The following is a 65925-nucleotide window of genomic DNA, read 5'->3' as shown; positions in this document are numbered from 1 at the left end:
ACCACTAAATTACCCTCCTTCAGCTGTGGTGGGCAGGTCTCATTCTCAGAAAAGCATCTAGCATCAAGTGAAAAAGGCCTCAATTACCTCCCAAAGCATGAATTGTGACAGACGAGCAGCATTGAACCTTGGGAGAAAAAAAAAAAGCTGACAGTATCGAAGGCATTTTTTATTTCACAAAAGGTAATGGAGGAGACGACCCGAGGCTTAGCAGTCCTGCGTCAGCTTGTCCAGGGATAAAAACCCACATTGTGACGACAGGCTATTTTGCAGGTTCTTGGACTATTCTTAAGGAAGGAACATGCAACTTGGAGATTAGGCTTTAATACAACACATCAAGAAAATCGGTTTCACAAGCATGTGGAACAATAACTCAAAGGTACACACAGCTGCATTCCTATTCACCTCAACACAATTTATCACATCCAACCGTTAGGAAAAAGGTAAACAAATCCTGTGGAGCTATACTTGCAACAACAATGGGTCAAACACAACATTAATACCTGGTAATTATCACACTGTTGTTACGCTACACTTAGCTTTTCGCCCCAGTTCAGATCAGGTGACGAGATACGAGTCCGTCGCTCGCAGTCATTGCTTGAGATGTGACAAAGATTAGACGTCTGCGGGATACGCTATGTTAGTTTTTCAGCTTGTAGACATGTGTGCACAGTGCATGTGAGGCAGCTGGACAAACGAGTCACAATGGCGAGATTTAGATGTGTTGATAAGATAAATCGCTTTCAACTTTTTGCTCATTTATTTTTGCAATCTTCGTTTAGCCTTTGACTCAATCTGCAAATCTATTACCGAAAGCGGTACGTGAAGTCAGAATTAATCTCGCTGTGAGACTAAATCTGATCCCCACAAAGAGGAGTATTCAGCAGTTTCAACATCAGTATATCATCACTCAATTGTCCTAAGAGCTTTGCAATATTCCGTTTGAAAGAAGAGGATTTACTCTTCAAACTTATCTTTCAGGAGAACTACGGAACTTACAGAATCCTTGTTTTTCCCATTTTTCCAAACCGACATGAAAAATGCATTAAACGCTTACAGCTCGGACATAAAGAGGCCACAACAACTGACATGCTCCAGCGAATCACTTGTGGTCGAGTGGAAAAGATACAGAAAAAGGAAGAAAACAGCATGATGTACAATACAAGGAAGTGAGAGAAAAGAGGTACAAACAATAGATGAGAAGTGAAGGCAGTGCCAGAACGGAGGAATAGGAAGAGAAGAGCACATACTTCCTCAAAAAGTATGAAACTCGAACTATAAAGCAGCCAGGCAGAAACCCATAAATAGATACGAGGTGAACAAAGTGGTGAACAGCCTTTTAGCATTAAGCGCCATGTGAAATAAAGATAATTAAGTAGAGCTGAAACAATAAGTCATTTCACTTTCATAAAAAAAAATGTGTACCTCTGACGGTCACACAGATGACATCTGAAGATTTTACACTGCATGTCCAAAGCGGCTTGAAGCTGGGATTTTCACTGCTTTCTACCATTTATACAAAATATAACTCCAAAGCCAAGGTTTGCAGATTAGCACAAGTTCCAAAATGTATGCATTCATCTTCCCATATTTGCTGCCACATAAAGAGATGGATTAGTTTTGCTTCCTTCGAATCAAAAACGTGGATACTGGAGACAAACACTTTTAAAGTGACACGTAGTTGTGATGCTCCGTGTTGTGTTGACATCACAGTGAATATCTGTTTTCGTTGTAAGTATCTGCATTTACTCTTTATTGGCAAACACATTGAATCCTTTCTGATACGGAGATGAGAGTGTCCCATTTACATGAACAAGGAATAAAGTGCTGAGCTTGATGTGCTGGTCTAAATTCATCAATCCCAAGGAGGACGTGATCAGAAAGACAACATATATTGCCTCTGTTCGTGATAAACAAGCCCTCCAAATGAACCCTCATCGGCCTGTGTTTTTATTAATAACTTGCATTTTGAGCATATGTTCATTTCATGTAAATACAGCCACTGGGACGGACACTCTGAAATCAGCACTTTACATCCTCAGCAACCTATGTGTCAAACCAAAATCTGTCAAAATGTTAATTTAAGAAACCAAAACAAAACAAAAAATCACAATGTCTTGCGAGCTTTATCAGTCTACTTTCTATTCAGTTAATTTCCACATTTAAAACAAAGAAAAAAATCAACAAAAGGTCAGGTTTCGTTTTACGTGTTTAATTAAGTATACAAATGAAATCTATACTTTCACTTTTAACAGTCTTTTTTTCCTTTTCTTTTTTTTTCTGTACATCTATTTAATTATTAAAGCATGCGAGTACTTTAAGTAACTTTGGCTACACGACATGCAATTATCGTTGTATCAATTATTCATAACTTTTTAAATATTAATTTATTTAATCAACTTCAAAAAGAAAAGTGACATTTTGCTTCTTTTTTTTTTTAAACTAATACCAGAAAGTTACGATTGTATTCGAGCATGATTGCTTACGTCATGCGCGGTGTTATCTGGGTTTTAAATATAATTCGGGGTTGTATTGACAGAAACCTGTGAAGGTGCGTTTACAGAGAGAAAAGTTTCTGATCTCGTGCAAAAAGTGCAAAAGGTCCAAAACTCACATGTTGGTGGAGGAGCTTCGAGCGCGTCCGCGCTCCCTGAGCCATGGAGCCCGCATTGCACCCACGTGTCGATCCAGTGACGTCACCCACCACGTTGCTAAGTGATACTGAAGCACAATTCGAAGAGACAGGAGTGGAAGCAGTGATTTGACTTCTTCACTCACATTGAGATTCCATCAACCTCCAACCCTGAGCACAACCAAGGATGGATGGATGTTTTCTGTAAGCGTGTCCTCCAAACCTAGGCAGTAAAAGCTATTTGAAAATAAACATACAATGACTGTACCATTAAAAACTGGATCAATTATATGGATGAAAATGTAATGTGATTTTGACAACATAACGCCAGACAATAGTATTATAGTTTGTTTTTCAGTATATTCATACAATGCAAATAAAATAGCATAAAACACATACATAGTATTACTGAATATCTGAATATGTACAGATTTTAAAAACAAATTAATAGTATGAACTAGAGAGTAATTTAATCCTTCTCAGTATGTAACTGGGGGGGAAAGCAACTATTGAAGCCTGGAGTAGACTAAAAATCAAATATGACAATGTCGATTTGTTATTCCAAGTCTTTAGGAAAGAAAAACCCCACTAAGGAATTACATGTTCCAGTTTAAACAATTCCTTTATTTTATGTTAGTAACACTAAATAAAATGCCAGGTGGCCTCGTTATAGTACATTTTAATGCTGTTGTGCCACGTGGCTACACCCAAACAGAAAGGTACTGTTGATCTGCATGAATCTGTTCAACTTTTTATTTATTGTTGTGATAAAATCAAGCAAATGCGTAATCCTGTTCTGGGTTGTACAAGGGCACAGCTACTTGAGGACATACAATAGACTGTTCATAAATATTTCCACTGCAAACACCAACAAAGTAAAGTAGCTGAGGTGTTGATCATCATGATGAATGGAAAAATAACTGGTTAGCAAGGGTCAGTAAAGTTCTCACAAACACACACACACACACACACACACACATTGTATCGTAACAGATTTAATCTCTTTATAAAGTTTGATGATTTACAAAAAAGCTTTATACTATAGAAAAATATGATGAGACGCCATCTGACAGATCACACAAGGCCACATTGTTTGATTATTTGATGGGCGTAATTACAATTTTAAATGAGCTGCATTCCAGAGGGATTACAAGTTAAAATCCACTATTCATCTGACTAAATCTGATATTATCTGAGAATGAGGCAGTCGACATTTGCTTAATATTTCACATTCATCTTCCCCTGGGCCAGTCGTTTTCCACAAACATCTCAGTCATGTTTACGGAGTGGCGTCTTCTAACTTTGCCGACACACAAAACTTCAAGTGTTGGTATTTCCCCCAGAACATCATAACAACTGCTCCTAAACAACATAATAGAAACCTGTAAACAAAACCAGAACTCACAATTCTGCTTTATTCAGTTGCAATAGATTACTGGATGAATCATAAGGGTTGAAAGTGAAAACTTCAATCACCATTTTAACAGCATTTCTTCTTCTTCTTCTTCTTCTCATTTCTATCAGGCAACCTGGTGGTGCTATCAGATAAATGACTTTGAAGGAATTGGGCAGAATGTTCAAACTCCAGTATATTGACTTACATACACTTCCATATGATTTAAACTGCTTCTTCTCGATCGTGACTGTTTTATATTTTATAACTAATCAGCTTGAGTTAACATCTGATCAATTATTTGACTCTGGCCTACCATGACAGGATACAAAATGCAATGTACTTTCACTTCAAGACAAAAACTTTCCTCGACTACAAAAAAACAACAACACAAATAGTATGAATTACAGTCATCTTTAAACATAAAAGTGCAGTTTTTCTTGCCAACATCGTTGACCGTTATGAACTGTACATCTGTCTCCAGCAATGAAGCTGTCAAAGCGAAACGAGCGGAGATTCCCGAACACCTTACAGTTCCTGGAATGTTCCTTCCGGCACAATCCGACAGTAAGAGCGTCTCCCGGGCCTGCCTCGACTCATGCTGCAGGTATTTCCAGTTGCAACGCCTGATAGGAAGGGTGACCACTTTAAAACGAGATGATAGGGTGGCGAGAGCACAAGACAAGCCAAGTTATTTTCAAAAAACAATAATCCCTGTAATTTATTCACACCCTCCTCGTTTGCTGCCGTTGCAACATGAAGGCGCAGCTTCGCAGCTCCAACCTGCCTGACGTGAATGAAGAGTGAACTTTGAACCACATTTGGTTTTTAACTCCTCAATATTCACAGTCTGAAGTCTCGACATTTGCTCCCGTTTCCGTCCACATTTGCATGCGTCTGTGTGTTGTTTTGTGACACATTTGTTGTTGTTTGTTCTACGTATTCAAAATGTACCGCGTCTTTGTTCAGCTGCCTTTCTCCACTAACGTTTTGTTGATCAGAGGACCGCAAGTAGATTATTTTTAGAAGAAAGCCTTATTTTTGTCAGTGGTGGTGACTCAAAATGAGCATTCCTGACAATTTACAACTCTACTGAAACTGTTACGAGTCACTCCTCTGCGAGCCCCAAACTGAAAATAGAAACGGCTCTTTTCTGGTTTGTCACATAATGCTGTAAAAAAAACACCAGGGTGATAAAAAAAAAAGTCTCTCACGGGTGGCGAGCCGTTGCTATCGGTGAAACTGAACGGAGGAAATAAACTTCCAAAAGCACAGCAAGGGAGAATATGCAAACTACACAGAAGAAAAGCCACCAAACCAAACCCGGAATGGAACTGGGTGACCGTACCGCGACTGTGTAGCCGTTCGTTCACATCTTTGGATAAAACTCAGAGGCTTCGGTGGTGCATGTTTGGCTACAAAGACCTGACGGGGATCAAAGCAGCAAAACAATTCTACAAAAAAAAAAAAAAAAAATGAAGCAATGGTGTGGGTGGTGCAGCTGCGTGATGGAAAGTGTTCTGAGAAGATACAAAATCCAAACACGTTACATAACATCTGGCTGACAGTTGAGTAGCTGTGGGTGCATGTAAACACTCAGACATTCCTTTGTGTGCACCTCCGGATCCAACACTCAGGTGTGCAGTTTTAAACTCTGCTGTCAGTCTCCGCCCTGTCACATCCCATCATTTATTTGAATCCTGGTTTTTGTGGACGGAGGCATGAGGCATGGATGACAGAGAGTCAGGGACTCACACACAATCCTGGGCAAGTTTGGAAACATCAGTGTTTGGGTTGTAGCAGTTTCCATGAAAAAGAGATTGCGCATAGAGATTACTGGAACGACTCCGGAACAAACTTGTCTCAGGTGTAAAAAATATAAGCGCATTCCTCTGGTCCACAAGAGCTTTTCCTTTAACACTGCAAAGATTTTGTCACTTCTCATAGCTCATATATATATATATATATATATATATATATATATATATATATACATATACAAATCTAATGTGTCACAGTGCAATGCAACTTCAAAACGGACTGGATTTGTTCCACTCTGTCGCCGCATGTGACTGAAATCATGAAACATGTCCGCTGGTGTTCATAAAGCTGACTTCTTTCATGCTTTGAACTTGTAGATGTATGCATGTGTCAAGCTCACTTTGGGTTATATGATGCCGTTTATGTTGTTCATTGATGTTTGTTACATTTATGTATGAAATCAGAGTTGTTTACAAAAAAAAGAAAGAAAGAAAATCACACACTACAAAATTTCTAGTCAAATCTCTTGAAAAGTGTTTAAAATTGCACAGATATATACTATGAAACTTGAATGCTGTATTTTTGTTTGTTTGTTTTGTTTTCATGTGTACAATCCCTAACGCTGCAGCTTGGTTGACACGAGAGAGAAATAAAAAGAGAACGACTGCAAAATTGTCCAAATATGTACCAGATTTTGAAGAGATGGAACTGAGAATATTTACAAACAATGACTGTATGACAATCCTGCAGAAACAAATTCTGAACTGAAAAGAAAGACTTGGCATATCAATAAATGTAGTGAATATTAATGAACCTGTCTCATAGCCGGTTTCAAAAAGTATGAATTTCAAAAGATAATCTACAATCATCAAATGAAACGCCTTTCCAGAGCAATTCATTTTTAGTTCAATATAAAGACCTAAAAACAATTAATTTATTAGTCAAAAAAAAAAAAATCATAAGGTTACTGAATTTCAGCATCAAGGTGAATTTCCTGACGATTACCTGTAACTTCAACTCTCTGAACATTTGCTGGAATACAATTTGCTCTGGGGAGCAAATAGTGTTGTTGTTGTTTTGTTTTTTAATAGTCTACCTTGAAATGAAAAGCATTTAACATTGTCATAATAATACCAGGTTTTTAAAACTCTTTCTACAATCATGTGAATGCAAAATCGTATTGATGTTCCCGGAGCATCAATTCCTGCATATTTAGGTACATTTTGGGAGTTTTTGGGTGTGATGAAACATTTTTTTATTTCATAATAAATAACTACCGGTAAATAAATAAATGCATTGAGTTCAACACCATCTTGGATGTCCTGATCTCTGCTGACCTCTCCTGGACAAACAACATCACTGGCCGCCCTGTCCCGACTCTGTCCCCTGGAAACATCATCAAAAGCAAAACATCTGCACGTGCAACCAATACATTTAATGTCCAATATAAAAATGTATTAACTTGACTTCAAGCAATATTTAAAAAACACCAACATTATATTGACAGTACATAGAAGAACTGGATAAAAAAAAATTAAAATTAAAATTCATATCACAAACCCACCGACATGGGAAATCCTTACAGAAGACAAAAAAGGACATTCCTGTGAGGTAGACGGTCGGTGGCGTGAACCACTTCTCACTTAAAACAATCTCCTCTGCAGCAAATCTGACACTTTGTGACGACAAGCTCAACAACAAGCTCCGAATAGGCGAGTGACAGTTTTGCTTCAGTTCTAAATTTAAATAAACAGCAGACAGATGACGAGACGATCTTTTCAGAAATGATCAAGTTCACGCACACAACCGGCTGATCGTTAAGTGAACCGGTTTAACTTTGACACGACAGGATGTAACCAATCATCTGCAGCTGCAGATTTTTCTCAACGACTCGAACAATGTGTTGTTTTAAGGTGGCAGTTTGGGATATTTTTTTTTGTTATAAATGTGTTTTTAGCTCAACTTTGTTGAAAAAAGTTCAGTGAAAAGATCAATTGTTTGTATATATTCAGCTAAAATGGGAGATACAACCAGCTACGGAGTCAGCTTTTCTGAGCACGGAGACTAAAACGTGGGAGAAATAAAGACTGGGAAATGGCTCAGCTCGTTGGAGTGCATCTCTTATACCCAGTACTCGTTAGTTCAGTTGACTCCGAACCATGTACTGACCATGCAGTTTATCCTATTGCGTTATGATTTAGTTAGCTATAGGCAAATAGTATTTAACCGCGACTGACCGCTTTCCCTTCACTTTCACTTTTTAAACTCCAGAAACCGAACCGGCAGTTGAATAAAACCCCAACAGACGCATGACGGTGGTAGAAATTTTGAATAAATAACTGCATTTCCAAACATATCAAACAAACCCTTTATAGATATAAACACTGCAAATAACTATTAAGGCAACAGTTCCATATCATCACGCGGGGATTGATCCGAGGCACCATTGGATGAGACATGATAAGACAGTGGAGAGCAGCTCCACCTCACACCCGCCCCACGTTCAGTTCTGTTGGTAGAAAGGACTGTCAAAGCCGCTGTCCTGCTGATGCTGTCTCAACTCAGAAAACAGGGGCCTGTAACAGACCTGCTGCGTCTCGCATTCGGAGCCCGGCGTGGGCTCCCTCCGCGTGCCTCTGCTGGCGAGAGGCGGGATCTCGCCGTGCGGCGTCGTCTTTGCGATCTCATTATAAACCGTGACGTCAGAGACGTCCGGGGTCAGTGTACCGGACGCCCCGCTGACGCCCGGTGCGGCGGACGCAAGAGGCTTCACCGGTTCTACGTTCCTCCCGAGGAACGACAGTGTAGAGACGCGGAAGCTTGCCTCCGAGTCGCTGCTCGTCGGGCTCTGGTCGGAGTGTCTGTCTCCTCGGACCGGAGCCTCTGACAGCAGGCCGTTGTCCACTTTGGGAGAGTCGCCTCCCCGCAAGTGCAGCTCCCCGTTTTTACCCCGCAGGGACACGTTTTTCAAATCTGCAGGGGATGGAAAAGCCGCCCGATGACGGGACTTGTGACCGGGGAGGCTTGTGGTCTTCGTGTCAGCGTCCACCGACGTCTCGTCTTTCTCGCTTGATCGTTTGCCCAAATGCTTTGACGGTCTCGTCCTCGCCGCAGCTGCTGGATTCTGGTCTGAATCGGCACCGGTGTTTTCTCTGTGGGATTTCTCCTCTGGCCTCATGTCAGGAGGCACATTTGGTGACGCCCGGTCCTTACTGAATCCTCCGTCTCCACCTGGAGGGCAGGTGGTGGTGGTGGTGGACACAGCTGTTGAGCTGCCTGCTTATGCGAAACAGAGACGAACATCACACAATCACAGTAAAAACACAGAGGGTTATAAAACACAGAGAAGCAATAGGTCTCACCTGGTAAATGATGGTTCTTTCCCGATTTACTTTTGATCGGCGTTTCAAACACTTTGGCCATGGCCACCAGCTTGCTTGCGGCGTTCATTATCTTCTTCTCAGCACTGCAAAGACACAGACGAGTCAATACAAACGAGCCAGACGGTCCACAGTGAAGCGAACGCTCCTTTTGGACACTGAAGGCCACTTGCCCTGTACTCTTTCCTCCGTCTTCCAGCAACTCCTGCAGACAGGTCAGGTAATAGTGCCGCATCTTTCTGGCCGTGTCCTGCCTCTCTCTCTGCACCTCTTTGCGGATCATCTCCGCCGCTCGTTCCCGACTTTCCTGGAGGTAACGCAGCATGTCGCCTGGAAGGAAGCAAAAACGGGATGAGGCTTCTGTTCACATGCGAATGATTACTTTCAAAAGCTTAATGTCCGAGCCTGCACGTAACAAAACAAAACAAAACAAAACAAAACAAAACAAAACAACTCTTCACTAAATTCCAGTATAAAGACCAACCTCTGATTTTCTCTACAGTCACCAGGTACTGCTGCTTCATCTCTTCCAGGCCCTGCTGCAGTTTTTGTTGATCAGAACTTCTGGAAAACAAGTGCAATACAAGTTTTCCTTTCCTCTTCGAGATTGGTTGGGTGCAAGCAAATTACAATGCACACAAAAAACTCTAGAGGCACAAACCCTGTAGATTCGTTGCTTCTCTTGACTTCTTCTAATCGCTGCAGATGTTCCTCCTTCGCTTTCTGTAAGCTGCTCTGATGTTCATCTACAACAAACAGTGGCGTATCCACGGTGCATCAATACACATGCTTCTTCAAATCACAGCTGAGCATAATGAGTATGCCACTTGCAATAATAATAATAGTGGGGGAAAAAGTACCCTTGAGATTCTGCATCGCGGCTTTGTGCTCTCGAACGTTGTGCTGGAGTTGACGGCAAGCCTTCTCTAAATGTCTCTGCAGCTCATTGTTCTTCTTCTGCAGTTTACTTGTGTTCTGAGCGCACTCCTTCCTGCAGCTGGACGCCGGCTTTGTCTCGGAAAGAGAACCTGGGAAATGACCAAAGAAAGTCCCATCATGCCGACGAGTGCTGGCAGCTTCTTGGGGTCACATCGAACTAAACAATAGTGAAAATGTCGTGTACGTTGGATTGTGTTGATGTCTCTCTCATGCTGTGCTTGTGTTTCTGTTAAGACTCTTCTCAGTCTCTCTTCACTCGTCTGTGGGAGCAGAAAAGACAGAGCACACAGCTCCAATAAGATACCACCATGATAGTGGGGCTTAAATTGTATACGATCAGGTTTTTAGCAGTTTGAATTTCAACATCAGTTTCAGTCCCAATATGAAACTAGCTTTATACATTCCACTCTTTAGATGACAAACGATTTAACTACTCACTTTTTCCCACTCCTTTTTTGCCCGAGAAACGGCTCTCGTGACCAAGTCTGCGCACGAAGTGTGAATGACCTGTGTTATCGATGTCTCTGATGTGGCTCTACTCATCCCGCTGTCGTCTTCACCGTCCTGATTAAGAAGCTTCGCCTGAACCTCCGCCAGTCCAGTTTCCAGCTCTGCTTTGAATTCCTCTCTCAGTTGCCGTTTCTGGGTCAGCTCTTTGACGGCATACTGGTACTGCCACTCCTCCTCCCGGGCCCTCACACTCTGCTGGAGCTTGGCTTCCACCTGAAGGAGAAGCTCCTCCTTCTGGCGTTCGGCGTCCTCTCTGGTTCGCTCGAGCCTTTTCAGCTGTTCTTGCAACTTGGCTTGGTGAACTTGCTCACTGCGAGCTTGGATCGCGGCGATCTCCTGTCGCTTGTCTCTCGTCCAGGCTTCCCTGGCTCCAGCCAGCTCCGCTTTCATTACCGCAGCTTGCTCTCGGGTCACCTGCTGCAGCTGGCTTTGGAGAGCCGCCAGCTCCTTTTGAAGTTCCTCCATCCTCTGTCCTCCAGAGCCTTGCTCCTCCAGCTGCTGCTTCTGCATCCGGTGCCACTTTTCCTCTGCATCCTCTAGTGCCCGAGACACCTGAAACATTTCATCAAGGTGGATCGTCCAAAATAAATAAAAAATAAAAGTGGATATATGGCAATGACGCTTTTAAAATTGTAACAAAACAAAACAGCCTGTCATACTTGTTGTTCAGTATGTTTCTGCTGTTCTCCTTCCCACTTCTTCTGCTCTGTGAGGAGAGATGCCTGGTATTCTGGTAATGAAGTCAAATCATCAATCCAGCGATTGTAGGCCCGTGTCACAGCACCTTCCACCTGAAACAACAAGCACATCGACCACTGCTAGATTTGACCCTTGAAAAATGGCACAGAATATCACTATGATGCAACAAAACAAAGATGGAGTCTTAAAGGTCTATTACACAGAAATATCTTGGCGAGTCCATTTCTTATAAAGTTATCATTCTCAGTCATCATGACGCATCATGATGCATCTCAATATTTAGAATCTGAGGGAAAAATGAATCAATGCACAACTGAAATGTTTTTATCCTCTATTATTTTATCCGAATTGGTAGAATATCTGATGAGCACCCTGTTTTACACCTGAAGTTGACAATTAGCGCCACGAGAATAGGAAAAATTTATGAATCGAGCAACTCTTAAATTATTTTTTTTTCAACTTTTTCAGAGCTCACAAACCTGTTTGGCCACATCCTCCAGGTATTTTTCCTGTGCGTCTCTCTGCGCTTGTCTCCGGGCTTCCTCCACAGCCGTACGCCGCGCCTCGTCAGCCTCCCGTTGCAGCTGCTGTCTCTGTGCACTGAGCCGGGACTCCAGCACCTCGGCGGTGACTGTGAGACGGCTCGTTTCGACGGCGTCCGTCTGACAGGTCGCCTCGCCTTTCGCTGCTGATCTTTTCGCATCCTCAAGCTTCTGAGTCCAAGTCCTTTCCATCTAAAAAGGGAGTAGAAAATAAAATCAGGTGTGAAATAACTCCTAAGAGAGATGCAGGGGCGGGACTCTCCGTCAAGGGGTCTTAACCTTTTGCAGTTCCTCCTTCATTGCGGCTCTGGTTGCAGAGACACGAGAATTTACTTGCTGCTGGATCTCAGTCTCCTTCTCTTTGGACCAGAGAGCTTTGAGTTGTAATATAGAGTCCTGATGCTGAGCCTCAAGTTCAGTTCTCAGCTTCTCCACAGCCGCGCTGCCCTGGTCTTTAATCGCAGCTTCCTCCTGCTCTCGCTTGCGAATACTTTCTTCGAGCATGTTCTTTTCATTGCAGATAGCCAAGTAGCATTCTTGCACGCCCAGCATCTTGTCGTTGACTTCAGACAGCTGTGTTCTGTAAAAAAAAGTAAGGAGCGTGAACGATAGCCAACCGTCTCTAGCAGATTGAAATGTTCAGTATTAGTTGCAGAAACACCGACTGTAGCAGGTGAGCCTGCTGCTGGTGCTGCGCACGCAGCTCTTCAATCTGAGCGTCGTGTTCCAGCGCCAGTTCTGTTCTGATCTGGTTCACCACGTCGTCCCGATACTGCTGATGAATCCGCTCAGATCTTGACAGAGGGTCAGCATCATTTATAAACACACACACACGTACAACTCAAAATTAAACTGTGCTCAGTGTAGTTTCTCCGTATCTCACCTCACTGATGCCTCCTGCTTCTCTTGGTCAAGCTCCTGGATCATCTCCCTCATTTTGGTGCACAGCGCAGAATTAGAAGACTTCAACTTTTCCTCACTCTGCTTGAGCTCCTTGTGCTTCTTATCAAGCGACTGCAGTTTGGATAGGAAAAAACAATGACTCGCGACGTCACAAAAGTGATAATTATGGTTATTATTGAATAAAGGACATAATTAAACAACCACAACAAACCTCAAGTTGTTCCTGCAAATGCCGTTTGTCTTCTTGTAGCCTCAGCAACTCTTTCGGAGCGTCTCCAGCCACGTCTGTTGGTTTCGTATGACTGCTCTCTCTGGCCTGAGGACATAATAATTGTCTTTATTAGAGCAATCCAACGTATTTCCTTTCATTTACTCACTTTATTCGTTTTTCAGATTATTTTTTTCTCCCAACAAAGTTATTTTAAGCCGATCATTCTCCACAAAAATATATCAAGGACCTTGCCATCTAAGCTCCACTATTTTATAATTTTCATTGGTTTTGTTTGAAGTAAATCCCAATCACAGTGATAAGAAAAGAAGATTTCTCACGGAAGCCTTGACTTTGACGTCCTCCAACTCTTTCTGCAGCTCGATGACTTGAGCCTGGCAGTGCTGGAGATCTTCCTGCTGCTGACTGATCTTCTGCCGCTTCCCCTTCAAACTGCCCAGGCAGCGCTGCATCTCCACTCGAAGCAGCCTCAAAGCTTCATCTTTTGGCAGTTTGGAGTCTGACAGATGAGCGAGAGCAGTGCTACTAAAACGAGAAGAAAAAAAAAAAAAGATCATTCTGACGGGAGTGCTGTCAGTTAACTTCACCCATTCACCCTATATCACCTGCAGGGTGCTCAGTTCAGAAAAAAAGGTCTCCAGTCACAGTGAAGACACAATCATGCACACAGATATTCACACCTTCAAGCAATTTAGAGTCACCGGAAATAACCTCAAAGACACATTTTGGACTGTGGAAGGAAACCAGACTGCAAATTAAAAACAACTGCTCTTGGTATTTCAATGGACTTTTCAAATAGAGCCAGATGACATGGTTTCCCAGTTAATACCAGCAAGTCACAGCACAAAGGAGAAAAACAATGCACTGAAGAATCCTCGTGTACCTCTGCAGCAGGCCATTTTTCCTGTTTGTTTTCTTCAATCCGAGATCCAAACATGACTCAGACATGTGATTCTCCCAGTCACTGCTCGGGTCCAATGCGATGACCCCATGTTTCACGGCCGACTCATACAGAGTAATCTGCTCCTTCAGATCAGCCAAATCCTCCTGTCGGTAAAATGATGTGGAAGAAATGACAACACAACCAGCTTTTTGCACGTCGCAATACTCCGAGAGGCAGAAACGTCAAAGAGCTAACCTGTAAAACTTTATTCATGTCTTCACTCAGCGCCTTTGCCGACTGCGCTTGTTGTAGTTTGATTTGCCTTTGACTCATCTCTTGTACTGAACCTGGAGAAAATAAGCGATAAACGTCACTTCGGTGGAAACAATGTAAGACTGTGCGCACACACGCACACACACACACACACACACACACACACACACACACACACACACACACACACACACACACACACACACACACACACACACACACACACACACACACACACACACACACACACACACACACACACACACACACACACACACACACACACACACACAAGTGTAGCTGTGCTTGGCGATGATCATGGCTTTGCCATTAGGACAAACACATATTTCAGTATAGATATAGTATACAGACGATGCCTTCACTCACTTGTCTCCAGCAGTTTGGCACATTGTTGCTGACTCTCCTCCAGACGTTGAGTGAGGGCATTGACCACTTTGGCTCGCTCCAGTTGTTGTTGTTCTCTCTGGCACTCCAGCTGATTCACGTGCTCTCGTAAACTCTGACAAACATCAACCTGGGAAAAAACAGCAAAGAACATAACACAGAGGCTGACCAAGTGTAGAAGAAGCTTGAAATAAAGATCTTTTCAGATTTGTCTGCTTTTAAATGGATGAACTGTGAACAACTTAAGACACTTCAGGTGCATTTCAATGCTGTAAGAGACCTGTTCTTTCAAAGAATGAGAGGTGGAGTCCAGCTTCTGCTGCAGGGCCAACATTGCAGAGTCGTGTTGCTCCTTCATGATGGTAAGGTCTCTGTCGTGTTGCTCTCGCACTCTGGACAGAGTATCAGAGCGGCAAAGCTCCAACATCTGTTGCTTCATGCTGTCCACTGCAGCGTCGGCCACCATTTGCTTCTTGATGTTCTGGGAACGCAAAAAAGTATGTGGACAACTTAAAAGGCATTCCTAATGTATTACAGCTACTAAGTATTTATTTACAATTTTGTTTGTTGTCATGTAATTATGACCGTTATTAATATGTGAAGAAACCTGAGGTGCGTCTTACCTCCTGATTTCTATCATTGAGGATCTGCACTTGCTGCTCCAGTGCCTTCAGCTTGTTTTGCATCTGAACTTCTCGCAGTTTTGCTTCTTCCACTAGTCGACTTGATTCCTTTAGACTTACAGCCAGGCCATCTTTTTCATCTACAGATCATTAAAAAAAAAAAGGGTCATTACATTGTGTCAATAATAGATGAGTCAAAGTGGAAAATTTGTTTCAAAACAACCGAGGTTTTAAGTGGAAAAAAACAACAACTCTGAAATCAAATTAATACAACATGCAAAAATATAAAGGGATATTTCCTTCCACGCCAATGAGAGTGTCCGTATCCTGAAAATAAAAGTTAGTGTGAAACGTACCTCTGACGATTGCAAACTGATGTTCAACGTATCTCATGTTTCGCCGTGCGTCTTCCAGTTTTTGCTCCAAATCTTCGACTTGCCTCTGCTGCGCTTTATTTAAAATCTGCAGTTGAGCAAGCTGCTGCCTCTCAGGGTTTTCTGAAACATCGGAAAACCAAAATCACGAACGAATTTCATTTCACCTCCTCAATAGTATTCATCTGGAACGTTTTGTCTCACGTTGTGTCGTGTCCAGGAATTCTCTTTGCAGATGGTCGAAGTGGGCTTCTTGCTGAGCCCCCGGAGGGTGAAACATATTTGGCTGATGGGCAGGGTGCTGAGGACTGTAAGTGTCCTTAATAATGAAAGTAAAACATGTTATTTATTGGCACCTTTCAAGACATCCAAGGTCACTGGACACAATGATGACATGTTAGAATACAGTTATAAATGAGAAAACTCGTAAAAAAACATAGTAACAACATCCAAAACATTCAGGGAGAAGAACATCAATTGGCACGAGTACGCTTGTTTAAAAAGATACGCAGTTGATGTAGCCATGGTGGGAGTATGCCGATGGGGTGATATTATTGATGTGGGTTTGAAATGATAAAATGCTGTCGAGGACGGCACCCAGACACTTCACCTGAGTGGAGGGAGGAAACAGAGGAGCTGGAGATGGTAAAAAAAAAAAAAACTATGAGGGTGGACTTGGAGCCAATTAGGAAAACCTCAGTTTTGCCACTGTTAAGTTTGAGAAAATTGAGGAAGCAGAATGTGATGTTTTGTAGACAGTGACGGAGGGAGGTAGGAGGGATGGTGGAGGTGGTTTTGCTGGAAAGGTAGAGGTGCGTGTCGTCCACATAGTAGTTAAATTGCATGTCATCAGTCCAGTGGGGCATATGAATCCAGCTGTGTGAAAACTATTCTCATAATGAGACTTATAATGAGCTTATAATATGGAGATTGTCACAACCCGAGTGTCGAGCTGTGATGTTGAAGTTTTCGATATTGCGGTATGAAATGATCCGGAGTGTTTCATTTTTCTAGCGTGAGGTTGCAATTGAATGGAATCAACACGTGGCCGGAAATGAGGAGATCAGCTGACAGCGACACCAGTGCAGCAGACCAAGTCCAGAACATGATCTTTTGAATGTACGGAGAAGTTAATGTACTGTGTTAATCCAAAACGGTCCAGGCATGACGTGAAATCCTCAACAAGAGGGAGATTGACGTCCATATGAATCAACAATCTCCAAGCAGAATACTGTTTACCTTTGTCGCCTGTTCCAAACTTACTTATAAGGAAAAAATAAGAATATAACCATGGCAGACAAATTCAAGCATCAGCTTTCTTCTTCAACTCGATGAAATGAAACCATCAAGTGAGCAGAATTCCCTGTCCATAAAAAAAACATTGTGCCATGTTGTTTTGGTAGCTTGCAATAATAAAGGATTCCATTACCTGAAAATGGCTCTGTTTGTCCATGTATCCTCCTTCGGCATTATATTGCACGTGGCTATTGGGGGCTTGAGTGTATAATTCCGACTGAAACTCAGTGGAAAAGTCACAAGTTTCTGTCGATTTTTCTGTGTCAATGCTCATACGTGGATAATCTCCCCGTGCGAACTGATGATCCTGTTTCCAAGTGTGGGGCAGAGGTTGACTTTGAGGCTGACCCGGATGTCCATTGTTATGGACACCATCTTCATAACGCACACTGTGGGAGTCTTCATCATAGTCAACTTCATAGTTCTTTGGAGAGAAAGTAAAAGCATGATATGCATTTCCCTCAATACACAGCATGTCTGGAGAGGGGGAAAAAAAGTATTTAGAAACACAAGCTAATTCTACCTGTGTATGAGAGGCTGGTCTGGGATCAGCAGACCATTGCTGAGTCCATTTGGCATGTGGGCTGATCAGAGAGAGAAAAACGTATCAATATAACTGAACCACATGAAAAGCTTGTCCAACGAGTGAGTCAACACACATCAATGTGGTTTACCTGCTGCCGCTATTTTTATTGCTGCAGGCCGAGTACTCCAGGTCGGACGGGGAGGAGTCCCGGCTGTCATCCAGCATGTCATGGGGCAAGTCTGTGAGCAGCTTGTGTAGCTGCAGAAAAAAAAACAGCACATGGAAATGAGTCACCGTTGTTGCCCCGCAACTGAGTTGTAAAATAACAGATTGATACAGAATCGCAAACTGTGTCAGCCCAAGAAGCAGAAACGGTATCGGTTATGTATTTACAGACACACAGCTTGCGAGATTTTAAAGCAACCACGCAGCCTTTTGAAAAGGTAAACTATGGATTGGAAGTAACTGAGGGAAACATTTTCAGAATTAATTTGTAAGTGTCTTTCCAACACAATTTCAAAAAAAATAATGCCAATTCTCATCTGTGTTCCTCACAGGCTGCACATGCTTGCCACACAAAACAGCCATGTAAGATGGAACAAGAAAAGCTGGCTGGACTTACTTCCCACAAGGAATGTTGAATAGTCCTCAAATCCTCGACTGTATCCACAACCAATGGACCCATATTTGTCCCTCTTACAAGAAAGACTAAAGAGGCACTTCAGCCTCAACTGCAGCGACGAGATAAACCTGAACCAAATATAACTGCAGCGAATTCCCCCTGTGTGAAAAATCCAAAGCGTGCCTGGCATGTTGTCGGCTTCCTGTAGGACTGCTGTGTTTTGCTCCAAAAGAACTCCATTGTTCAGAAGAAACATATAGCAAGGTTAACTGGGGCAGAAACATTCCAATTAGCAGTGGCGAACATTTTCCACTTCACTCCTTTGACAATAATAAGTAGGTTATAGGTAGGGGGGGGTGTCCATACTAATCAAAGTCCAGTTCTGCAGCTGACTGGTAAAATGTTAAAAGGATGTTTCTAAATGAAGTGGAGAAAGCCACAGTACTATATAACCTAAATAGAGACAACATATGAAAGCCACAAGGCAGAGTGAGAACCACAGATTTGAGCATGACACACCTCTGAGGAGGGGTGTCCCTACAGCCAATGAGAGCTCAGGTTAACTCACTGTGGGTGTGAGTAAAAACAAATCACATTCACTATTCACACAAAAAAGTTAGGGATATTCAGATTTTTTTAGGCTAAAATTTCAGGATTAATCTAAAATGCATGATAACCTTCACAGGTGAACTTAATGTGACTTTCCGTAAGCTTGTTTATGGAAAGTCACATTAAGTTCAATGTTTCAGAACTCTTTATGCAACTTGCTGTTCCTTCTAATAAATGTCTTAGTTCAATTCGAATTGGTATTTAAACAGTCCTAATCATGCTATTCACATTTTGACATCATGAGACCAAGACGACACCAAACAGTTGATCAACAGATCAAGAACTGTTCTGTTCTTAATGACTTTTATGTGTGTGTGTGTATGAAGCATTTTTTTGAGCCCTGTCAAAAGACACATTTCTGACACCCTTGGGTCAGACAATAAAACTATCTATCTATCTATCTATCTACCTCGCTGTTTCGAGGCTTCAAACAGGATGTTCTCAGACAGGAATACATTAGAATAGATAGAGACGGGCTGAAGAGGTTGCACCATTAGTGAACGGCTGCTGGAGACTGGGATAGCTCAACTTGAGCGGCCTGCACTTTCTATGGACCTGAGATCTCTGGGATCAGTTGAGTCACCTTTGGGAGGCTTGTACCCCTGAAAATCAATGGTTTGAGGTCTGACCTTCCAGAAGAGCCGGGAGCCTCAGCAGACAATAAATCCACTTGTAAACAGCCTCATTGTCAAGCTAATTGTTGCTCAAGGACCATTTATTGAGGCAGTTTTTGTTAATGGCTCTTGTTTCAATTAATTGTTTGAGATGAGGGAATCAGCATTGCTTGCTTCTACTTAAATGCTCCTTTCCATGGTATAATAATCACTGGAACATGAACCGGTTAGATTTTTCATGAATTTTACCGAAAAGCCAAGTATTCCTCACTTTCTGTAACTAGCGTATGTGACACTGACAGTGCTTGCAAACTCACAAAATATACCTTACTGCTTTCCAAAACAACAACAACAACAACACATACAATAACCAGCCAAATATGTGATCATCTAGGAGAACTATATATTTTTGGTTTGTGGACACAAACGAGGTTCTTAACCAGAAAGCAAGGATAACAGAGGTCTGTCTCGATTACATGTAGTAACTAAAAAGCAGGGGTTTTTTTTAATAATGGTTATAAGAGTGTTGCACCTCTTGTTCTCTTGCATAGTCCTCTTGGTCGTATTCCTCTTCATCATGCTGGGTTTGCAGAGCTGCACTGTCAAAGTCCATAGACATGGTGCACAACTTGCTGGAGGACGAACTGTTGGAAATAACGGGGCCAGTTATCAAAAACACGTACGACACGGATGTCAAATAGACGTTTGTCGGAGTTCGATCATAGCGAATCGAAGCCTGTCAAGCATAGTCATGACTCACCTGTTGACACTTTCCTTTTTGTTGCGAGGCTTTTTCCTTGTTTGAACAATGTTATTGCTCTGTAGCTTTAGCCGCTAGCCACGCAGCTGATTAGATTGCTGAACAAGCATTATCCCGTGGTCATGTTGATAAAGGGATTAAACATACTCCAAACAACACACGCAAAGCCCCCTTTTAACGTAGACGACACGTCAGCTACCAGTTAGATTAGGATGAGTTTACAGAGCCTGGACGCCAGAAGAAGCCATGCTAACTCCGGTTAGCCGCTTGCTCGCAGACTCGCCCACTTCGAAACTCGCGCGCGCATGAGCGCCAAACCATTGCGGTTCCATTAGGAATAACTCCTTCGTAAACAAGACTGTTCTCGTGGCCTTACATCACTAAATACGATCAATATGCGTTAAAAGACTTATATTGTTTTAAAATACTCTGTCTTGTGCATTACAAAACCACTTTAAATACATTTTCCTGCCGCAAACTCCAAGGAACCAGCTATCCACGTATCCATGGTTACTGACTACGCGGAACTTTGGGTAATGTAGTTTTTGTTTTAATAGTTGGAGCAGTGGTTTTAAAACCATTAACAAACCAACAAAATGTATCTTATTTGTTTATTTTCGTGCAAAGGGATACGAATATACTGTTAATTGTTTTTCATTAATTAAGCATGTTTCTAGAAAACCTGAACAAAACGGGCTTTTTTTGAATGTACGGTGGCTGGTGTAGGACAAGTGACAGACCCGCCCATGGACCCGAACCTCTTTCCACACGCTTCCGTATTTTGAAGCGGCCACCTGGCTGTACCAGGAAGTGTTTCTCTGCTACAGACAGAAACTGCACAGATTAAACAGTTTCCCATCCTGCTTCCCCTTGTGACAGTCATCTGATCGCGGCCAGCACCGCTGTCTGAGGGCTCCGTTCAACAATCACAATTTGAATCCCGGAGAGATGGCCTCTCCACCTCCCAGGATCAAGACAGCCATTCGAGCAGATGCAAGGTGAGTCACGCCAACATATGCTCAAACTTGTTTGTGCAATAGTTCCTGATTTGTATTGATTTTTTTGTCATTAACAGGCTGACAAACCTGAAAACTTCTTTTGAGGCAAAGTATGGAGAATCACCCCTTTTCTATGCACGTGCACCTGGAAGAGTCAATCTCATAGGTACATTCATTTCATGATTTGGTTGAGGTGACGTTGTTATTTTTTTAATGCTAAAATCTGTTGGTTAGTCATTGAGTATCCCAATACCACCACAACTACTTTAAAATACTGAACTGATGCATCTTCAAAACTGGAATATAATCCAATGTTAATTCTACAGTATTTACTCATAAACTAAAAATCATTATGGCCTATTTCTTTTTAGGAATATCATATTTTCAGATACTGTACGTTTGTGATTTATAAACTAAGATTATTTTTGTTTAAAAAGTCATGTTTATTGTATAATACGTTTAAAATATGTCTTTTCGCCGTTGAGAATAGTTTGTTTGAATCCACTTTTCCATTGTATTACATTTTATTTGTCTTTAGATGCACCGACACTCCCAGTAAAAACAAATATAGATCCATTGTCCTCAGTGATCCAAGCAAAGGAGGAGCCAGCATTTTGTTTTAAAGTCCCATTAGTCACACCAGTGCATTTGTGTTCTCATGCAAATATCAATCCGCAAAGTATCATACTAATCAAGCTTTTATCGAAATCAGAGTTGTTAGAAGAACTTAAAGTAATTTGTGATTGGCCCTCAGCTCATTCAGTAAATATAAATAAATTCAGCCAATTGATGAAACCTGACTATTGTTGCTTGGCATTTTAATACTCTATAATCTCAACAAGTTAGCTTCTCAACAAAAGGCTAATCAAAGAAAATATCTGCTCGTGACCAAAATAGCAAGTGAATGCAGAAGATTTCAGGAAATATCATTGATACACTTCATAACTCATGAATGGTCCAGCCCTTGGGATAGACTTCTGTATGTGGTCATCAGTAACTACAAGCTTGTTCAACCTTGCTGCTGTCTTAATTTACCATATTGTGTGAGTAGAGTTGGTTTTGTAAAGTTATCTTACACGTAGTCACATTTGTAAATATTTTCATATTCAACAGGAGAGCATATTGATTACTGTGGCTACTCGGTGCTTCCAATGGCCATTGAGCAGAGTATTGTGGCTGCAGTGTCGGTGAACAGTTCGGGGACAATCCACCTTGCCAACACAAATCCTCAGTACAAGTAAGATGTGAATACTTTGGATAATTACAGTGACTCAATTTCTACACGTGACACATTCACAACCGTAAACATGCAAAGCGTCACTAATCCAGGTGTCAATTTGCAGAGACTACAAAGTCTCTTGTTACGAGGACATTGCCATTGACCGAGACGATCCAAAGTGGCATTATTACTTTCTTTGTGGAGTTAAAGGTATCCAGGTAAGATGTGCATATTTCCATCTCGGTGAAAGGTGCACAATCTTCAAAGTAAAACTGTTATTTGTTGGTGCGATATCATCTCATTGAGCATCGTGTGTGTTTTGCCTTCACAGGAGACGTTTGAGAACGCTCCTTTAGTAGGGATGTCGTGTCTCGTGGACGGAACCATCCCTCCAAGTTCCGGCCTGTCCAGTTCAAGTGCCTTAGTTTGTTGTGCAGGCCTCGTTACAATGGAGGCAAATAAAAAGTCCCTCTCCAAGGTGAAAGCTCAACCAATTCATTGCATAATATAGTGACATCATGCTCTTTTCTTTATCAGTACTTTAAATCTGGATACATTATTCAGTCACCACGAAATGGGTCAGAATGTCAGACATCACTCACGTCAAAGGGTTTAACTTTTGTTGGCTTGAAGGTTTATGTTTTGCTTTAAAAAAAAAAAAAGTGACTTTGCATCCCTGCAGGTGGCTCTTGCTGAGATCTGTGCCAAATGTGAGCGCTACATCGGCACTGAGGGAGGGGGCATGGATCAGTCCATATCCTTCCTGGCAGAGGAAGGGACTGTACGTAGCTGTCCTCCAATTGACATCATTGACCAGTGTCCACTTGTTTACTTGTTTGAGAAGTGATATTTCCACAAGGAATGCCACAAGGCTGAAGATTTGCCTTTGCTCCTTCAGTGGTAGTGACTTCGATGGAGTTGTCTTTAAATGTCGATTTGACGAACGTGTTAATCTTGAATTATCTAAATCTTGTGCCAGGCCAAGCTGATCGAGTTTCAGCCTCTGCGAGCCACAGATGTCAAGCTGCCTGATGGAGCTGTGTTTGTTATCTCCAACTGTTGCGTAGAAATGAACAAAGCCGCTTCCTCTCACTTCAACATCCGTGTGGTGGAGTGCCGGATTGCCACAAAGGTACCGCCATCCTCGTCTAAAATTTACCACAATTTGTTGCTTCGTTGAGAAAATGATCTGAGTGCATTTGCCTGAAACATAAGCTATTTGCTTTCTGGAACTGTGTTGTACACTTTAGTTTTTTGTTTTTTTTTAAATGAGGTGCAACTTTGTTTGGGTAAATATGTGCCGATTTCACACTAAATATGAACCACTTAACCATTCATTCATTCATTCATTTTGGTGGATATGAATTCAGATGCTGGCGAAGGCGAGAGGCCTGGAATCGAGCATGCTCTTGAAGCTGGCTCAGGTTCAGACGGAGCTGAAGGCCTCTCTGGAGGAGATGCTGGCTCTTGTGGACGAGGTGTTGCATCCCGAGCCGTACAGCAGAGAGGAAATATGCAAAGTGCTGGGCATCGCCTCGGAGCAGTTTTCGACGGACCTGCTGAGCGCCAACACTCAGCACTGTAAGTCACAGCACTGTGTTGTGTATGTTTATAACTGACAAGTCCGGTTTGCCGCATTGGTGAGTGGTCAGTTTGTAGCCATGAGCCTGAGTTGGTTAATATTTTTAGAATTAATTAGATTTTCTTTTTTGGTTGGTTGGTTGGTTATTAATTAATGTCTTGACCCTATTGTCCATTTAATCCAGAACAAACACACTAAAGGCTGTTTGGGGTCAATGAGGTACCGAGAAAAACCTACACACACACACACACATACACACACACGGAAATTCCACATGAAATGGCACTAAACTGCAGGTTTTACATTATGAGAAATGTTTTTCTGGCGATTCTACCAGCTAAAGAGTGGCCCTTGAGATTTTTTTTTTTTTAGATGTACAGGATACACACTGGGAATCACAAGACAACCAAAGAGAGACAGACAATCACACACACTCACACTGAGGGGCAATTTCATTAACATGACATACACATATGTGCTATTCATTTACTCCTGTCTATGAATTTAGTTTATTCTTTTCTCGCTCTTTTCTAAGAAACTCGCTTGACTCCATAGGAATCCTTCAGGACCTGAAATACAAATGTTATTCCTTTGGAATTTTAACATGTCTGAATGACGACATGTTGAATTTCGGAGATGGCACCATCATTGAATCCTCAGCAGACTATTGCTTGACACCGTCATAGAAACACCGACGGTTTGGCTCGGTGGTTGTCCTCACGCAGATGAAGTGACTCCCCCTTTTCATTCATTCCCTCACCACAGTGACGCACTTCAAGCTCTACCAGCGAGCCAAGCATGTTTACAGTGAAGCTGCGCGGGTGCAACGATTTAAGAGCGTCTGCGATTCTGGAGCTGGTGATTCCATCCAGCTGCTGGGAGAGCTGATGAACCAGAGCCATGCAAGCTGCAGGGACCTGTACGAGTGCAGTTGCCCTGAACTGGACCGACTGGTGGACATCTGTCTGTGAGTAAAGACGGATTTGCAAGTTTTGTTGAACAAACTTGATCAAGCTGCTTCAAAACACACTCAAATCCTGTTAAACAACATGTGACAAGTGAAAAGGGCAAATTACATTCACAGCCGCGTCACATTTCGAGGCAGGATTTTACCATAATGGATCTATAAACCAGACATGATGTATCTCAAATAGACATTGAGGGAAGGCAGCAAAACCATCCACATCAACAGTGCAGTGAGGATTCTGACAAGATAACAAATACTGACCGTTACTCACTGCTGGTCAACTAATATTGTGAACAATAATAAACACAAATATTTACTACTTTTAGATTTAATTCAAGATTTCTAAGAAGCACTTTAAATGCTACTGTGTGAATTAAAGAGGGACGTTTAAATGCACACCAATTATTTTAATTATTAGTAAACCAAATGGTTCTGCACATTTGATTTATAGTACAGTACCTTCAGGAGATAGAGCTCCAGCGACACCCAGTGGACCAAAGTGGTATTACTGAAACCTTACAAACTGCAAGTTGTTTTTTTGTTTTTTTGTTTTTTTAATTTATGGCCACAGCATTGTTCTTATGCTCTTCATATTGTCATCACACACACACACACACACACACACACACACACACACACACACACACACACACACACACACACACACACACACACACACACACACACACACACACACACACACACACTTCTAATCAGGATTAAACATGTTGAAGGCTCTGTGTTGCTTCTTCTGGCCACAGGAAGTCCGGCGCTGTGGGTTCCAGGCTGACGGGAGCGGGTTGGGGAGGATGTGCCGTCTCCATGGTCTCCAGTGAGAAGGTGGAGTCATTCCTACAAGCTGTCCGAGATGCGTACTACCTCTGTGACCCACGGCGAGCAGCAATGGAGAAACAGAGTTTATTTGTTTCGAAGCCGGGCGGTGGAGCTGCGGTCTTTATTGAGGAGTGAAATCTGTCATATCTGTCATCTGCTCGTACCAAGGTCATTCTCTTTCAGAAATACTTGCGTACAAAGGGAATTAAATACATTTAAAGGTGATAAATGATCTTCAAATTGAGACAAAAAGCACTTATGAAATCACTACAGATTATTTTGGAATTATGAGGGCTACTATTAAAATTTTTTTTAAAGAACAATGGTCTGATTTTTGTAATTAAAAGATTTGATTAACTAATTTTCACTTCATCTTAATCTGCTTTTCTGGCAATATGTTGGTCCTGTAAGCATTTTTTTTTCCATCTCTTTGAAAGTAACATTAAAAAATACCAAACAACTCTGGATATGTAGATGATTTTTTTGTTTGTTTTTTCATTTGTTTGTATATTTTAGACCAGTTTAAATCTGTGGTCAATACCTCATATTGAGCTTCAGCTTTTACACGAGCTGGTGATCGTGGTGACTCTGCTCATGGGCCAAGGACAATTATGGTTTTGTAGAGCCTTCTCATGTTGTGGACGAGGCTGCGGAGCCTCACTGAAATCTCTAATTTGTCAAAATATTGCAGTGAAAATATAAACTCTGACAGCCCGCTTCCACCAACATACAAGAGCAGGAGCCTCGTAAAGAAAAGCAAGTGGAGTTTCTCAGGTCTGTCCGAGATTGTAGCATGTTTTACTTGGATGATGACGCTCATATCACAGGTTAAAAACTGCTTGCTTATGGATTCAGGTGCTCAGTGAATTGAGAAGATGATATAAATATAAAAAATAAACTATTCCTCAAGAAAACCTCAAGTGTAGCAGTAGAAGTAAATCCCCTTTCGGTCGTCCTTTCAATATTGTTCACAAGCTTAATTTCAGTGTTTACAATGTTTTGTATATGAGCATGTGCAGGTTGAAAGAGGGGCCAGTTCATAATCTAAGGATTTATATTTTTTTACAGATGTCAACTGTAGTTCTGATTAGAGATTAGAATTATTTTTGATAATGTCAATCTAATAATCCTGATATATATATATATATAACTGAACTGTCTTAATTTCCTGTCATGAAGAGAGGTTATGTCTTGAAAGTTATAAATAAATAACATCCTTACTGTTTCATCATCCTCACATTCTTACATGTTGTCAACATCTTACCTTGTGAAAGGAATATATAATTGTACTGTAATCAGTGGAACTGATCCTTGTTTGTTAGTGTTGAGAAGAGTTTCATTCTGAGGAAGCCAGATGCGACACTCAAATGAGTTTAGGTGATGAAAATACAAACAAATTACACTCGGTTACTGACTTTCTGTACTCTGACATAAAAGTATTACTGGATATAAAGGGTTTTCTAACGCGTTGCAAAGTATTACTGCCACAGGGATGAAGGATCTCCTGTGGTTCTCTATACTGCACATTGTTAGGCAGCCTGCTGATGCTGCTGACAATGGAGAGTCAGCGGCAGAACTGCTGATTTTCTAAACGGCAGTTCTAGAAGTACAGATATTAATCCATCCATCCATCTTCTTGACCGCTTATCCTGTTCAGAGTCGAGGGGCGATGTAGCCGATCCCAAGTTCGCTATGGGCGAGGGCAGGATTCACCCTGGATAGGTCGCCTCCAGGTTATACTGTGACAATCAATTTCCATATGCCATGACAACGTGCTTTATTTTCTAAATTACAGCTAAAAGCTTTTGCTACGATTCACATTAGGGATTGCTTCGTCTTTGGTTTTTCTCTGACTCTGCAAAAGGCATCAGGCAGAACAAATTGATAATCTTTTCACATTTTACACAACTGGAAGCGGTCAAAGTGAGCTTGCACAACAGTTCCCAACATAACCTGACCTTGTTGATTAAAAAGTGACCTATTAGCTCGGTTATCGCCCCCAGAACACGCCCCCTCTGGAAGTGTGTCTTTTCTTTTTTGTTTTGTTTAACCCCCTATTGAACAGAGCAGTAAAGTTCCTGGATGAGAAACGGCAGTCCTGACTTCTCGGTGACAGAGAGAGAAACGGAGGCAGAAACTTTCCTGAGACCTAAAGAGTGTTTGATCTGAGCTGATCAAAAGGGGGATTTCACCATACCTGAGGTCCAGGTCTGTGCTCTGTCTTATTATTTGTGTACGTCACAGTTTGTACCATCATAACGAGTGTACAAAACAATTATTTTAAAGAAAAAAAAATCTTTAGCCACTCGATTTGTTTGAGTTTAACTAAACAGAAATATAAAATAAGCTGACAGCACAAGGGGAGCTGCTGCTATTGCATGATGGAATTATTTATTGCAGGTTAGTCTTTTATTGATATATTAACAATAAACTTGCCATAACTTGTGTCTTGATGTGCAGTTGTCCGAAGTCTGTTTTCTTATCGACAACTGTTCAGCAAATATTTCTCCATCTACGTTACTCCGTGAGGTTAGTTCATCAATGTGTTGAGGATTTTTACTTTTTTAATGAATCGATGTAGTCAAACTTCCCATGTTTGCAGGGAGTTGACACTTTTTTGTATGTTTTTAATTTATAACAACCTTGGTAAGATTATATCACGAAGTATTTTGCAAATGATTAAATCTGATACCAAGATCCGGATCTAAAATCAGCTAACATTGAGTGATTATGGATCATCTGCTCACAAAAAGAACTTTTGATATGAAAATCCTGAAAGTCCGGAATGTGACCAAAATTAACGTTTTGAAATCATGCAAGCAGTGTTTGGCATGACTGGAAGTTTAGCTAGAATCTGGAGAGATTCGGCCTTGACATGTGTGAGAGATGACAGCTCTGCATTGCTTTCATTTTTGAAATACATTTTTTTTTCATGTTAATTTGATTTTTTGTGACAAATGTTAAGTGTGTTGCTTTTGTCTATTTGGTGAGTTTCCACTGTGAGGATTAAGAACCTAATCAACAGGATCTGATGATGTTTATACGTCAGAGATGTTCTTTACTTGGACTGTGGTCCGATTATAAATGATACCTGGGTGGCGGTGGCTCCGCGGTGGTGTCCTCGAGCAAGACACTCAACCCCAAATTACTCCCAGTGGATAAACTGAGCAGCTGCTTTGTAGACGTCACCACTGGTAGAAGTGAAATCTATTAATCATTTAACATGAACTTAGTTGGCCTCTTTGGAAGAGATTCAATGTCCTGCAATGAATGAGTACAAGGTGTGTATGAGATGACAGTATGATAAGTACAACAATGCGTTCAACTTACTGCCATTAAAAAGCTGAAGTTTCTCCTTCCCTCATGACCAAAACAGGGACTTTATATTGTCGACAGCTTTAACGTGTTTTTAACCAAAGAGCATCATTCATCAGTTCTTTACCAATAAACCTCTCGTCCTCGTGCTCCAGGTCCAAAATGGCTGCACTGTGTCGTCTGAGGCCGTGTCGCTCAACCGCCAACGCCACCATGTCTCACCTCCACACAAGCAGCCATGTCTGTGCCAAGCAGCATTACAAAATGCTTGTTCTCGGGGGAGGAAGTGGGGGCATCACAATGAGTGCACGGATGAAGAGGATGTTTGGAGCTGAGCATGTGGCCGTTGTGGAGCCCAGTGAGGTACAAATCATTTAGTGTATAAGCCTATACACTTCACAGCCACTTCATCTGGTACACATGTTCAATAGGACTGTATAAATGGTGTTTTTAAAAAGGTATTTATTTGATGCTAAACATAGTCTTTTCAAGAACAAAGCTGCTGCACTGGATGACATTATACCAGTGTATGTAACAAAGTGGCTGGTGATACCGTTTATGTTCTTCATTTCCAGCTTTATGTTTAATTCAGGGACATGATTTTATGTCACGCAATGCCTGTCGCTCACAACTTTCTCTGGTCACGGTCAGATGCACTACTATCAGCCGATATGGACCCTGGTTGGTGCCGGTGCGAAAACGGTAGCTTCCTCTGGTCGTCCCACTGCCAGTGTTATGCCATCGGGAGTGCAGTGGGTGAAATCCAAAGTTCAGGAAATAAACCCAGACACAAACACTGTCCGCACAGACGATGGGACTGAGGTGTGTTTGCAGTATCTTCCAGTTTGTGATATTATCAAGTTGTGAAATTTCAACGTGTGCTGGTTTGTCACTGAGTGTTTGCATGACGCTGGACATTTTTCAGATCGTCTGACATGTTTTTTCTCCTCCAGATCTCCTATGAATATTTGATTGTGGCTCTCGGTATTCAGCTCCATTACGAGAAGGTAAAATCCCCGCTTTTCCTTTCAGTGTTTTTCCTCTGCCTTGTAATGATTGACTCTTGTCTGTGACTTTATTGACATGTGGAGAAATGTGTTTTCTTCTTACAAGTAGATCAAGGGGCTGCCAGAAGGCTTTGAGCATCCAAAGATTGGGTCAAACTACTCAATCCAGACTGTGGAGAAAACCTGGAAAGCACTGCAGGACTTCAAAGAGGGCAACGCCGTGTTCAGTTTTCCAAATACGCCAGTGAAATGTGCCGGAGCTCCACAAAAGATCATGTATCTGTCAGATGCCTATCTCAGAAAGGTACTGAGACGGACCGTTTAAAGAGTGTATCAGTGGAGTTTGCAAAATCAAACTTGGTGTGCCTGATTTGAGGAGACTGACTTTACGGTCCTTTCTCAGACAGGAAAAAGGGCGAAGGCCAATGTGATTTACAACACATCGTTGCCTGTGCTCTTCGGAGTCAAGAAATATGCTGACTCATTGTGGGAAATTGTGAAACGTTGTGACCTACAAGTGAACCTCAGGCAAAACCTGATTGAAGTGCGGGCTGACAAGCAAGAAGCTGTGTTTGAAAATCTTGACAATCCAGGTGAAACCAAAGTGTTTGAGGTAATAACTTCAAGTGGCAACAGCCACTTTCAATTGTAGCCATCACCAGAGTATTCTAAACCTTCTGTGAAACACAGACACAACTGAACAACTGTTTGGGTTAAAGGGCTCCAGTGTGTAACCTGTTTCATCTTCTCTTGATCAGTATGAAATGCTTCATGTGACGCCACCAATGGGACCCAACTTGGTGATTAAAGGCAGTCCACTGGCAGATCAAGCCGGCTGGTTGGATCTCAACAAGGACACCCTCCAGCACAACAAGTACCCCAACGTGTTTGGGATTGGAGACTGTACCAGCCTGCCCACAATCAGAACTGCTGCTGCTGTAGGTCAGTAACTGAGCAGATTGAACATTGCCTCAACACAGTGCCAGGGTGTCTTTAAGCGCACAGTTCAAAGTCTGAAGAGGTATTTTCTGCATGGTAATGGAAAAGGCTGCCTCCAACATGCTCTTTCTCTATTGGGGGTCATTTGTAATTGGAATGTCCATGAACACTTCAACATATGGATAGTGCAAGAAGGGGGACCAAACCACCAGCCTTTAGATTAAAGTGTACCGACATTTGCAAAGAAATGTCATTAGACAAAATACATGGATATATTTTTTTTTCTCAGTGATGGGAAATTCCAAGCATAATTTTAGTTTTATATTATTCAGTTAGAGCAAGTCAGATTCAGTCACCTCGCAAAGTATTCCGGCCACCCCATTCTTTGCATTTCTTTATTTGATACAGTTGTGAAAGCAGTAAACAAATTAAATTTGCCAATGCAAATGACTAAATTTGCATTGGCAACAATGCATTTACAACATTGACCATGTCTAAAGCAGATGTGGTCCATTTGGTTATTTTGGGCCGATTCTCTTGAGGCTTAGGTTTAGTGTTAGCTCGGTCAACCAAATGCCTATCACAGCTGGTGACATCAACTCGAGCAGAGATGTCATCTTGTCAAAAACATTTAATTACATGAGTGAGAGGAACCGGCAGTTTGGTTAAATGTTTAAGGTTTTACTTTCTTTTTTTTTTTTAGCTCTTTGGAAGAAAATCTGATTTATTAATCAGTAACAATTCAAATAGACAGAAAAGTGACCATGTAAGCACAGCTACTGTTGCACTGAAGGGATAGCATCGCCTTAGACTCCAGTGCGACTTTTAATGGAGCTCCTGCATTTAATTTTTCATACCTCAGGTTTGATTTAATGTCTTTTTCACCGAGAAGCATTCCCGCAGCACTGCAGTAAATATTTCATTAGTCAATTTCTAGTCACATCAACAGAATTGATCACGCAGCAGTATACACCTCACCACAATGCAACACAAGTGTGAATCATCTTTTTTTTTTTTTTAATGATCTAGGATAGAATTGAGGCAAAAAACAAACAAACGTGAAACTGTTTTCTCTGTTTAGCTGCACAGTCGGCTGTCTTAAACAGAACCATCAGTAAAATACTGAAAAAGGAGAAGCCAGATAAAACGGTAAGTGTTTTATGAACGTTGAATATGACTGATGCATTTGCTTCGGAAATATGAAATCAGTCTGTTTGAAGAATGCAGAAATACATAATTAGGGTTTTCTTTCTTCCTTTTTTAAAATTGTTTAACAGTATGACGGGTACACATCATGCCCTCTGGTCACAAGCTACAACACGGGGATTCTGGCAGAGTTTGACTATAACGGACAACCGCTGGAAACGTTTCCCATCAACCAAGCAAAAGAAAGAAGGACGATGTATCACCTGAAAGCCGATTTCATGCCTCAGCTGTACTGGCATGGACTTCTTCGGTAGGTACACATGCGTACAGTATTCAGTATTATCAGTTTTCCAGAGCAGCTGCCAAATTTCTCTCTCTTTTTTTTTTTTTTTAATCTGACATCAGGGGACTGTGGGGTGGACCAGGACCTTACAGGAAACTCCTTCACCTGGGGATGAAATGAAATCTCACCAGCTATGTCCATGTCAAGAGCCAACGTTTACAGAAACGTGTTGTGGGGGGGAAAAAAATCACACTTGATGTTTGTCCTATGATCCTCAATTAGGTTTTGTACCTGACTATTGAGTCAAGTTGGATCAAGTCAGTGTAAATATTTACATATCAGTGATAATTTAAACTCCCCTTTGCAGTTGGTTGTTGAGTAAATCAATAACTCTACTTCTCGGGAGGCGATTGTCATTTCTTTTAATCGTGACATTTAATTATTTTGACATTACACGAAATGGCATTATCCACACAGTGACAGAATTATGTAGGGACAAAGAACAATATTTAATGTTCATTATTTTTTTTACTTTGTCATGTTGATCATACTTTGATCATACATTAATCAACCATGGCTGTAGCCAAAATAGCACAAAATCCCCCTTTTTTTTCTATTTATAACTGACACTCATTTATATTGGGCAGTGGTTCTCAATTGTTTTCTGTAGTGGCCCCCCAAGGCTACAGACATTTTTTCACACAGTAGCATTCACAACGGATTTCAATTGTAGACACTGGCCATTTTCAGCTTCATCTGCTTATTCTGGCACCACAGGAACAACCATGACTACCAAACTTAAACACATCTGAGAGAAATGAACACTAAACTCTAACCTTCACTAGTTTCTAGTGGCACGGGTCTCTTTAGTCTACTGTGTATGTGTTGTTGTTGATGTTTATTAGAAGCCACTGATTAATAGTTGAAGAACAACAAGGAGAATTTTCTGCAGAAATAAAGTGAGAACTCAAATCTCTATCAATCCAGAATTTGATGGTAGATCTGAAAATCAATAGCTAAGAGAAACTTGAAATGTTTTGCAAAGAAGAATGATGATAAATGAAAGTGTGCATATGTCCCAGCCTGATATTCACATATGCCGCTGTGACTGCAGCCAAAGGTTCATCCACTAAGTATGTACTTGAAGAGTTGTGAATATTGATGCCATCATTTTCTTTATCGAAATTACAGCTTTTTTGAATTGTTAAACTGACATGAGTTTGTAAACAAAAAATGTTTCTACAAAAATAATTCTTGTTCAAGGCATTTTTGCCAGATATGCCAGATTAATTTTAAAATTTTAATAAAAAAAAAAAAAGTGTAATTGTGTATATTTTTATTATGACATCAATCTCTATGACTAAATTAAACGGATTTATTTAATGTGCCTACTGCATACGACCGCCTCTGACGCAGCCGCAATACCTTTGATGTACACCAGGGAGCGGAAGTTCACTGACAAAATAAGTTGTTTACACCGGGATTAAGAAAATATATATATTCTATTCTATTCTATTCTAATCTGATTTTTAATTCAGAATAGTTTCACCCTAATGACATATTTTAAGAGATGTGGGGGTTTTATTTCTGGCGTTTGTTCGCATTTTATAAATGCAAGTTCTTGAAATATGTTTAATAACATATTTTCCCCGTTTGTTTTATAAGCGGAAGCTCCTCTTATGACTATCATGCTTTGTTTTTTTTCAATACATGAATTGTTTGTTTTTGTTTTTTCTGTTATAACAGTCAAAAAACTTATTTAATTAACTTTACAGTGGTATTCACGTTTTTCAAAGTCTGTGACATTGAATCTTAATTATATTGTGTATGAATACAAACAGATGTGAGGTCAGCGACGTTTCATTAAAAAAATGTTAGATTAAAAATCCAATCATGTTATTTATTGAACTAATTTACTAGGGGCTTCAAGTGAGCATAGCGCAGACATCTTCATTGCACTGCAAAATAAAAATAAAACTCCGTATTCTGGGTTAACAAACCCTAAAACATGTAAAATTATAATTTCTCTGGCGAGATGAGTAGTGAACTTTCGAACAAGCACAGATAAGAATCTGCGAATCTGAAAGATAATATCTCCCGTTGTTTCACCAACTTTGATAAAGTCATGACCTTTAACTAACGGGATGGATGGTCGCTTCTGATTGGTCTAACGTCTGACCATCCCCACGAGCGTGAGAAGACCAGAGGAGACTTCTCGATTTCTACACAAGCGCCACCCGGTGAGCAACATGAGCGGGCGGGTAAGCGAAAGCGGGGTTACGTCGGGTGAACACTGACTGAACAGTGCCAGTTTCGACTCCTTGGAGACAGAGGGAGATCTGGAGAGACTTTGCTCGGACCTGTTCTGTGTTTTGAGCTGAGCCGACGGTGAAACGGGGGTCTCACCGCACCGGTGGTCCAGGTCGGTGTGATTATGCAAGTTTCTTTTCCGCGGAAGTGAATGTTACTGAAAAGTGTGGCTGCGCTCAGAAGTGTGACGCAGGAGTGACCTTCCTAGTTGTACCCAGTAGTGTAGAAGTCCAGGGTATACGCAGTTATTTCTCAGTCAGCATTGCTCAGAGTGGTGGTGCCCAAACCCTGCTGCGTGTGTTATTAGCTCTCTCCCTGCTTCAACACACCTGGTTGCATTGACAGGCTAATTATTGGGCTCTGTGTCCTTGCTGATGACAGAATCGTTGGATTCGGGTGTTGACGCAGGGAGAGAGCTAAAATACGCATTACGGGTTCTCCAGAAGTGCCGTTGCTCCACTCCCACCTCTTCCAAAACACACCTGACGCACCACTCTGATGAGGCCACGACCCGCCCGAGTCTGCCTCCGATTGGCTCAGACTCGCTGCATTCCCTGATTTGAATGGCTACTGTACATGTCTCCTGCGCAGCACGAGGGCTGACGAGCCAATCAGAGGCAGTGTGTGTCATGACGAGGCAAATATTGTTAACTAACAAATTGTGCCGAAATTACGTGACATTGTACAGAAGCATATTGCATTCACATGGAAAAAATAAAATCCGGCTGTTTTTCTCAATTAACAAGGTAATTATCTCATAATTATGAGACAAAATAAATTGTTGTTAAAAAATTTGACTTTTTTTTTTTCTGATTTAGTGAGATGCTGGTTTTCTGAGGGGGAAAAAAAGTGTGTTTTCTGAATTAATGAGATGATGGTTTTCTTAAAAAATAAGCCAGTGTTGCATGATCAGCAGGAGACAAGTGAAGGCTGCACCGATTCTGGTGACACTGCAGTGAATACCAGTGATGTTATTAGACATATTTGTCTTCGCTGTTGCAGGGGTTTGTAATTTGCAGACTGTCCTTGTGCTCTGGTCACACAACTTTTGGTGCCATCCACAATGATTGTCCGTGGAAAGTCCGTCCTGTACTGTACCATAACGTACTGTACTAGCACATAAGGCTCAGGGGAAGCTCGGCTATAGAGAACAATGTTATTTCTGCTCAAAAGAGCTTGTAGAAACTTGTCCATGTCACACCAATGGGAAAGAAGTTTTGTTTGTGTGTTGAGGATGTTTTGTGAAAGAGTTATTGATGCCAGAAGTCCGAATCTGTGAACGTCATGCCAACTTAACCGAACTATAAAAAGTCTGGGCCTCGATTCTGATCGAAGCGTAACCTGCCTGAATGCATTTCAGACGAATCATGGCGATTCATCCTATATCCATGAAGCATGCCATGTCTGTCCAATTGTTCCAGAACAACACTGCAATGTCCAACAGATCTTAACAGCCACAGATTCCTGAGGTGCCTGTGCCTGGATCAATCTTAAGAGTAGGGGCATGCTCGTTTCCTACACTGGTCGAGCAGAGCTTCTGCTCGGAATGAGAGGCACCACTGTCCCATTAATGTACTAAAACATGTTAAGGCAATACATTTATATAGACACTGAGCAAGCATTATTGATGGATTTTTTTTGTCCAATAGTGCCAGTCTTGCATGCCAGCAAACTCCATAACCCCCCCCTTCCCTAAAAAAGTGACAAAAATCAACCATGTACCTGCTTCTCTAGGGAAGACTACACTGTTTTTACCTTCATTATAACTCCAGTGCATGTTGACATCAGCAGGTTGCACGAGATTTGTTGGCGGAGTTTATAATCTGTTTAAAAGAAAAGTCAAACTCCATGTCGCAACACGTAGAGCACCGAATGCAGTGTGTCCCGTCATAAAACAGCTTCTCTGTTGAATGTTGTTAGTGGTGTTTTTATTGAGATGTGTCCTGGCAACCACCAACAACAATAATCAAAGATAAAAAAACAAAACTCTTCTATTTTTACAGTTTGGCTTTAAGACGGTCTTTGTACCAGTTCAACTATCATTTAGCAAGATTTTATAATCCATATCTGTCGATAGACTCGCCTATAAACCATCTATCAATCATCTAGTTTTATAGATGCCATGTTGTTGAGTATCCTTCCCTTTTTTTATGAGTCACTGTCATCAAACTTGTTCTCGTACTTGCAGGCAGTTAACGCTTTCTTTCTTTTGATTTTTTTTCTAAAAGCATATTTTATATATATTTAATAACCCAAGCACAGGTAACATATTAGGTGGTTTGAAAAAATCTGGAAAAACAAGCATCATCTCGGCTCAGAGAGTAAGCATACAAGAGTACCCCCCCCTTGCTGTAAATGTTAGAGTGAGCTTGTCTGTCTGTCTGTTTGCACCATGACTTGTTCAGGCTTCAGATTATCAGCCATAAACACCTGGGATTGGATCCAGCAACAGTTCAAAACAAAAACTACTCTCTCATTAAAAAAAAAAAAAAAAAAGCAGTTTGGAAGATGGATGGAAGCTTTTATGTTTCAGGTGTTTTCATTGTTACCAAATCTTCTATTCTCTAAGTAACTGCTTCAAACTTGTACTTGTTGACAAACATACTTTTTTGCTTATGGATCATCTGTTAACAACAATAACTTTTGAAATGAAACTACTGTATCTGTATTGTGCATTCTGGTGACTAGAGTTGGAGAAATAAGTCTTAGAACATCTTTTACTTTCTAAGAATTGGTTTAGTTTATTTTCAACTGTTTGGTGAGTTTCCACTGTTAGGATTTAATACTTAATCAACAGGATCTGTGATGTGCATCTCTTAATAGAGAGCAGGACGTGTTTATCTGTCAAATGTGTAATTGTATTATTTACTCAGACAGTAGTCCAGTTATAAACAATGTCTACTTTTGTGAGCTTGATTGAAAGCATATAATAAGTACGATGATGGGTCCAACCCATTGCCATTAAAAAGCTGAAGTTTCTCCTTCCCTCATGACCAAAACAGGGACTTTATATTGTCGACAGCTTTAATGCGTTTTAACCAAAGAGCATCATTCATCAGTTCTTTACCAATAAACCTCTCGTCCTCGTGCTCCAGGTCCAAAATGGCTGCACTGTGTCGTCTGAGGCCGTGTCGCTCAACCGCCAACGCCACCATGTCTCACCTCCACACAAGCAGCCATGTCTGTGCCAAGCAGCATTACAAAATGCTTGTTCTCGGGGGAGGAAGTGGGGGCATCACAATGAGTGCACGGATGAAGAGGATGTTTGGAGCTGAGCATGTGGCCGTTGTGGAGCCCAGTGAGGTACAAATCATTTAGTGTATAAGCCTATACACTTCACAGCCACTTCATCTGGTACACATGTTCAATAGGACTGTATAAATGGTGTTTTTAAAAAGGTATTTATTTGATGCTAAACATAGTCTTTTCAAGAACAAAGCTGCTGCACTGGATGACATTATACCAGTGTATGTAACAAAGTGGCTGGTGATACCGTTTATGTTCTTCATTTCCAGCTTTATGTTTAATTCAGGGACATGATTTTATGTCACGCAATGCCTGTCACTCACAACTTTCTCTGGTCACGGTCAGATGCACTACTATCAGCCGATATGGACCCTGGTTGGTGCCGGTGCGAAAACGGTAGCTTCCTCTGGTCGTCCCACTGCCAGTGTTATGCCTTCGGGAGTGCAGTGGGTGAAATCCAAAGTTCAGGAAATAAACCCAGACACAAACACTGTCCGCACAGACGATGGGACTGAGGTGTGTTTGCAGTATCTTCCAGTTTGTGATATTATCAAGTTGTGAAATTTCAGCGTGTGCTGGTTTGTCACTGAGTGTTTGCATGATGCTGGACATTCTTAATATCGTCTGACATGTTTTTTCTCCTCCAGATCTCCTATGAATATTTGATTGTGGCTCTCGGTATTCAGCTCCATTACGAGAAGGTAAAATCCCCGCTTTTCCTTTCAGTGTTTTTCCTCTGCCTTGTAATGATTGAGTCTTGTCTGTGACTTTATTGACATGTGGAGAAATGTGTTTTCTTCTTACAAGTAGATCAAGGGGCTGCCAGAAGGCTTTGAGCATCCAAAGATTGGGTCAAACTACTCAATCCAGACTGTGGAGAAAACCTGGAAAGCACTGCAGGACTTCAAAGAGGGCAACGCCGTGTTCAGTTTTCCAAATACACCAGTGAAATGTGCCGGAGCTCCACAAAAGATCATGTATCTGTCAGATGCCTATCTCAGAAAGGTACTGAGACGGACCGTTTAAACAGTGTATCAGTGGAGTTTGCAAAATCAAACTTGGTGTGCCTGATTTGAGGAGACTGACTTTACGGTCCTTTCTCAGACAGGAAAAAGGGCGAAGGCCAATGTGATTTACAACACATCGCTGCCTGTGCTCTTCGGAATCAAGAAATATGCCGACTCATTGTGGGAAATTGTGAAACGTTGTGACCTACAAGTGAACCTCAGGCAAAACCTGATTGAAGTGCGGGCTGACAAGCAAGAAGCTGTGTTTGAAAATCTTGACAATCCAGGTGAAACCAAAGTGTTTGAGGTAATAACTTCAAGTGGCAACAGCCACTTTCAATTGTAGCCATCACCAGAGTATTCTAAACCTTCTGTGAAACACAGACACAACTGAACAACTGTTTGGGTTAAAGGGCTCCAGTGTGTAACCTGTTTCATCTTCTCTTGATCAGTATGAAATGCTTCATGTGACGCCACCAATGGGACCCAACTTGGTGATTAAAGGCAGTCCACTGGCAGATCAAGCCGGCTGGTTGGATCTCAACAAGGACACCCTCCAGCACAACAAGTACCCCAACGTGTTTGGGATTGGAGACTGTACCAGCCTGCCCACTGCCAAAACTGGTGCGGCTGTCGGTTAGTAACCATGTCATCAGATGGAACATTGCTTCAACACAGCGCCGGAAAGTCCAACATTACTACACACCGTTCAAAGTTGTATTTCATGATTGTTCTTTATAGATTTGTAATCCAGTACTCATAGTACATGTATTGCAAAATAGCACATTTACGCAACACAATGACACCATAAACCACACCCTTTTCAGATGATAACGTTTTGCCATTTCAAATGGTGTTGTTTTTTTTTATTGTTACCTCTGTTATAGTATTAGGACTTCACTTATTTGAAGTATTCTCACAGCGTCACACTCCTGTCTTCACTGAAGTCCAGTTTTAGTCACATCCACATACCCAAAATGCAGAACTTGGAGGGGGGGGGGGGGGGGATCCTGGGTGGAACAGGAAGTTACTTCTTTGTTTTCTCTTTCTAGCTGCGCAGTCTGCTATCTTGAACAGAACTATTGGTAAAATACTGAAAAATGAGAAGCCAGATAAAAAGGTAAGCGTTTCATGAACATTGAATATGACTGATGTATTTGCTTCAGAAATAGGAATAAAAACAATAATTGGGGTTTTCATTTCTTGTGTTTTTTTTTTTTTTTTAACAGTATGACGGGTACACGTCATGCCCTCTGGTCACAAGCTACAACACAGTGATTCTAGCAGAGTTTGACTATAACGGACAACCGCTGGAAACGTTTCCCATCAACCAAGCAAAAGAAAGAAGGACGATGTATCACATGAAAGCCGATGTGATGCCTCACCTCTACTGGCATGGACTTCTCCGGTACGTACATAGTTGTGTGTTGTTATTCAGTATTACCAGGGTTTTCCAGAGCTGCTGCCAAATATCTCTCTCTTTTTCTGTCTCTCCAACACCAGGGGGCTGTGGGGTGGACCAGGACCTTACAGGAAACTCTTTCACCTGGGGATGAAATGAAATCTCACCAGCCATGTGCACATCTATTGGAAAAGGAGCGCTTGATATTTTTCATGCTTAAATGGCTTTTTGTACTTGTTGAATCAAGCGATTAAAGATTTTTCATATGTCAACAGTGGTTTGAAATACTTATTTGTTGTAAATCCCACTCTATCCAAGTAATTGTCATTGTGTCCTTGAGCAAGGCACTTTACCCACGTTGTGCATGAATGGTGCATGAATGATGGTGGTGGTCAGAGGGGCCTCTGTCGGCGTGCCCCAGGGCAGCTGTGGCTACAACGTAGCTTACAACCACTGATGGGACTGGTGTGAATGAATCATAGTTTGAGTAAGCCTAAAAAAAAGTGCTATATAAATCCAAGAATTATTATTATTATTATTATTATTATTCCCTCACACACTCCAAAATAAATGCCTGAACCTAGAATTTCCCAAAGGCCTCTATGTTGGAAAGATTACATGTCCAAGGTGTCTCCGTCCACTGTTAGCTGCATCATGTGTTATTTCCTCATTCTTAGCCAGCGGGGGTGTGGTTGAGAGGCTGTGACCAGCCTGACCACCAACGAAGGAAGAGCCAAGTCTAAACCACAGCTACTCCCCCAGACCAATCATTCAGTAGCATATTGTAGATAAGGTCATGTATGCTTGTAAACATTGTTCTGTGTCATAAGGTTGGCCGCAGAATAACCGCTCACTGGTGGCAGTTTTCTGAACTGAATAAGAACCTTTGTACAAACCTGAATTTCAATAAATGGTGGTAGACGTCGCCAACTAAGAATAAGCTTTGTGGTCCTTCAATCACAAATCGAGTAGCCTGATCTGACTTTTTTTTTAACATGCATTGCATATGCTCCCAGGAAGAGCTGACATTTAATCCATATTGATACAATTTGAAACATTCTCTGTCAAAGTGCCGTGAAAGGACTTTGTTGTATTTGGCGCTATATAAATAAAGTTTAATTTGATTGAAATACTGCAAATGACATGCTAAATGACATATACAGTGCAAAGCATGTGTATTTGATCGGTAAATTATGCACTGCACTGTTTCTATGCACATTATCATTTTTGGAAATGTATTATTTAGTTAAAAGGGGATTCTGGGCTTTATCTGAGATCTGGTCCCTTCAAAGGCCTTACACAGGCAGAAGTTGTTTTTATCTGCATCCAAGCTTGAGTCACAAATGGTCTTTGAAATCTCCAACTTTCTGAGCTGTGTTTTTAAGTTTCCTGCGATATTATGAATATGTCCATCTTCAAAAAAGTCACAGATATGTTTATTCTCATTCGTTTAAAGCAAACTGAATCAGGTCAAAGGTCAACGGGTCATTCTTTTGGGTACTGCTAGTTTGTGTTTTAACGTCACAATCAAGAGAATGTTTCAGCTTTTTCTTTCCTGTGTCAGCAAATCAAAGAGCAACAGCATATCAAGTGCTTCATATGTTTGATTTTTTTTAAATGCAGTTTGCATTTTGGTATCTAAGTTTAATATTTAAAGAATACAATTGGTCCTCCTGCTAAACCCACACGGCCACTTGCGGGTCAGAGCTCACAAACACTGTTCACACTGCGACCCCTACTGGCACACTTGTGATAAGTCACTGCAACAGTTTAAAAAAATTATGTTATGATGAGAGCAAACTATTACAAATACAGTATTCACTCAGTTTTGGAATTTTTTTAGAGTACTTTTTGTAATATGTGTTCTTTTTCTCTTCATGCTTTCTCATATCAGTTTTTTCTTTGTCACAATCTACCTGAATTCACTTTGCTTTAACCGATTGTTAGGAAAGTTATCTTATCTGGTAACTCACATATTCACAGTATTTCTGTTTAGACTAAACTAACTGTTGTAAATTGATGACAGTGATGGGTGAAATGATCAAAAAGCTGAGATGAACATGGAATAAGGAAGAAGCTTCGTGGGATTTCTACAATTGGGCAAAATTACACAAATTCCTGGCATGTTTGATTTATAATTACAGATTGACCCTTGGGTCAGCCTGGACACATGGATTTCACTTTCAGTATAAAATGTGACATCATGCTTGTTACCTGTGAATTGATTGAACAATGTGGAAAACATGAAACTGTCCTTTAGAAAATGTAAATAATATCTTGTAAAAGAAAAAAAAAGGTTGTTTTGTTTAATGCTGAAACCACAACAGCGAGAATTGAATGAGAGAGAAAAAAAATCTCCATTTAATTTTATTAATTTTAAAAGTTGTGGTCACTTATACAAATAGGAATATACTCCTCACCTGTGGAACAAACTCTCTGAACACCCGATGACTGCTGACACGCTCATTTCTTTTAATACGGCCTTGAAATACTGCTACTACTACTATGTTTTACAGTAAACAATAGATCTTACTTGTATATTATTACGTTAAACTTAAAAAAGTTTTCACTTTACTCATTCTCCTTTTTATGCCGTTAATTAATATAAATTAATTTCCTTTATTTCTCTGTGAAGCACTAAATTCTCTCGTGTCTGAATTATGCGATATAAACAAGTTTCCCTTGCTCTAAATGTTTTATGTTGTTTTCTTATATTTGTTCAGGACTTATAATGGTGCTTATTTTTACGGTCTTTATAAAGTCACAGACGTTCCAAAGCAAACAAGCTTAAGTTAACACGGTTGACTTGGCGACATCAAACTCTCAAGTATTAAGTTTAAATCATGTTAAAATGTGGATTTATAATTTTTTTTAATCACGTTCAAATTTCATCTGCTCGGAATATTCAGATTACAACACGTTTGTACACAAAGTGAATAAATTATTCTTTTTCCACGCAAAAAGAAACTGCCTCAGTGTTCATACGCGAGTATCGTCGTTGTTTCCTCTCAATGACGTGCGTGTCCACACATTTTTCCCTCACTTCGGACTTCGAACAACGTCTCGAGCGCCTCCGTCCACATCAAAGCCAGTTCCCCCGCTCCGCGCCACGTCGGTTCGCCCGCGCGGCGCGCGAGCGTGTCGCATTCTCCTGCGCAGCAGCACCCGCGTGATGTTTGTGCCGAGGCGGGAAATGGCGTCCGCAGCCACGGTTCGTCTGTGACTGGCTCGCCGAGCGACGGCCACAGCTGGCAAGCAACATCCACGGCTCCGCTTCTAACCAGGGGGGGCCGCCACGGCCGCGGCCGAGAGCTGACATCGCCGCGGCGAGTTTTGAAGAGCTTCCTGGTGTCACTGGTAAGTAATAAACAACGTCAACATGTAAACAAAAAAAAAGAAAAGAAAAAAAAAAACGGTTCGTCTCCGCGATCGGCTGAGCGCTGCTAGCTATGGCGGCTAACGCTAGTGAGCGGAGGGGGCGTAGTCTAATGGCTGAATAGTTATAAAAATGACGCCTTCGCCGCAGCCTAACTCGCTCCTGTTTGCGTCAATTTGCCCGTGAATTGATGGAAACTCGGCGTGTGGAACACGCGACATGTCACCGGGGAGGCACGAGACGCGCCGTGACGAGTGAAGTGCGCGGTGTCACCGTCCGCTTCTGGACGTTTCGCTTAGCCTGGAAGCTAAATGTAGCCGCTGCCGACGGCGGGGTTCAGCCGCCGAAGTAATCGCGCTTAACAGCAGATTTCACGCGCCGGCAAGTGTCGGTTGTGGCCGCACTCGCTCGGGGTTGTGGCCGAACACTCGGGACACGGTGGTCAAAGCGTTTGGTGCCAAATAGCAGCTGTTAGCCGGCTAATGTTGGCGCTGCCTGACGTCGTTCAGGGGTTATATAATGAGTCCGATCTGAGCTTACACACACACACACACACACACACACACACACACACACACACACACACACACACACACACACACACACACACACACACACACACAGCGCGCGCGCACGCGCTAAAAACACGCAGGAAAGTTAAGGAAGATTTTAGTTTACATCGATTGTCCGTTAGAAGAATCCCCAAAGCCACTTCCAGGCTGGGGACACTTTTAAACGTGTTTGGTTTGAGCCAAAATCATAATCATGTTTTGAGAATGAAAAACCGAATAACGATACCGCTTCAGCTTTTTACTGCAAATTGTACAATAATGTTTCTTTGAAAGACCAAGGAACTCATTTTAATAAAGCCGATAATGACATACATTTTCATTTGAAGTAGCAGATGTGTAGTTTTGTCACTCAGCTGGTCGCTTCTTCCATTTAACTCGTTTATTGAATATATATGCAGTTCAAGAAACTCCAGGGTTTGAAAGACAATCTTAAAAAACAAAAGAAAAGAAAACACAGTTCAATAAATGCGTGGTGTTAGATAATCTTGTTCACAAGATTGACCTGAAAATAGACTTCTTATTCTAGATTATAATCCAAAAAATACTAACGTGAAATGTTTCTGTGTGAAAGCTCCTTTACATCCTGCAGATTTTGACGAGAATTTACTGTCATATACTTGTTGCAGAACAGCTACCAGCTCGTTGACTCATGTTTCTCTCCCCGTTTTTTTTCCCCACCCAGGTTTTTCTATGTGACGTTTGGACATGATGAGGCTGAGAGTGCGTAAAGCTCCTCAGCAGTCGAACTTGGGCCAGCGAGCCCGCCTGACCCCGGCCAAGCGAAAGCACTGCGAGGTGGAGCCGTCCCCGGTGAGAGGTCGAGGCAAAATGCAGAAGAATGAAGCGGGCCTGTTCTCCACCATCAAGAAGTTCATCCGGGGAAATGCCGTCAAGGTGGGTGTCGATCGAGAGGCTCTCGCCGCTTTAATCTTCTGTCATGTGATGTTCCACTGAAAGGAGGCACGTTCTAAAAAAACCACATTGCGTCTGTAGCTTGATTTAGGAGGTGTAATGACGTTTGTGTAACATGAGACTTCTTTGTATCGTGAGCATATCAAATTCGAGTGTGTAATTCGATGTGTGTGTGCACATCCCATCAGTAAGTGTATGTTTTGTCTCTTTACGAGGGGATTTTGCTTCTCACGTGCTAAAAATGTAGTTATCGAGTCCGGATCACTTGAGTCGAGCCGCATCGTGAGGGTATGTTTGAAAGTGCTGAGCAGAAGATACACAAGACAACTGAACCTACCAGCCGATGCGATTTGCACCGAATGAGCTTGGATCTTATCGAAACGCTGCGTCTGTTTGCGTTGTGTTGTTTCAGGTGGAGCCGGACATCCCCGCCAAAAGGAGTCGCATGGATTGCAACTCGGACGGCGACCTGATCACTTCAACGCCGCAGACCAGAGGTCACGCCAACAAAGGCGTCTCCAGAGTTTGCCGGAAAAGCCCCAACAAAGGTACGGAGGAGTGTGGCTCCCACCCTGACTGGAGCAGAAAAACGACATCTCGTTGTCGTTGCTATTAAATGAAGGATTTTCTTTTCCTTTGTTTTTTTTTTTGTTTGAAGACACAGTGACCTGCAATAGTAAACCAATGAAGCCCAACGGTAAACTGGAAGCCCCCGTCGACTCGGCGAGCAGTCCGCCACGCACCACGCTGCTCGGCACCATCTTCTCTCCCGTCTTCAACTTTTTCTCACCAGCAACAAAAACTGGTAAGGAAAACAAGGCGTCGAGTCCCGGACCTGTGGTTTTTTTTTTTCGTAATGTACACGGTTGCGTTTTAATACACGAGAGGATCAAAAGCGCTGAGGTTTTTTTTTCTGTACGTTTTGCCCTTTTTAAAGCCACTCCTGGCTCGGACTCTCCCGGCCAAGCGATCGAAGCAGAGGAAATCATGAAGCAGCTGGACATGGAGCAGGCAGAGGAAATGCCCAGCAGCACGCTCACGTCCACGGAGGGCATCACCCCGTGTCACCCTCCCCCGATGTTGCCGCCGAGGCTTCAGATGGCTTCAGATACATCCATAGAAGAAGGACAGATCATCACCGAAAGTGACATGCCCCCACTAACAGGTGCGACCTCTCTCACACTGAGGTGACTGGAACAGGTGATTTTATTAACGGCGTTTTAACTCCCCCTCCTCTGTCACTCTGTCCCGTCAGCTCCCGGGTGCATGCCAGATGGCAGCTACCCCCACACGATACCCTCCGCTCCCGCAGAAACCTCGTACGACGAGGACTGGGAAGTTTTCGATCCGTAAGTTTCTCCTCGCAAGACACATTATCGTGCAACTTTTTTTTTTTTTTTTAGCTTCATCAGCAATTGGATTCATGACCGATGTGTGAACACGAGTTGATTTGAAATGTGCTAAACGTCGGTGTGAAGTCCTGCATGTTGGCCTGGTTCTAATGTGTGGCGCTTCATTCCACTCGATCTCACATCCAAGGTGACATTGTGTGTTTCTCTGTAGCTGTAATGTGGGTTTTCCAGCCACTAGATGGCACCAACGTCCCAGGTTTCGTCCCTCACAATTTACACTGTTTTACAGCAACAATATAAAGCAGGACGCCAGTTTTCTTTTGATTAATTCATGATTTTAACTGACAACAGAGCTTCACGCCACCGTTTTTAAAAATAGACCCCCCCCCCCTGTTATTAACATTTGCTTCTTGGTAGGAAGTCCCCTTTATAGCGTGTCAAATAATCCTTTTTAATGACTTCTGCTTTCCTAGATACTTCTTCATCAAGCACGTGCCTCCGCTGACAGAAGAGCAGTTAACACGCAAACCGGCGTTACCTCTGAAAACACGCAGCACACCAGAGTTCTCTCTCGTCTTGGATCTTGTAAGTATTCGATTTAGTGTGCAGATGTCCTTTTAGCGGCTTTTCCAGGTTTGACTTTTGCCTTTTTCTGCCTCCAGGATGAAACCCTGGTGCACTGCAGCTTGAACGAGTTAGAAGATGCAGCTCTGACATTCCCTGTCCTCTTTCAAGATGTTATATACCAGGTATTTATCGTCCCAAAGTTTTCACTGAGCAAATCGTCTCACTTTTGTCTAATGAAATTCCTTTTCTTTCCTCTTTTTTTTTTCTTCTTCTTTTCTCCGTCTCCCGTCCGAAGGTCTATGTTCGGTTGAGGCCTTTTTTCCGAGAGTTCCTTGAGCGCATGTCGCAGATGTACGAGGTGAGTCGTCAACAAGGGCCTCCAGACAGTACTGGTTGAATCACAGCTGCTCCCGTGTTAAATATTACTCATTTATGGCTGTCTGTTAAAATTTCAGATTATTCTCTTCACGGCTTCAAAGAAAGTCTACGCCGACAAGTTGCTCAACATCCTGGACCCGAAAAAACAGCTAGTAAGGTCAGTGAAGGCCTGAGCCTGAAGACTTTGGTTTACACTCTCCCTGCTCCACGTCTTCCTTCTATGAAATTAACTTTTTTTTTTTCTCTTTGTGAAGAATATATCTAGTTAAATTACACCTTGACTCCTTCATGTGTTTCAGTACTTTCATGTCCATTTTTCAAAACGTCATGGTTCTTTTTTTGGGTTTTCTTACACTCTGACTCGAGCTGTAAAGTTTCCAAGGCAAGAAAATATTGATATCGGATTATTAGTCTTGTTTTGAAAGGGAAACATTGGCATATCTCTCCCCATTGTTAAATATCGTCTTGTATTAAAGATCTGAATGTCTTCTTTCAAAAGGCATGTGTTCTGACACTGTGTGGTGTTTGTGTCGCCATAATTGAAAGTAATCAGATCATCCTGATCACCTCAATAATCTGAATTCTCCAGGACAAATGGATGTAAACCGGTTCAGTGACTCGTTCATCTGAATCATGCGTCAAATCAAGAAAATACATGTCAGCAAGAGGAACTCACACATGTAAGATAACGTATTTGACCTCACAATAACTCTTCACTCTCTCCTTTCTTCAGACATAGATTATTTCGGGAGCACTGTGTGTGTGTTCAAGGAAATTATATTAAAGATCTGAACATCCTTGGGCGGGATCTGTCCAAGACGATAATAATCGACAACTCACCCCAGGCCTTCGCTTATCAGGTAAAAAAAAAAACTTGACGCCAAACAGAAGAAAAATCTGTGGACTCTCAGCTTATTGATATTTTTTGCGGAATAAAACTGATTTCTTTTTCCTATTTTCCAGCTTTCCAATGGAATCCCTATCGAGAGCTGGTTTGTGGATCGAAACGACAACGAGCTCCTCAAGCTCGTTCCTTTTCTTGAGAAGCTGGTGGAGCTGGTACGTGCCGTCACTTTTCCACCTTTTTTTAATTTCAGTTAGAAAACGGGGAAAACACCCCAAACGATGTGACGTATGACGCACCAAGTCTGAAGTGAAGTCGTCCATTTCTAAATGTTTGGCGATGCTATGAACCATCGAGTCGTTTAAAACTCGAAAGAGACCGCAGCTTTTATTCAAACATCCAGATTCTGCTTTTAGTTATTTAATGTTTTGAAAAAGCTCCGAGGAACCTGCATAATATTTATATTTATGAATATCCCTCTGTCCGACAGAATGAAGACGTCCGGCCGCACGTCCGAGAGCGCTTCCGTTTGCACGACCTCCTCCCTCCAGACTGAGCCGCTGGTTCTTCTTCCTCCTCCTCCCGTCACTGAACCCACAACTGGTAGAGAGGGAAATAAAACAAACTCAGAAAAGAAGGATATAGTCTGTAGGTTTGTCTTTGCATACAAACATTGCCATTGGTATATTTTTTATTTTATTTTATTTTTTTAAATCACACACACACACACAAAAAAAAAAAAAAATCATTGAAAGTTTAAGTTTTGGGTCAAATCCAGGAGGGTTTTTTTTGTTTTTTGTTTTTTTTTTTTAATCCTTCAAGAGACGTAGAACAAACGGAGGTGATGTCTGCCTCAGGCTCCTCCTCGCCCTTTGCTTGCTTGTTTTATGTGTGACCTTGAAGACGACCTCCTCGGATGTATTTTGTCTTTTAAAAATAAAACAAAAAACTTTTTTTTTTTTTTTAGTTGACAAAGCTGAATGTGATGCAGTGTTGGATTTTATGGACCTGGCCTGGAACGGCCAGCCGAACCTGTAAAATATTCAAACTATATACCTGTAAATATCTGTACATAATTGTTTTGGTTTTTGTTTTGTTTTTTTCCTTCAAGGTTTTTAAGTCATTTTGTTTTCACTTTTCAATCTGAGTATGTGTTCTTTGATTCGGTTGCTTTTATAAAAACAAAAAACAAAAAACCCAAACAAACAAAAGAAAATGTTTTTGTGGTTTGTTTGAAAGTTGTTGATAAGCAACTGTTTTTCTGTTGTATGCCTGCATTATTCCTGTGATGCTTTACTCCATTACATGCAGTTGTCTGTAATAAGGTGCAGTTTTTTGAGGAGGCAAAAAAAAAAAAAAGAGAGAGAAAAAGAACCTTTTGGGAGGAAAATGTTTCTGAAATGATATTTTAAAGCTATACCATGTAAGCTAGGATAAAGTCTCAGATGAATACAAAAGCCATAATGGCCGATTAAGAATTTTGGAGGTTTGTATTTGAGAGTCCATTTATGATTTGGACACTTTGATGGGGTCCGGGCGGGTTTTGACTGGACGGGGGGAGGCGAGAGAGAAGTCCAGGCATCTTGCACTTTGACATCCAGCCCTTTGTAAGTTGATGTAAAATCTTGTCACTTTTCTACATGGGTGTGTTTCACCTAAATTTGATATGTGTGTGTGTGGGGGGGGGGGGGGAATAAAAAAAAAGAAAAAGAAATTGTAGCACCAGCAAATTGCCAACATGTTCGCTTTGAAATCTTGTTTTTTTCCAAGACGTCTTGTATGTGGGATGTTCGATGATAATGTCAAAGTCACAAGTTTTATTGACTATTGAATGATCACTCCTGGTGTATTCAGTGTTACTTAATGGTTTCCTCGAAAATAAATTCCTTTTTATACGACTCGAAGCTTCTTACTGATGGCTACACACGAGATGTGTCACGTCGAAACGTCGAGCCACAAAATCGCATAATGCCCATCAGCCAGCATGAAACTTAACTACCTGCTGTGATCAAACAAGCCTCTGCAGTGGAGCATGTTTGTGGCGGGTTTAAGTCGGGTTTAAGTCACTGTAGTTCTCACGGATGAACTATGGATGTTCTATGAATGATGGATTCACGCCAATAGCTCACGCGAGCCGCTATCATAACGTTGCCTTCTACCAAGAATTCAATTTAGAAACTGTCTCCACGACGGCAAATTAAAATCACAGAACAAGCTAATAATAAGTGTTGTGTCATTTCTGAGAATGCTGGTTGTCTTGCTTGTTGGAGCACGAGTTAAAAAAAACCAAAATAGTATAGAAACAAATCAATATGTGCTTATTTGCATGTTTGTGAACTCCACTTTTCTTTTTTCTCTTTTTTTTACCAAGTAATTTTTATTTATAGAATCCTCCACCCAATTCAAATCCTGATTTTCTGGGACAAAAATGTGTCCAGTGGTGTTTTAAAAACAAATATACGAAGATGGCAAAATTGAAAGGGATAGTGTCGGGGCAGTAGAGGTTTAAGCTACTGTCCATGTTTTATAAACACTTTCACGTGTGAGTGACTGTAAAGATAATCACTGATATAATCAATTACCTTGCAAAGCGGTGGAAAACTGACCAGTCACACCGACATCATGTGTTCTGGACCCGACACTTTATTGAGTATTGCCATCCTTCAATACAATAATAAAAAAAAAAAAACATTTAATATGACTTACTAAACTGCATCAACACTGTGCACTAACTGAGAATAAGAGACACGAAAGCAAAGCAGCATCGCATGGTGGTGTTTATGCTTTTATAATGCCACAACAATAGAATCTGTGTCAATAAAAAGCACAATCTCTCCTTCTGATATTCTTGTACCACCTCCAATTTACTATTGTTAGTTTAGAAGAAAACATAAACTGAGGCACAAGCTGTTAAATATGCACGGTGTAATTTCTACATCAATACATACAACACAACACAAAATAGTTTACAGAATGTATTAGTGTATTCCAGTAAAGATACAGCTCAAGTCATTGAGTCTATTTTACTGTCACTGATTGATTTGAGTATCTAAGGATCCTTTTTTCTTTAAAGTATTCTGGATTACAACTTAATGGGTGTCACTTAAAATCAAATAAAGTCCTTCTACACTCTTCTATACGCGTGAACCCAGAGAACATGCAAACTCCACATGGAAAGGCCCCGATTTGAACACACAACCTCTTTTCAAGGAGAGCACTAACAACCGACGGCAGCCACAGATGAAACATAGAAAATCTCTCGTCCAATACAATCTTCTATCTGAGCTGTTACAGGAAGCCTAAATCACAGTTTAACAGCCTGATCAGCCATCGGAAGAGTTGATCGAACATCCACTGTTCAACTAGTTCAACTAGTCACATCAAAAACTCAGGCCCACTTGGATAATGTGTTCAATTAATATTTTTCTATGGCTTTTTCTTAGTTAAGACATTCATTCAGTTTAGTATGTATGTATATTCACATTGGCTTCATTTTAATTAGTTGATTTCCTGAAAGAGTAAGGACCCGACACGGTCCTATCCTGTCCTTCATTCATAGCAGACCATAAGTTGGTGTAGATGATGGACACATTTCTACTTTGGTGATTTTGGGTAGTTTGGAGGAAAGAGGAATAAAAGAAATACAGAAAGTGAGTCATGTGCAAAGTGGACCATTAAAAGCTTTACCTGGGTAGGAAATATTATTTTAGTTTGTTTGTTTGTTTGTTTTTTGAATGAAATTATGTTAAGATTGACTGTATTATGAAAATTACTACTTTTTTTCTCTTTTGTACCCTTTTAAAATGAGCGTGATTGTTAAAGATAAGCAGAACTGAAGTGAAAACCTGCAGCTTTGCTGCAAAGACCGAAATGAGAGAGAGAGAGAGAGAGAGAGAGAGAGAGAGAGAGACCATCTTTTATTGACTTCCACACAACCTGCCAGAGTTTTTTATTCTGAGATACTAAACTTACGAGATGTCCTGATCAGATAACCTGCTCATGCCTTCATCCTTTTGTTCTTTTGAGAAATAGGCCATTACCTGATTGCAGGTGTGCACTGAATTGCCCCTTCAAGAGGTCATGTGACTCCAAATACAAAAGGGGCCAGTCATTCCACCTTCATCATACTTATCTAACAGTGCTCAGGTGGGGGGGGGGGGGGGGGGGGGGGGGTTGTTTCAAAACAAAATCACACTGTCGATAGTGTGAAGATAAGATGTGGGGGATAATTAACTGTGCGTTTAGACTAAATCCACCCCGAGTAAACCCCCCCTGCCCTCATCCATTGGCTGCTGGTGGGGGGTGGAGGTTGTGGCTCATAAACTACGAGGCCCCGCCGGTGTGATATCTCATGGGGCCCCACCGAGTATAAAGGCCGACGGCGGGTCGGTCTCAGCTCAGGACAACGTCGGGGAGTGCGAACGATGCGAGTGCTCTTCTTTTTGAGCGCCCTCCTGGGGGCACTGGGGTCGGAGGAAATGCCCACGGGGGACTCTCTGCAGCTGCAGGCTCTCCACTGCCCACCCTGCGAGAGGATACACTGCTCCACCCGCCGGGCACTGAGGCTCCAGTGCAAGGGCGGCGTCACGACGGGCATCTGCGGCTGCTGTCCCGTGTGCGCCAGGACGGAGGGGGAGAGCTGCGGAGGAACCTGGGACTATCTGGGGAAGTGCGATGAGGGTCTGGTGTGCGTCTACCAGGAAGCAGGGGATGACAAGCCAGAGGCAGAACGCAGAGGCATCTGCAAAGCAGGTGAGGTTAGAATTCATTCAGGGGTTGTTGTTTTTTGTTTTTTGCCTGCAATTTGACAATATTGGACACAAAGTGCAGACATTCTCAGAAAGATATTGAAATTGTGACATGTGTAATGATTTCTGTTCATGAAGTCATGCTACCACACACGTAAAGACAAATGATTTCTTGGTTCAACATTGAAGAAAATCCCCAAAAAACACTGTGTGTAATTTTCAAATACCATATTTATACCCAAATGATGAATTTGAAAAAAGGTTTGAAGCACAAAGAAGACATTTTCTTTATTTAAAAAAATAAATCTTACAAAGCAAAGATCTATCAAAGACAAGAAAATGCAATCTTTAAGATATTTGATATTTTTTGTTCTGATTTATCTTTTTAATTGATACTATGTTTAATACTTTATGCATCAAAAACATTGTCGGGTCATTGTAAAAATGTGTCATTTCACAAAGTAAGATTCAGTAAAGCGACTTTGAAAAGAAGCCCAGACCTACAAAAATACATAGATATACCATAAAGTGTGAAAACTCACCCCCCTGGCTTCAGAATAAACGTAGAAACAAATACATCCATAGTAGTGGGAACGGTGCCAATGTGATAAATCTTGTTTTACGAGCTGTGAAGAGTGATAGTGTGGTCAAGGATTCCTTTGATTCAAAGGTTTCTGCACACCGTTAAGCCTTAATTACTCCTCTTATCTTCCCCTGGTGAAAAGAGTTGTCACCATTATTGATACAATATCAGACGCTACCAGTGTGGATCTACTATGTCTTCATGTTCCCCGTGACTCTTAACGTTTTGGATTTGTCATGTTTTTTTTGTGCAGTGATCGAGCCGGCTGATTCGGAGAGCTGTCACCCCGAGTGCACCAAGGAGTTCTGTCAGGCCAACCCGGTGAAAATCTGCTCTGCGAGGTGAACTGGAGTTGGAATTGCCACTTTTTGGAGGGGGAAAAAAAAAATGCATTTCTTTGTCTCAAATCTCCTGTTTGCTACACGGTTATCACCAGAAACGTGGATGTTTTTTGCTCCGTAGGTTCGTGTCTGTGGAGAAGAACTCCCTGCAGGACTCGTGCCAGCACACCTCCTGCTCGGGCTGCCTGCTGCTGCAGAGCCCGCCGTGCCCTCAGGCCTGCGCCCAGTCGGACTCCACCTGTCTGCACCACTTTGGGAAATGTGTCCATAGCCACCTGGCCACAGCACCCGGTCAGGCGTGCCACAGCAACTTACAGGTAGGGAGGGACGTCGACAAACATGCACCCTACTTTAACACCCCCCACCAACTCTCACTGCAACACCGTGTGCTGTGTTTTTCTCTCCGCAGACCAACAGTGGAGGTCACTTTGTGTGTTTCGTCCCCGCCGCTCACAACTCGTCCAGTTAACTGCTCACGTCAGAGAAGAAAAAAAAAAAGCCACGAGGATGTCGTCGCGACCTCATGTAGCAAAAAAATGACAGAAAAGGCAGCTATGTTTAAACTTTAATATAACTTTAGATATTCAACTTTTTTTTTTATATATGTGAAATTAATCTTTATAAAACCTGCGATTCAAATGTATGAAAAATAAACTTTTGTATTATTGTATTATACTGTGTCAAATGTGTTTCTTTTTTATTTGGTGGCTGAGTAAAATATATGTATTGGTTTGTTGTTTTTTGTCACTGGTGCTACTGGAAGCTTTGAACAGTAAAACCTGCACAAGTTTTTTTTGTACATTTATTGTAAATACAGGATGGGGAATAAACACAAATATTTAATATAATCAATTAAACAAACTGTATTCAAAGATATTTTCAAGACTGCAAATAAGTCGATGTAAAATGGGACTAAAATAGCCGATCTTGTTCTACAACACTGAATGCTTTTCACATTTACTTCACTTACGTGTAGGGTCTCAGTTACTCTCACATTTTCTAAAATTACTTGGAATCATGATGAACTTGAGTTGAGTTACAAACTTGAGGTCTAAACAAAAACACTTTCCTTCTCAGCCCCATATTTCGCAAAAATCACTGCAAAAATCCAGTCCAGGCATGGATTACTATAATTTTTTTTATTTTATTATTATAATTATTATTATTTGCAATTCTTTCTGGAAAAAAGCTTAATTTCCATTAGTATGAAAAAAAGTAGAAAAAAAGAAGAAATCTCCAGCTTGCAGGGTCATGATCTATTTTATTCTTTTTTTTTAATTTCTGAAAAAAATAAATGATGAAAATAAATAAGTTCAGTTCAATTTACTCAGTGAAACCTTTTAATCATGGGAATGAAATGGAAAAGATTTACTGTGTGCCAAACATTAGAATCTGGAATAGTTGCAGATTATATTTATAAGGATTCAGAATATTCGAATTGAAAGTGTCAACCTTTTGTCAGTTATGCTTTCATCGCATATATAGCGAGATATCGGGGAACTGAGGGGACAACAACAACAACAACAACTTCATTGATATCAATGTTGAATCATGAATGAAATAGGCGTCTTCGGAAACCTGCATTAAGTCTGCAGCAGGAATATGAAGTGGAATGAAGCTCATCTGAGAATCTAATGAATGAGAATCTCCCCTGTGAGTGACTCCCCTCATCCATCGCTGCCCCTCTCGCAGTCGATGGTTATTGAATAACAGACGGTTTTATGAGGCTGCAATAATGAAGCTTGCACAGAAAGGGAATAAAGTGTGGTCCAACAATGGGCAGGTTGTTCTGTGTCCTTTGAATGTGAGTCGCTCCTGAAGGGGGACGAGTTTATCTTGAGGATTTCGCAACACAGGCATTGATTTCACAGCCAAAACAAACGTGTCTGAATTTTCTTTCCTGCTCGGTTCAATCCGACTCATCATACAAATCCCAGACATACGGTGGCATCTGAATAATGTTTAGTCACGACTGTTTGTTTTTTCCCCCAATAGAGAACGAGGCCTGAGACTTGAGCACGTTGTGGAACTGCGTGCTCTCACGACGTTATGCGGTACCCTATAATATTCTAAGGTGATTTAAGCTCACAATAACATACAGCATTTAATGGACAAGCTCGTATTCCTGTGCATTTCCCAAGCTTCTGCCCGTAAAAACACACCTGTGGAGCAGGTATCTATTAGGACCAAAGCAGCCGCCTCCGTTATCAATCCCATATATCCTTCTCACTTTTTTTTTTCTTTTTGCACTGATAAAAACAGTGGATAACAGAGGGTGTCTGTGTGCCAGCTGCCATAAATGTGCCCCTGTTACAGGTAAACCATGTTAACGTTTGAATGCAGCACAAAACATCAGAACAATAGAAAAGTACAACATGATTATTATGACGGGGGGGGGGGGGGCTCGAACCCTGTAAACAACTTGGACGCCAATCTGGACGTGACACTGGAGCGTATCTGAAATTAAGGTCACCAACTAATCCTGTAATTCTGGAATGTCTGACAAAGAAAAGGAAAAAAACAAAAAAAAAACCAAGATGGTTCGAGTTGAAAATGTGCATTTATAGCATCGGATTAAGCCAATATATGTGAGGAGATGGAAGGAGAATTGGGAACCTTTTATTTTGCATCAGAGTAAACATGAAACAAATCAAAGCAGATTCTCTTCACTCGTGCTGCACGTTATCACGGTTGTAGTGAACTCGGAGCACGTTACACTTTTATTATATTTACACACATGGTGCCAGAGTTCACAGGGTTGCCAGATCTGAAAGACAAATCCAGCCCAAGCCTCCAGATTTCAAAAGATTCACCCATGGAAAAAGCATGAACACTACTTTTGTCCAACAGTGTTGCCCTTCATTCCAGAGTCTATTAGAATAGTTACAAAATTACACAGTAATTACATAATGTATGCTATCAGTGGAACAAGACCATATTTTGCTTATGTAATCTGCATACAAAATAGGCCTGCCAAAGTAAAAAAAACAAACCTTCAAAAGTACTTTTATTCCTCAATAAATTTGAAATCAAAAAGAAATCAGATCATTATGGGATATTGTGCATAAAACTATGAGGGAAAGAACTAAAATGAACCCATTGTGGATTAAGGTAATAATGAAATGTGGGGAAAAAGTGAATACTTTCCCAGAGAGCCATGTAAAAAAACCACCCAGACTCATTTTAGACCAATTCAACCTCAAATGTAATTCTTTTGGCTGCAGAACACTGAGTGTGGCGAGAAAAAAACCCCAGACTAATTCTCATGAGCATATAACTGTAAATGTGCAGGAGTGACTAAGAACTGCAGCACATAGATTTCCAACACGAGGACGAGAATAAAAGCTTCAAGAAAAATACCCTCAAAATTCCACTTGTCTTCGTCATCGGAAACACGAAAGAAAAGATACAGATTTGAAAGGAATCATTTATTGTGGAGCTCAGGGACGTAAACAAGTTCACACCGTCAATGTTTGCAATTAGAAAGGAACTAAAAGGTACAAAAAACCAAAAAAACCCACCACAGGCATCGGGGTGCTTGTTCAAAGTGACTCTACTCATTGTGATTCTTCAAATAAGATGATTGAAAAGCTCTCCTAATTTTCCAAGAAGTCCTCCGTTTCCTTGACAGAAAAACCAGCCAGAGACAGAAATCAGCGATAAGACAGAAAAGCTTCGTACACATTTTAAATCAAATTATTACACAAAAGTATCCCGCCTGCTTAAAGGAAAATTAAAAAGGAATTTTTAGAGCAACAGTAATTAAAACGAGCTGTACAGAAAGAAAAAAAAAAGATCTACAGTAGAAAGAAAACAGTATAAAGGTGCATAAAAGGTTTAGACTTTGCCTCCGGTCCCAGTGATCAGGAAGGCACTGCGGGATCCAAACGTCCAGGCGGTCAAGTCCTGCTGCAGCCGCCGTCACCTGAACAGTCGGTTCCAGAACGACACGAAGCTGCTGGAGTTCAAGGCACCGATGAAGACGAGCAGCAGAAGGTAGAGACTCATCATGACGGCAAAGTGGTGTCTGAGGAGCCACGAGCTGCGGTGGGAATGTCTGACGAAGAAAGACGAAAGACGAGTTACTTCAGACAAATCACACAAAGGCTTGTGAACCGAGTCCGTCGCCACGACGTCTCCCCCGGCACTTCCTGCCAGACTCTCTCACCTGGACAGGTGCTTCCTCTGAGAGTAAACGAGCAGGTACTTGACTCTCAGCAGCTGATTGTTGGTGACGACGAAGTACTTCTGCGGGACGTCGCCTCCTTCGCTGTTCTTCGCTCGCGAGCGCTGGCGATCGATGATTTCGGAGTCTGTGAACGGAGGATCAAGCGTTGACTTGAACAGTATTTCGACGCCTGTGTTTCCAGACCGAACCACACTCACCTTTTTTCTTCACCTGGCACTTCACGTCCGGATGGTCGATGATTTCGCACAAGGCGACGCAGCTCAACAGCGGACCCAGGAGACTCTCTCTCCAGCCGCTGCTGTGGGGGCTGTAGAGGACCGCCATGCTGAGGTCACTGGTCAGGTAAGTCCCCTCTCCAAACACAGAGTTCTGGAATGAAAAAAAAAAAAAAAAAGTACCTTTCAAGTCTCTCCAGGTCACCATACAAACCCAGCTTTTAGTATTTCTCCCTGACCTTGTTGAGGTGACAGTGCAGCCCGTTGTGAATGATGGAGTGAAAGTTCTCCAGGCGGCTGCCGTGGAACGCGTAGAAGACGTCTCGCCCTTCTCTCGTCTTCTCAAACCTGGCGTTCATCTGATCGGAGTACTCCAGCTCAAACAGGAAGTCCGGCACCGGAGCAGAGACCCCTTCATCTTCCGTCAGGCCACAGAGCTTGACATACTAGGTGGGGGGGGGGGGAGATTTAAAAAAGCAGTTGACTGTAAACAAACACAAATCACAAAAGTGAAGCACCGGGACTTTCGTGCATTGGTCCTCGCAGCGAACGTACTTCGTCCTTCTGTAGTGTCTTCACGGCAAAGCTCTTTGAAGAGAGGATCCAGTGTGCGAGGGCCAGGTGATGGTCACCTTCTCCAGGCCGTAGTCTCACCAACTCCCTCACCCTTGGCAGCGAGTTCACATCGCCTAACTACAGAAAATATACATGTTTTTTTTAACCATCCTGTCAGCATCTCTCTTTCCCCTTTCTACTGTGAGCACTACTCATGTTTGACAACCAGGGGACAAAAAGCTTGAGAAAGTTGGAGAAAGACATTTTGGGAAGTTTGCATGAAGGCCAATGAAAATTCTGATGACAAATGTTTTGGTTTTATCATCAGAAAAATTAACAAAATTGGTTATTAAACGTTCATAGTGTCGACCTGGTTTAGTGATTTATGCAATGACACGTAGCAGACGGAACATAAAAACACAACATAAATGGGATATTGCATTGGCTTCCTATTGGGGGATGGACTGGAATGTCATTCTGCTTTGTCAGTAATGAGCCCAGCTGCTCTTTTTTCCTGCGTGAAAGCATGAAACAAAACATGTTGATATTTGAAAAACCATAGTACTTGGTACACAGGAAATATCCTGAAAGTCAACAAAACAAATAAAACCCATTTATTAGAGATTGTAGTCGTGGAGATGTGCAAACTAATTGCTCAAAAAATTTAAAATAGAAAAGAAAACTCACCAAAAAACCTATCATGACAAATATTAATATGGATTATAACAGAAAATATATAGAATAGAATTGTATTTATATAGCACCTTTCGCAGACGTGAGTCGTATCCTTGTGAATATTATGATCACCAGTTGCTTAGTGCTGCTGAGGCTCAATATATATATATATATATATATATATATACACACACACACATTTTTATATATACCCTGAAAATGTCTGCCTTTCAAACTTAGAGTAACATTACTGATACATATAGTAATTTAAAGTAAATCACCAGCAAATGAGTTGCGTGTCAATTTCAATCCCAAGTCTGATGCTTTGTTTGAAGAACCTTTACCATTTCTCATAATCTAAATATAATATTAACACTAGATTTTATTTTGGAGATATTTAACTACTTCACCTGCAACTTAAACAGAGATATTTAGAATTTGGAGTGTCAAGGTTGCTATTAACTGACACAAGTTCAAATTCAACGGCGCATTACTGCCACCATGTGTATGGATATCATAATATCAAACTTAATTATTCCTGAACTGTGGTCAAAAAAGATCAATTTCTAAAGATATCTAAAATTAGCACACTTTAACTTTTACTATTTAAACTTGGCGACCACCAGAGAGAGTCTCCATTGAAGCTCTTACCAGCTCCTCGAACTCCTTATGGTCACTGCTGATGTATCGAGGAGGGAAAGGTCTGAGCAAAGAGTCTCTCTTGTAGCTCTGTGCAGCGGCGACAAACAGGCTGCAGCGGAGGTCTGCTGCGACGGGGTCTCTGTGCAGGCAGGAGCACACCAGCTCTCTGACAGCGTCAGGTGGCAGCGGCGGCTGCATTCCCAGCACTGCGGAGCAAAGAGGGAGCAAACCAAAGAGCAACTTGTGCTAGATAAACCTCTCAGGACAATCCAGCAGCTGGCAGAAGTATCAGAGGATATATGTCTGTTATTTCCATCACAGATTATTGTGCAGATTCATGTGCATTCATGTTAATTTTCAAGCTTCGGATGACTAAATGTGTTTGTAATCCAGCAACGCATGATATTTAATTTACGGTCATGTAGGACAACACCAGTGTTGTAGAATTTCCACAGATCATAAGGCTTGCAGAATATTGATTAACCTCTTGATTCAGCAAGGGATTGCTCTGAATTTCAATTTAAAAATATAGCAAGTTTTTCCCTCATAATATTTTATCAGTATGTTTATTTCACTTTTAATGCACATTATTGGAGGGGAACTTCAGATGGGAGCAGGAACCGGTGCAATCTGGGGGTCAGGGGTTAATAATTGTCCTTTAGAATATAATGCTATTTATTCAATTAAACCACACAGTATGTATTTGGGTGAAAAGTCAACTAAAAAAACTAAAAGCTGACAGGTAAGTCCCCTCTCCAAACAATATCGATAAAAGTCAAAATCAATGTAAACAAAATTGGCATTTACCTACAAATGACAATTGTACGTGAGACAAAGCACGCATGAGGATTAGTGGTGGGGTGCTTTAAAGCCCTGGGAGTCCAATTAAATAAAAAATAACATGCAAGAGAATTCACACAATAAATATTAGATTTTACATGCGTTCTGGAAACATGTCCTTTGCTTTTGTGTCTGATGTTGTACACGTGAACCTGGTTAATCATGTTAAACACATTCACCTGGATGCGAAGGTATATAGGCATTAGTTGACTGGACAGCTGGAATCGGTCACTGTGGTTACAATGGCTGTAATTACTGAAGATTCCAGTAATTGTTCCGTTGATGTTTTATTCGCGAGTAAAGACTGTTAACAAAGTTGTTTCTCTAACTCGCCCAGCAGTTACCACAGCTAACGTTAGCTAAGCTACTACAAGTAAACATCTGCTCTGTGTTTTTTTAATAGCAAATAATTTGCTGCTCGACGACTGAGTTCCCGGAGACGTTAGGACTGCAACACAGTAATTGTTCACGCTTGTTTGACAGACATGTGTCCAAAGAGTAATTTATTATCGCCTTACCTTGAGTCGGACTCAACTCATAGCACTGCAACACACGGCTAGTAGCTTTAGCTTCTGGATGAGATGCGTTCTAATGCAGAGAACATTACTATACTTCCGGTGTGCAACACGACAGACAAATCAGAAAATAGAAAACAAGTGAGGACGGTTATGGTTTAAAAAAAAGTAGGCTGTTTGTTTTTTCTTAAAAAATATATTTATAGTATTTCTTCAAAATGCTTTTTCTGACAGTAGACGTGGAACCGCAGGAACGACAAAAAAAACGAGGGGACTTGAAAGCAGCATCGGTCACTGTGTCGCTCTAACGTCTGAGCGCCACCTGCTGTTTAAAAGCTGAAACACGCGAAATCACAGATTGAAGTCAGGTGGCGTTTGCAAATAATTTAACAAACTTCTATAAAGTCACAGATCTTTTGAATTAATTCATTACCAGTTGTCCTTTATCCTATTTAAAAAAAAAATATATATATATATATATAGCCTATATCTCTACTGTCTCTTTGATCCAATATATGTTTTATCCCATTCGTTTCTAATTTCCATCCAATATTGAAGATGGCTCTTTTGATTTTGCAATACGAAATGAAAAACAAGAAACGTGGTCACTTCCTGCGATTGCAAAGTGCAGCACTGATGTGCAGCATCTGTGTTGTGGTTGGTTTATCGACGTGAAATAATGTTTGTATCAAATTGACTTTCAGCACTGTGGACAGCATCGATGATGGGCGGGGCTTAGTAGATTTTTTTTTCTTCCGCCTGCTGATTGGTCGGTTCAGGCCAGCAACAAATCCCGTGTTCTCGTCGGGGTCCTGCCCGGCGGGTACAACCCAACTGGGGGGGGGGGCAGTGCGTGCGTAAAGAGAAGACCTGACGTCACGTGACCGCCTCTTACTCCCGAGCTCATCCTTTGAGGAATAACGCCACATAATTGTCTGCTCCGGCGCCGGATGTGTCTGTTTTCATGTAGATGAGTCATAGGATGCCATTTAAACGACTGTAGTTCTCACGCGCGGACTGAACTGGAGGTGAGGTAAGGCGCTGCCATCGCCGCTTTTTTTCTTCTTCTTCTCTCTCTCTCTCTCTCTCTCTCCCTCCCTTTCTCCTCCATTCATTACGATCCAGTGAAAAGAGGCGGGTGGAGATGCATTAGCATGAACAGGAACTCTGGCTTGCAATAAGAACCTGAATATATGTGGGCTCTGCTGGTTAATGTGCGGAGTTTGTCCCTTGGCGTCCGGATGGAGAGAGAGAGAGAGAGAGAGAGAGAGAGAGAGAGAGAGAGGGAGGCAGCAGCGGCGGCGGCGGTGCGCCGTGGCGCACAGGCTGAAGGACGCCTCTCCATCGCCCTGCGATCACGATGTACCGCGTCCGCGCTGCAGCCTCGTCGACAGGAGCACACGTCTGCGATCGCCTTGACAGTCCTCAAGCATTAAAATCCACCGCGATCGGCCCGTGTCCGAGCGTGCTGGAGACCGCTGTACGCATTCCCCCGGCAAGATGCCCTTCATACTCCTCCATACGTCCACCATGAGCTGCACCGCCACACTGGCTCACAAACAGCGAAATGGAGTGGAGAGCGCTTGATTTTTTTTTTTTTTAGCTAACAGGGCCAGGCCATGAGCAAAAGATAATCAAACGTGTATTTGTAAACTGTAAAGGCCTCCAGCACGCCTCTTTTTGCGTCTATATGCTTAAGGGATGGGGACAGGGCCACACGCCTTGCACAGCTGTGAGATGATCCTAAAAAAAACAACAAAAAAACCCCACAAAAAAAACAATCTCCCGGCCCCTGACGATGCTCTGGGATGGGTGGTTCCACTAACGGGTCTGGGTACCACCTCTCCTACAAACCATTACCAGGCTGTGAAGGGTTCTATGTACTGATCCACCGGAAGGCCTGTGGAGGGTTTTGGCCTGTTGCTTACAAGACGAGCAGTATTAAGATGCTGCACCCTTGTAATACAGCTCCTTTCTTTGCAGTTTGGTTTTCAAAGGCAGCCCAGATTGACAGTCTGTGACCTGTTTGCAAGTGGGGAACAACACTGAGCGGTAATCATGGCAGGTGAGCTCTCCCCCACTTTTCACCCTGAGTCCTTAATGCTGTTGATTTAATTTCTTTTTAATAGGTAGTACAAGCCATCGACTTCTGTTTCCGTTCCCCAGAAAACAACTTTCCTCCCCTGCCTCGGTTCATCCCCCTGAAGCCGTGTTTTTACCAAGACTTCAATGAGATCCCAGACCAACGTCGCACCATGTGCAAGAGGCTCTACTACCTATGGATCTGTAAGTTTGCCCGCAGAAAATGTTTTGAGTGGTGGCACTGTAGTAAATATCACCGTTTCTCTTTCTGTGCCGAGCGTACGACCATTTGTGTCACCATTTGTGGTGCGGCTGCTGTTAGTGCTATGGCATGGTCTTTGTGCCACGTCACTTTGTTTTGCCCAAAATATTATGAGATGCAGACATCATAGACGACCAGAGGTCCGGATTGACTGGTCTTACAGCATTTAATATTGTCTTCTGCACATTTTATGCAGGTTAAGAAATATTGGAGCAGTTGAAACAAGTTTTGGAGCACATTATTGTAGTGCTTATTTATTTAAGTACTGGTAACCTTATGTTAACAAATATAAAACACTAGATTTAATTTTTTATACATGGAATAGATATATAGACACATATGCTTATAACTCAAATGTTTGTGTATTGCAGAGTACCACCTCAGTCTAGACTAGTGGCTTCCAGAGTTTGCAGCAGCATAAAAAAGTCTTTTTTTTTCTCTCAGCATTGTTCTTTTTTCTTTTGTGCCAGAAGATTAAGCTTCAGTGCAACAGTAGAAGTGTAACAGTTCCAACTGTTGTGGATCATATTAAAGACCAGATATTTGAAATGAGCACGAGAGGAATTGTGTTTTGTGGATATAAACATGTGTGAACATCAAAATCCTCCTCGTGGCGTATCGAGTTCAGTTTTGATATTTATTATGTGAGACCCAGCACTGAATCCCAGTGGCTGCAAGAAGGGCTTAAGACATAAAACTAGCCGAGTCTACAATAACGTGTTGTGGTGACTTGTGTCTAAAAGGAACATCATTATCAGTCAGTAAAATCAACATGAGTTATAATCTGAAGTTAGGAAGGATTTGGGGACTTTGTTGGTGTTTGAAGTCATTATCGTCGAGTGAGCATCATGATTTTCCTTTGCTTTCCATGGAAACGCTTCAGTTTGAATACAAGAACGTAAGTCTGGTGTGAACATAGTTTAGCCGTCACATGATATTTAGCAACTAGAAAGTAGAGAGTTTTGTCTGTTGGCAACCTTTAATGACATTACATTATTATCATTTGTTCAAGGAACCTAGAAATGACTGTGTTGTATTTGGTGCTAGATAAATAAAGTTGAATTGAGTTGAATTCTCATCATGACGTGGCTTGTGTGATACGTTGGGGGTCACACCGACTGCTTTCTCTCTGGCGCGGACAGTGAACAGTGCGACGCTAGCCGTCAATCTGATCGGCTGTCTGGCCTGGATGTGTGGCGGTGGCGGAGCGACCAACTTCGGCATGGCCATCCTGTGGCTCATCCTCTTCACCCCGTGTTCGTACGTGTGCTGGTTCAGGCCCATCTACAAGGCTTTCAAGTGAGTGTGCTTCCCTTCAAGCAGACACACACACACACACACACACACACACACAGTTCCTCACCGCCGTTCAGCTGAGTCAGGTCATTTCTGATGCGCCTTGTTTTTCTCCCCGTTGCAGGACTGACAGCTCCTTCAACTTCATGGCTTTCTTCTTCGTCTTCATGGCCCAGGTGGTGATCAGCATCATCCAGACTGTTGGCATTCCAGGTTGGGGAGTGTGGTAAGAGCTTTGAGTGGTCTGTTGACACACGGCTGGACTGCAGCTACAGAAACATACTTCTGTCTAATACATTCCCAATGTTGTTTCACGGCGTCTTGAAAAAACAAACTATCACAGTTTAATTGCCATCACCCACCTGGTCGGTGAAGAGAAGTTGCTATTTTTACATTAAGACTACTTGAACATTTTTTTTGTTTTATAAAAGTAAAACACCCAATAGAAAGGAACACAACTGTTCATAACTAACACAACTTAATGCTCATGTTTATGTCCCTTTTTCTGGACGTTGAAACAAGGACATGTTTCCACAAATCACTTGATGACATTATAAAGCTACATTTTTAGTAGCTACAGTGGTGTACGAGCCCAAACACCTCTGGGAAAGACGCAATATGACTTTGGGGGACTTTAGGGGAAAGCTTTGTATTGAAACTCTGTTTATGTGCGAGTACGTCGAATAGAATGTATTATCATTGATTTGGAACAAATTTGAATAAATACACCCAAATCTATGGGAATAAATAATT

General features: G+C 41.7%; 7 protein-coding genes across 7 annotated transcripts in view; 5 read left to right on the top strand and 2 right to left on the bottom strand.

Moving 5' to 3' along the window:
* Positions 1-7070: 7070 nt before the first annotated feature.
* cep152 (centrosomal protein 152) lies at positions 7071-19832 on the bottom strand (the record flags this gene model as incomplete). The annotated part of the gene is made up of 25 exons (XM_080504676.1): positions 7071-9062; positions 9149-9496; positions 9651-9730; positions 9828-9912; positions 10027-10194; positions 10290-10365; positions 10544-11167; positions 11275-11406; positions 11794-12048; positions 12136-12436; positions 12522-12650; positions 12740-12870; positions 12971-13075; positions 13309-13510; positions 13872-14035; positions 14127-14218; positions 14532-14679; positions 14830-15030; positions 15173-15312; positions 15529-15669; positions 15751-15865; positions 16976-17266; positions 17366-17426; positions 17517-17626; positions 19746-19832. The coding sequence occupies 25 exons, from the start codon at positions 19830-19832 to the stop codon at positions 8290-8292; spliced, it is 4959 nt and encodes a 1652-aa protein (XP_080360802.1). The 3' UTR covers positions 7071-8289.
* Positions 19833-20836: 1004 nt separating this feature from the next.
* On the top strand, positions 20837-26017 carry galk2 (galactokinase 2). The gene is made up of 10 exons (XM_080504666.1): positions 20837-20971; positions 21049-21137; positions 22085-22208; positions 22315-22408; positions 22522-22668; positions 22873-22971; positions 23170-23322; positions 23561-23771; positions 24538-24739; positions 25501-26017. Exons 1-10 carry the CDS (start codon positions 20922-20924, stop codon positions 25706-25708), a joined length of 1377 nt encoding a protein of 458 aa, XP_080360792.1. The 5' UTR covers positions 20837-20921; the 3' UTR covers positions 25709-26017.
* A 3027-nt stretch (positions 26018-29044) lies between these two features.
* LOC308136352 (sulfide:quinone oxidoreductase, mitochondrial-like) lies at positions 29045-32504 on the top strand. Its single transcript, XM_080504670.1, has 9 exons — positions 29045-29251; positions 29540-29710; positions 29842-29895; positions 30005-30199; positions 30299-30508; positions 30654-30837; positions 31916-31983; positions 32112-32290; positions 32386-32504. Exons 1-9 carry the CDS (start codon positions 29051-29053, stop codon positions 32441-32443), a joined length of 1320 nt encoding a protein of 439 aa, XP_080360796.1. The 5' UTR covers positions 29045-29050; the 3' UTR covers positions 32444-32504.
* A 1993-nt stretch (positions 32505-34497) lies between these two features.
* On the top strand, positions 34498-40500 carry sqor (sulfide quinone oxidoreductase). Its single transcript, XM_080504668.1, has 10 exons — positions 34498-34685; positions 37669-37876; positions 38165-38335; positions 38467-38520; positions 38630-38824; positions 38924-39133; positions 39279-39462; positions 39879-39946; positions 40056-40234; positions 40330-40500. The coding sequence occupies exons 2-10, from the start codon at positions 37676-37678 to the stop codon at positions 40385-40387; spliced, it is 1320 nt and encodes a 439-aa protein (XP_080360794.1). The 5' UTR covers positions 34498-34685; positions 37669-37675; the 3' UTR covers positions 40388-40500.
* Positions 40501-43133: 2633 nt separating this feature from the next.
* Positions 43134-50127, top strand: ctdspl2a (CTD (carboxy-terminal domain, RNA polymerase II, polypeptide A) small phosphatase like 2a). Its single transcript, XM_080504665.1, has 13 exons — positions 43134-43585; positions 44859-45070; positions 45501-45636; positions 45747-45893; positions 46026-46253; positions 46344-46437; positions 46914-47025; positions 47103-47189; positions 47303-47365; positions 47463-47542; positions 48119-48245; positions 48349-48444; positions 48720-50127. The coding sequence occupies exons 2-13, from the start codon at positions 44882-44884 to the stop codon at positions 48783-48785; spliced, it is 1425 nt and encodes a 474-aa protein (XP_080360791.1). The 5' UTR covers positions 43134-43585; positions 44859-44881; the 3' UTR covers positions 48786-50127.
* Positions 50128-57320: 7193 nt separating this feature from the next.
* parp16 (poly (ADP-ribose) polymerase family, member 16) lies at positions 57321-61729 on the bottom strand. The gene is made up of 7 exons (XM_080504674.1): positions 61536-61729; positions 60187-60383; positions 58861-58998; positions 58545-58751; positions 58288-58459; positions 58070-58214; positions 57321-57958 (listed from the first exon to the last, which is right to left on the bottom strand). Exons 2-7 carry the CDS (start codon positions 60373-60375, stop codon positions 57823-57825), a joined length of 987 nt encoding a protein of 328 aa, XP_080360800.1. The 5' UTR covers positions 60376-60383; positions 61536-61729; the 3' UTR covers positions 57321-57822.
* Positions 61730-62892: 1163 nt separating this feature from the next.
* scamp5a (secretory carrier membrane protein 5a) overlaps positions 62893-65925 on the top strand; it is a gene marked incomplete at both ends in the record, with an annotated part of 3562 nt that continues 529 nt past the window's right edge. The window contains 4 exons of the mRNA XM_080505564.1: positions 62893-63012; positions 63662-63818; positions 65019-65175; positions 65297-65398. Coding sequence (XP_080361690.1) covers positions 62893-63012; positions 63662-63818; positions 65019-65175; positions 65297-65398 — 536 coding nt within the window. The remainder of the gene's footprint in view (positions 63013-63661; positions 63819-65018; positions 65176-65296; positions 65399-65925) is intronic.

The sequence above is a fragment of the Blennius ocellaris genome (genome assembly GCF_963422515.1).
Source record: "Blennius ocellaris genome assembly, chromosome: 11".
In the NCBI taxonomy this organism is placed as follows: domain Eukaryota; kingdom Metazoa; phylum Chordata; class Actinopteri; order Blenniiformes; family Blenniidae; genus Blennius; species Blennius ocellaris.
Note: the sequence above shows the minus strand (reverse complement) of the source record. Positions and strands in the feature narration are given on the sequence as shown.

Bases quoted from the DNA above. Each gene is read 5' to 3' on its own strand.
- galk2 (XM_080504666.1), top strand. From the start codon at position 20,922: ATGGCCTCTCCACCTCCCAGGATCAAGACAGCCATTCGAGCAGATGCA. The intron at 22,409-22,521 runs GTAAGATGTGCA...TTGCCTTCACAG, and splicing joins GTGGAGTTAAAGGTATCCAG to GAGACGTTTGAGAACGCTCC. The intron at 22,972-23,169 runs GTACGTAGCTGT...ATCTTGTGCCAG, and splicing joins TCCTGGCAGAGGAAGGGACT to GCCAAGCTGATCGAGTTTCA.
- LOC308136352 (XM_080504670.1), top strand. From the start codon at position 29,051: ATGGCTGCACTGTGTCGTCTGAGGCCGTGTCGCTCAACCGCCAACGCC. The intron at 29,252-29,539 runs GTACAAATCATT...GGTCACGGTCAG, and splicing joins CCGTTGTGGAGCCCAGTGAG to ATGCACTACTATCAGCCGAT. The intron at 32,291-32,385 runs GTAGGTACACAT...ATCTGACATCAG, and splicing joins TACTGGCATGGACTTCTTCG to GGGACTGTGGGGTGGACCAG.
- sqor (XM_080504668.1), top strand. From the start codon at position 37,676: ATGGCTGCACTGTGTCGTCTGAGGCCGTGTCGCTCAACCGCCAACGCC. The intron at 38,521-38,629 runs GTAAAATCCCCG...TCTTACAAGTAG, and splicing joins TTCAGCTCCATTACGAGAAG to ATCAAGGGGCTGCCAGAAGG. The intron at 39,134-39,278 runs GTAATAACTTCA...TCTCTTGATCAG, and splicing joins GTGAAACCAAAGTGTTTGAG to TATGAAATGCTTCATGTGAC.
- ctdspl2a (XM_080504665.1), top strand. From the start codon at position 44,882: ATGATGAGGCTGAGAGTGCGTAAAGCTCCTCAGCAGTCGAACTTGGGC. The intron at 46,438-46,913 runs GTAAGTTTCTCC...CTGCTTTCCTAG, and splicing joins GACTGGGAAGTTTTCGATCC to ATACTTCTTCATCAAGCACG. The intron at 47,190-47,302 runs GTATTTATCGTC...TCCCGTCCGAAG, and splicing joins TTCAAGATGTTATATACCAG to GTCTATGTTCGGTTGAGGCC.
- parp16 (XM_080504674.1), bottom strand. From the start codon at position 60,375: ATGCAGCCGCCGCTGCCACCTGACGCTGTCAGAGAGCTGGTGTGCTCC. The intron at 58,460-58,544 runs GTCAGGGAGAAA...TTTTCATTCCAG, and splicing joins TGCACTGTCACCTCAACAAG to AACTCTGTGTTTGGAGAGGG. The intron at 57,959-58,069 runs GTGAGAGAGTCT...TTTCTTCGTCAG, and splicing joins CAGAGGAAGCACCTGTCCAG to ACATTCCCACCGCAGCTCGT.